General features: G+C 37.5%; 6 protein-coding genes and 3 non-coding genes across 12 annotated transcripts; 5 read left to right on the forward strand and 4 right to left on the reverse strand.

Annotated features, from left to right (window-relative positions):
* Positions 1-9,437: 9,437 nt before the first annotated feature.
* Positions 9,438-15,176, forward strand: LOC110770157 (diacylglycerol kinase 1-like). Of its 2 annotated transcripts, none has more exons than XM_021974243.2 (13): positions 9,438-9,760; positions 10,132-10,339; positions 10,454-10,576; positions 10,671-10,799; positions 11,713-11,798; positions 11,950-12,073; positions 12,210-12,258; positions 12,931-13,013; positions 13,269-13,336; positions 13,570-13,644; positions 13,979-14,066; positions 14,188-14,304; positions 14,491-15,176. In XM_021974243.2, the coding sequence occupies exons 2-13, from the start codon at positions 10,142-10,144 to the stop codon at positions 14,821-14,823; spliced, it is 1,473 nt and encodes a 490-aa protein (XP_021829935.2). In that variant the 5' UTR covers positions 9,438-9,760; positions 10,132-10,141; the 3' UTR covers positions 14,824-15,176. The 2 variants fall into 2 exon arrangements, with proteins under 2 accessions (XP_021829935.2, XP_021829934.2); XM_021974242.2 differs by lacking the exon at positions 9,438-9,760 and adding an exon at positions 9,784-9,996.
* A 3,042-nt stretch (positions 15,177-18,218) lies between these two features.
* LOC110770158 (uncharacterized) lies at positions 18,219-19,036 on the forward strand. The gene has a single exon (XM_021974244.2). It carries the CDS (start codon positions 18,494-18,496, stop codon positions 18,761-18,763), a length of 270 nt encoding a protein of 89 aa, XP_021829936.1. The 5' UTR covers positions 18,219-18,493; the 3' UTR covers positions 18,764-19,036.
* A 4,965-nt stretch (positions 19,037-24,001) lies between these two features.
* Positions 24,002-26,427, forward strand: LOC110770161 (vesicle-associated protein 4-1). Of its 3 annotated transcripts, XM_021974247.2 has the most exons (8): positions 24,010-24,411; positions 24,691-24,761; positions 25,024-25,105; positions 25,197-25,315; positions 25,579-25,656; positions 25,743-25,862; positions 25,971-26,049; positions 26,133-26,427. In XM_021974247.2, exons 1-7 carry the CDS (start codon positions 24,159-24,161, stop codon positions 26,028-26,030), a joined length of 783 nt encoding a protein of 260 aa, XP_021829939.1. In that variant the 5' UTR covers positions 24,010-24,158; the 3' UTR covers positions 26,031-26,049; positions 26,133-26,427. The 3 variants fall into 3 exon arrangements, with proteins under 3 accessions (XP_088108154.1, XP_021829939.1, XP_021829938.1); XM_088252028.1 differs by having other exon boundaries at positions 24,002-24,411; positions 25,743-26,049; XM_021974246.2 differs by having other exon boundaries at positions 24,011-24,411; positions 25,971-26,427.
* A 283-nt stretch (positions 26,428-26,710) lies between these two features.
* On the reverse strand, positions 26,711-28,468 carry LOC110770160 (membrane lipoprotein lipid attachment site-like protein, putative (DUF1223)). Its single transcript, XM_021974245.2, has 2 exons — positions 27,822-28,468; positions 26,711-27,283 (listed from the first exon to the last, which is right to left on the reverse strand). The coding sequence occupies exons 1-2, from the start codon at positions 28,278-28,280 to the stop codon at positions 26,927-26,929; spliced, it is 816 nt and encodes a 271-aa protein (XP_021829937.1). The 5' UTR covers positions 28,281-28,468; the 3' UTR covers positions 26,711-26,926.
* Positions 28,469-29,246: 778 nt separating this feature from the next.
* On the reverse strand, positions 29,247-29,319 carry TRNAA-UGC (transfer RNA alanine (anticodon UGC)). Its single transcript has one exon. It is a non-coding gene; the product is annotated as a tRNA-Ala (tRNA).
* A 1,470-nt stretch (positions 29,320-30,789) lies between these two features.
* LOC110770164 (Dynein light chain type 1 family protein) lies at positions 30,790-31,594 on the forward strand. Its single transcript, XM_021974250.2, has 2 exons — positions 30,790-31,032; positions 31,201-31,594. Exons 1-2 carry the CDS (start codon positions 30,895-30,897, stop codon positions 31,393-31,395), a joined length of 333 nt encoding a protein of 110 aa, XP_021829942.1. The 5' UTR covers positions 30,790-30,894; the 3' UTR covers positions 31,396-31,594.
* Positions 31,595-34,755: 3,161 nt separating this feature from the next.
* On the reverse strand, positions 34,756-39,980 carry CNGC4 (cyclic nucleotide-gated cation channel 4). Its single transcript, XM_021974249.2, has 7 exons — positions 39,295-39,980; positions 37,653-37,865; positions 36,550-36,863; positions 36,334-36,442; positions 35,921-36,157; positions 35,639-35,725; positions 34,756-35,366 (listed from the first exon to the last, which is right to left on the reverse strand). The coding sequence occupies exons 1-7, from the start codon at positions 39,874-39,876 to the stop codon at positions 34,848-34,850; spliced, it is 2,061 nt and encodes a 686-aa protein (XP_021829941.1). The 5' UTR covers positions 39,877-39,980; the 3' UTR covers positions 34,756-34,847.
* Positions 39,981-51,827: 11,847 nt separating this feature from the next.
* On the reverse strand, positions 51,828-51,899 carry TRNAC-GCA (transfer RNA cysteine (anticodon GCA)). The gene has a single exon. It is a non-coding gene; the product is annotated as a tRNA-Cys (tRNA).
* Positions 51,900-68,077: 16,178 nt separating this feature from the next.
* Positions 68,078-68,184, forward strand: LOC148295072 (small nucleolar RNA R71). The gene has a single exon (XR_015835586.1). It is a non-coding gene; the product is annotated as a small nucleolar RNA R71 (small nucleolar RNA).
* Positions 68,185-70,700: the final 2,516 nt, after the last annotated feature.

Below are 70,700 nucleotides of genomic sequence, written 5' to 3' on the forward strand. Positions count from 1 at the left end.
TTTTGGCCGATAGGTTCCTATGCAGGTATACTCCACAAGTTGACGTGACATATACCAAAGAACATGTGTGGGTATTATTAACTGTGATCGTGATCTCAAATAAAACAAATAGTAGAAAATATGTCTTTCATAATCTAGTTTTATATATTAAATCACCCTAAACGACAAGACAATCGGTCAAACCTTATTTTATACTTGAACTTTCATTTGTTTTTATTCGAGTTTTCTGTTGAACAGAAAAATACAGTCAAAACCTCCATTATTTTTCTTTTGGCCCTACTCATCATGATTATGGAACTCCCTAGAAACTGCAGTCTTAATCAATAAAATAGATATGCATAATATAATGGAACTTAGATTTACATCTACATTAAAATTAAAATTATTATTATTATTTTTTGTGGCGGAGTGTGTAACTCAAAGATTGAAACCGTGGATTCAGCGCCTGGTGTGGTTGTTGAGCTTCTTGCTGCTGATGCCAAAAGCTTGGCTCGTCCAAGGATGATTGTTGTGTAGTTCTTTTTGTGTTATTTGGGCTTCGGCCCCTTTTTTACCTTAAAAAAAAATTTGAAACCGTCCATCCTCAATTTATATGTATTTCATGATGGATTATTGCTGTGAAAAATATGTCAAATTAGAAATCGTTTGGTAATTTAAACTCTGTAGACAAATACGTTTTGTTCCATAAATTGAGATGATTATGATTATGATGATAACGATATAATTAATAGAAAATTTGGTATAAGTCCAAAATTGAAAACATAAGTTAGGTGAAATTCACACACAAGTCCTTTGACTTTTGTGACACATATGATTACATTCTTTTTTATTTATTTATTTATGTTTATGTATTATTTTTTTTCAGTTTTTAATTATTTTGTTGTACCAATTATGCCCCTAAAACATATAATTAAGGTAATAAATTAATTTTTGTCATAATAATAAAAACACAAAAGGTAAATACACATCCTACAAATATCGCCTCCATCTACAAATCACTCAAAATTATACCTATGAGTATGTTCTAGGGGATCCCGAGCTTCTATATTTAGAGTTTATGCATTTTCCCGTATTTCGCAAAATCTTGACCATCCTAATAATCTAAATGTTTAAAAGACATGACATGTGAACAATATAAGTATTTAATTTTCCTTTTTATCATAAAATTTATTTAAATTTAACAATTATTTGTTTAAATAAAAAACATAAAAGAAAAATTAACTCCCTTTCCACGAGGTGGGTGGGAGGGAGGCTATTGGTTTTTTCACGAAAGGTTAGGGGTAATTAAAGGGGGGCTGTGAAGAATATAGAAAAAGATTATTAAGGGAGAGAGAGAGAGAGAGAGAGAGAGAGAGAGATGGTGAATGGTATATATAACGACTTGGGTGGTGTTGTGGTGGGTTGGAGAAAGATGGTGGATGGTATGTTTGATTGGGTGTGTTGGGGTTGGTAGGGGCGGCGGGGATGAGAGCGGATCTGCTGTCCTTAAATTACATGTCACCTTGTGTCCCTTACCTAATTGTTTGACACATGTCTTCATGCCCCTTCCCCTTCTTCCCCATCCCTAACCTCCTCCCTCCGCAGCAGCACCCACCTCTTCCCGTCCTTGAAATTCCCTCACAATGCAAACTACCTGAAGACCTTTCAATTCATTCAATAAAATTATAAGGCTGTCTCCAGTCATGGATTATATCCCAAATATAGCCCTAAAATAATACAAAACCCATCTCCAGTCATGGGCTAAACAAAATTTTGGCCAAATTTGGAGAGCCACATTTGGCCCTTTAGCCCTCCAACCAGGCCACATATAGCCCAGCTTTAGTCTAGGCCAAATTTGTAGTGGGACCCATGCATCTGCTTTTCAACAGCCACATTAGATCACTGATTCAAGCCTTTTTTTTTTGGGTGCATGAATCCCAGACCCCCAATTGAAAGACCATCAAAATGGAAACCCTTCCAATTATGAAACCCAAATTTGAGGGGAGATCGGGAAGAAGAGGAGGAGGAAGGTAGTGGAAGAGAAGTGGGCAACAGGGTGAAGGTTGTGTATGGCTTAGGTGAGGGGGTTGGAACTAGCGGGGTGTGGAGCTGTCGAGGTTGGGTACTTGGCTGGGGAACTTTGTGACTGCTGTTTGTTTTGCTTAGGGTTTAATTTCTTTTAACTTTTATTTTATTGAGAGTTAACTGTGTTATTATTGGGGTTAAGTGGGTGGACACATGTCAACAAATTATACAAGGGACATGAAGGGACATGAAAAATAGGGACAGCGGATCCCTTCCCGACGGGGATAAGGGTGGGGAGGGGAAGTTGCATTTCTAGTTTTTTAATTTTTAGATTATGTGACTTTTTAATCTTATTTTTTAGTTTTAAATTGAATTTTTAAATATTTGAAGTTATTTAATTTTTTATTAATTTTTTTAAATGTTTGATTATGTGTCTTGTTTTAAATGGTTAGATAATGAGGATGGTGAAGATTTTGCGAAATACAGGTAAATGCGTAAACTCTAAATGTAGATACTCGGGATCCATGTTCCAGGTATACTAAGCCAAACCGGTAAACATGCCTCTTGTTCACATAAACCTACTCAAAACTAGAGGTGGGCATACAAACCGAAACCCTGGTCAAACCCCCTAAACCAAACCGTACGGTTTGGTTTGGTTTGTTTTCTTCTTTTCTGGTGTCATCGGTTTGAAACCAAACCAAACTATTATCTATGGTTCGGTGCTCTATGCTAGATATTGAAAACCACGATTTAACCAAACTAAACTGGTGGTATTTACACATACTAAATAAAATTTTATTATAAGTAATATATTATATATAAGAAGTAAAAATTAAAACTAAAAACCCTTGTCCTGCCACCAACACGCATGCCTCAAACAAAACAAAAACAAAAACCATGCATCCTTCTCCATCTGTCTCCATCTCTCACTCTCTATATTTTATCTTTTTCTTTTTTCGTCTTCTTCTTCCTCTCTCTTCGTCTATTTCAATCTCTCCTCTATATCTTTTTCTTTTCTTTTTCCTTGTTCTTCTTACTCTTCATTTGTCTCTGTCTTTTTTTTGTTTATTCTTCTTCTTCTTCCTCTCTCTCTCTCTCTTATTTATTTTTTCCTTTTTCTCCGTTTGTCTTCATCTCTTTATCTCTTTTTTTCCCTTTTCTTCTTCACCTCCTTTTTTCCTTCTTCTTTTCTTTTTCTTCAGCCTAAACCCAACATCAAGCCAATCCAAACCGTTTAACCGATTAACCGGAGGTAGTGGTTCGGCGTCGGTGCCGAAATTGCTATACCGAAGAGGTCCGGTTCGATGGACGATTTGAAATCAAACCTGAACCAACACAGACCGAGCTCACCCCTATTCAAGATCGTACCTACGCCTCAAATATAGGTACATCAACAAATATCCTCCCACATTCAAAAAACTAAAAAAAATAAACATTTACCTATGCTCCAGGCATTGAAACCTAAGTATAAATACATGATATCTAGGTAATTTTTTGGTCGATAATACCTATATATAAAAAGCAAAATGCAGGTAAATAATGAGGATGGTGAAAATTTTGCGAAATGCGGGTAAATGCGTAAACTCTAAATGTAGATACTCGGGATCCATGTTCCAGGTATACTAAGCCAAACTAGTAAACATGCCTCTTGTCCACGTACACCTACTCAAAACTAGTGGTGGGCATACAAACCGAAACCCTGGTCAAACAGTTTGGTTTAGTTTGTTTTCTTCTTTTTTGGTGTCATCGGTTTGAAACCGAACCAAACCATTTTCTATGGTTCGGTGCTCCATGCTGGATATTGAAAACCACGGTTTGTTTAGTTTAATATTTGCAATCTGTAATATCTTAGCCTTATTAAATTACACTAATTATTATTTATGTTTTAATTATTTTTTATTTAATGAATAATTAGTATTTAAGTATTTTAATTAATTTCATAAATTACTTAATAAATACTAATCAATTATAGTTACTTATCTTAAATGAGTTTTTCGACTTTAAAATTATTTTCAATTTCTGAATATATTTTAAAAATAGTTTCAATAATTAGAAAATTATACCAAAATAGGACTAACCTAAGACCCAGTCTATGATTATTAAATATTAATTATTATGTATATATAATCAAAGCCCAATAAAAAAGGTAACGCCCAAGTTCCACTCCACTAGGCCCACCTTCCATATTGCATGTGTAGGAAGATTCCCACTTATAAGGATAGAGACTTTCTCTTCTTTTCCAATATGGGATTCAAGTTCATGTATTTCATTCAAACTTCAACAAGTAGTTTATATTATCAAATCATGTTGTGACTTGGATTTAGGGTTTGGATTATAAGATCTAATTTTGGAATTTTAAGGACTCAATTAAGCTCCGACATGTAAATATTAAAAGCAAGCAAATCCTAAAAGAGTAGAGGATTCAAACCCATAAAAAATTGCACAACGTTAAAAGTTTATAATTATTTAATAAATTGCTTAACACGCTTTGGTTGATATGAAATCCATCAACCTTTTTGGGGTTCAACAAATATGTAAGAATTTAATTGCACTGGAACATGTAAGTTATTTTTCTAATGCATATATGATATGGTTTAATGCATTTCCTAATTGCTAGAGCTAATTACTCTTATTTAAAGAGTATAGCCACGGCTATACTATTAAAATATTCAAATACATTTACACGGTATAGCTGGGCGGTTATATTATTAAAATATATTAATATTTAAAGAGTATAGCCAATCGGCTATATTCAAATATTTTAATATTACAGTCGCGCGATTATACTTTTAAAATATATTAATATTTGTTGCAGTCCAAAAAAATCCAAGGACCAGGCCCAAGCTTATTCTTGGCCCAGTACAAATCATTAATCGCAAAAGAAGCCCGATCAGGGGATAAATAGAAATTGTAGGACGCACCTACATAAGCCATGGGTCATGCGTCACGCCAAGCAAGCATGCGCGAAAGGACAAAGAAATGCACCGGCTTTATAAATTCACGCTCGCCAACCTATCCGATGCTATGTGGTCCGATCATGGCTTATTATGGCACAATAAAACTCGAGCACATGCACGATAAATAAACACACAATGCCGTCAAGCCATGCTATGAGCTCAAGTGGGCCCAAGCCACGTAATTACCCGGGGCTTGCTGAGAAGGTTGTGGTATGGATGGGTACGAGCACTCACAAGGCCCATTGAGGGTTCGAGGAATGAAAGTTTTAGGCCACTTGGGAGCACCAAAACTCAAGCCCGTTTCCCGGGCCCAAATACATGGGTTAGCATGGGAGAGGAAAAAAAGGGATCCAATTCCTTAGGAGAATATCTAGTTTGTTACAACACTTAGATAAACCCACATCAGTAAAAGACCCAAAATGAAAACAAATGGGTTGTTTCCAGCACCTTGACGAAAACCCATTGGATGTTGGAAATAGCATGCCAACAACCCAATACTATACACAAAGCCTAGCCCAGCGCTTTATAAAAATCTAGCACCGTGTTCCACCATTGTCAGAACTCCAAGGTGGTTAATGAGGAGCCATAGCAGGGACCAAAGGAAATCTATGTATGTAGAAGGAATACCCACTGGACAAATGACTTCATCCATTCTCTTATTTCCTCTGCGAGCTCCAGTTTGAAAACCAAGGAGAAAGCAAGTGGCGCCTCACCCCCATGGGGAGACCCAGCTGTATAGAAAACCTTGGAACTCAAAGGGGCCTGCACTCCGGTGGAAGAGATTTCACCAAAAGGAGTGAATGGAGAGAATCGAAGGAAAAGTGGGAATGGAAGATTGATAGAATTAGAGTCCTAAGCGCCTATAAAAGAAAGCTCCCTCTACCCAGCAAACACACACCATTCCAGAGCACGACCAAGCTTCGTCAAGCAAACTGAAATTTACTCTAGACGCCCCATCTTTTATTTCCATTGTTTTCTCTCTCTTTTTGAGATAGAAACCCTCCTAATTTTCCCTTCTTCCACTCTAAACCTTCTTTTCTAAAAGAAATTCATGCTTTGGTCTCTCTCTCTCAAATTGCTAAACTTGTGAAGGCTTAGCTCCCATGCCACAAGCTCCTCAAGCTAAGTCACTAATAAATTTGATACGTTCTTTTGGTTGTTGGTGAAGATAACCCGAACGTATTTTTTTTTTTAAAGCTTTAGCAAGTCTTTTAAAAAAATTCTTTTGGGAGTCTGGTTCTTGAACTCAGGCATCATGAGGTTTTTGTTCGTGTTCTTACAGCAACCCAAGCCCATTCGTCAGGCTGCTGGAACAAAAAGACCCCTACAATATTTAAAGAGTATAGTCATGTGGCTATATTTTTTAAATGTATTCGATTATTTAAAAAGTATAACCGTGCCACAAAATGTTTTTATAATTAAATTAAGTAATATCTTAGTCTTTTTTTAATTATTTTAATTAATAATTATGTTTTAATTATTATTTATTAGTGAATAATTAGTATTTAAATATTTTACTAATTTAGTCAATTACTTAATAAACCGTAATTAATTATTTAAAATTATTTTGTTTTTATTTTTTATACAATATTAGTTTGTTTAGTTTAATGTTTTCAATTAGTAATATATTAGCCTTATTTAATTATGAGTAATGCTATTTAGACACACAAGATTGACCACATTAATTGACCACCTTATGTGGCAACTGATGTGTATATGACACGTTACTTAAATGTGGCCAACTGTGTTTTTATTTTTTCCTTTTTAAATTAAGTAATTTATATTTTAAAATTTTCATCTTCTTCATTGTATCCCTTTGGTTGCCTTCTCCTTCCCTTTTGGTCTTTTTTCATCCTCCTGCGATCTTCCTCCAAAAAGAAAACCAATTCTTTGATTCAACAAACCCAACTCTGCAAATCAACTAATCAAGAAATTCCAACTCGAAAATCTAAATGCCTATTTCACTAGCTATCTAGAAAATCCGAATTGATTTTGAGATCTCTTATTCTATGGTCATGTGTATAAGAATGAAAAAGAATTTTAAAGCTTTAGTGTGTTGATAGGAATGGGGTATTAGCTTTCCAATCAAATGGGCAGTCTGGTGAAGGATCGAAGTTGAACAATTCCCAAAATATGAACTATTTTTATTTAAAAAATGAAGATGGATTGATGCGATTTGTCGGGTTTCTCGCACGGCTTGGTGGTGCTGGGAGATGTGGCAAGCAGTGCGCTGGTTTTACTGGGTAAAGGTAGATTTGATGGAGGAAGGGAGTGTTGAGTAAAGAACGAAGCTGCAGCCTGCTAGAGCGTAAAGATGCTAGGGTTAATTATAATTAATTATAATTTTGTTGTTTCTAAGGATTATTTTAAAAAAAGTAAATAAAAATAAAATCTACAAGGCAATATTCATTAATTGACATGACATGACAACATCAGCTGCCACATAAGGTAGTAAGCTAATGTGGTCAATTTTGTTTGTCTAAATAGCATTACTCTTTAATTGTACTAATTATTTTTTATGTTTTATTTAATTAATAATAAAGTATTTTAATTAATTTCATAAATTAGTTAGTAAATACTAATTAATTATATTTACTTATCTTAAATTATTATTTGGACTTTAAAATTATTTTCAATTTTCGAATATATTTAAAAAATAGTTTCAATTATGAGAAAATTATTTTATGAATTAATTTTTTTTATAAAATTCATACGGAGTGAAATCAGCATAAATTGAATGCCAAAAGCTTCAATGTAGGTGGAAACGAAAGTTTAGGGGTGGTATTTACAAAGACTTGCCATTTTCATAATTAAATATTAGCCTCTTCGCACGCGCTTCCGTGCCTGCGAGAGGCTTTTTTTTTAAAATTTTAAATTTATTTTAGAATTAAAAAAGATAATGGGTAGTTGTGGTCCATAAAAATAGGATCCATTATCTGATTTTTCTTTTAATTTTAATTTTTTTTAATCTGAAAAAGTGTGAATTTACCATATTATCCTCATTTAATTAATAATTTCAATTCTTGCATTAACCAAGGGCATTTTCTGGTATTTTGAATGTTTCACTATTCTCTACCTTTTGCTTTATATATAGAAGAAGAATATGTAAGAGTGAATTAATTAGAGTACTGCTAAATGAACCCTAAAATTAACTGAGTACACCCTACGATCTAAGTACACCCTAATGTTTAAATTAAAATGTAAAATTAACTAAGTACACCCTATTTAACTACCAAAAATACCCATGGTACACCCTCTTTAATTTTTAATCTTTTAAAGTATTTAAAATAAACAAATAAAGTAAAATAATATTTTAACAAAACTCTCTCTCTCTCTCTCTCTCTCTCTCTCTCTCTCTCTCTCTCTCTCTCTCTCTCTCTCTCTCTCTCTCCTGCTTCTTCTTCTTCTTCTTCTTCTTCTTCTTTTATCTCTCTCCTGTGCGATCACCACCACCTGGTTTGTGTTATTGATTGTTTAAGTTTTATGCATACAAAAATCAACTGGGATCAATACACTTCTCCTGGATTCCGAGTTGTATGTTAAAAATTAAGTCAATTTGTTTGAAGACATGGGTTCAAAAGCTCAAGCAGTAAAACAAAGATTTTAATTCTTAATTAAATATATTGTCTTCAATCTTTCGAGAGAGGTGTGGGTTTTCAATCTAATTTAGGGAGATTTGGTAGTTTGGGAATTTGGGTACAGCATATCTCAACTCGTCTCAGAGTGGGGTGGGTCGGGAAGGAGAGAGAGCTTTTTTTCTCTTTTTAAAATTTTATTTTATTTTTTGGTTTTAAATACTTTAAAATATTAAAATTAAAGAGTTGACTATAGTTATAACAACGGGCATGCGTCAAGTCTTAAGGATGGTGTACATATTGGGTACACAATTCAATATATCTTTTTTGGTCATTTTATATTAGGGTAAATTAGTAATTCAATAAATAGTTTAATAGTAGGGTGTACTCAATTAATTTTAGGGTTCGTTTAGCAGTACTCATTAATTATATGTACCCCATCATTAAATTAATTAAACTAGTCAAAGCATATCAATGAACCTAAACTATAAAGAAAACATCCTAATTAAGGTACTGGTATATACTTAAATCGAAGAAGGCCTATCAGTTGCATCTCTGAGAGGCTAAATAAAAAGCATATGAAAATTATGGATTATAATTTATCGAATTTGGGCTTATTCCTTTTGTGATTGTGTGTGTTGTTTTGTGCTTCGCCTCAACCCAGTAGGCCCAAATAGTAAGGCCTGACTAGCCACGTCACTCAATGTTTCATATCCAATGTGGAACCCACTTACCCCAACATAGTCCGAGGTAGTTTCCTTTCTCCACGTGGCACATTCAAATCCGCCCACACATTACAGGACAATAGATCCTACCCCACAAGATAACCACTCCATTTCCTAATTTGAAATCCGATGGCGTGGCGTGTAGCCAAGATCCCAAAATCAAACAAACACCTTCTTAAATTGTGGCGAGTTCAAATCAAATGATTCTCTCTCCCAATTTCATATGAACTCGGTGCTTTTCGACCAAAAAAAAGAACTCGGTGCTTTCTCACCTAAATTTAAAAAATAAAATACCTAATTCTAAATCCATATCCGCAATTTCCTCAAATTGAATTTTATAATAGGGAAGACCAAAATCATGCAAGATTCTAATTCCTTCCCTCTCTCCCTACCTGCAATGCTCTGATTCCGAATCAGAGCATTGCTTGTCATCCGAACAGTGGATTTTTGTCTGCAATCTCTTTGCTTGGAAATTTCTCTGCAACTTCTTCTTTCCCAGGTAAAGTACAAAAAGACGCGATTCCATACAACATTTCTTTCCTTTTGTTATCCACATTCCATTCCACAACAACAACCTGGTTGGTTGCTGAGAAAACTGGAGGAAAATTTTAAACACCATTTCGTGACGTTTGAAACCCTGTGGTTTTTGGACCCGGTTATGGAGTTTCTGAACCGGATTTCCGTTCGTTCTGGGAATCGCTTGGCATCTCATATTCACAGTTTTCTTGCCAAGAGGTTGAAACTTTTGAAAATTTGCATTTGCACAAACTAGATAATGATTATTTTTGTAGTTATTTATGACGTTGTTTGCTGTTTTGAAATTTGTTTATGGAATGGAATAGAATTCTGATATGATTATGAACACTTCAGTTGCGATGTAATGGTGGGTGATATGAAATCCGAGGATAAGTTGCGGGACTTTTACATTCCGAATTACATGCTTGTGAGTGGATCGGATATGCCGAAAGTTAAAATTGTGCCTTCATGTCCAGTCATGGTGTTTGTTAATGCAAAAAGTGGTGGTCAGATTGGAGGTGAACTCCTTCTTACGTATCGATCTCTTCTCAATGAGAACCAGGTTACTTATAGGCTCTGCGGTTCCTTGTATTTTCGCTTTGTGGGTTCACATTTCTTTTGAGTTTGAGGTAATGGGAATCTTGGGATGATTGATTCAGATCGTTTTTATTTTCAGGTTATTGACTTGGGTAAAAAGGCTCCTGACAAGGTGCTACACACCCTTTATGTAACTTTAGAAACACTCAAGAGCAGTGGAGATGTTTTGGCTGCTGAAATCCAGAAGAGGTTGAGAATAATCGTGAGTTGGGCTTGTATATATTGAAAGCTGTGTGTACAAAATGACCATGATTTCATTCTATTATCTATGAATTGATAGACACTTGCTGTGATAGGTTGCAGGTGGAGATGGTACAGTTGGCTGGCTCCTCAGTGTGGTTTCTGATCTTAAACTACCTCACCCACCTCCAATTGCCCCAGTGCCATTGGGAACTGGAAACAATATCCATTTCGCTTTTGGTTGGGTAATGTTCTGTTTGCCAGCCTTGTGTGTTTGAATCTACGTTAATCTCTTGTTGGTCATTCATTGTTTGATTTTCACACTCCCATTTGGTTTTCTTCTTTTGTTGTTGATCTCACTTGCCTTGATCATGTAGTCAGAGCACTCTGTAGTATATATACTACTGTATTTAATGGTGCAGGTTCCTGCATATTCTTAATATTTAGCTATTTTAGTTTTGGCATTGGAAGAAGCTACATCTTTGCATTTGAAAAGTATCTAGTGAAAAGTCTATAACCATGCCATATTGTGAGGTATTTTCTAGTAAATTAAAGCTGCATTCATTGTATCACTAATGTACACATGATATATGTAAGTAGCATTCTTTTAGGCAAGACCATTGTGAAGTTTTCATAAGCTATTGTTGCAAAAAGGCTGAGATTTAGAAATCAAACAAGAAACCTGTCCCCTCGTAAAAGGAAACTCTGTGCATTCCAATGGAAACCTGGCCTGTAGCCTCCACCAAAACACATGGTCATTCACACCATCCCCAAATAATCTTCTCGTCTCTGCCTGAACTGCCTACTCCATCCTATTCCCAAAGGACCTGAACTAGAGTGCCTCATAAATTATTCAGAATCTTGCCTCTCCTATCACACAGTTTTAAATGAAACTTTAATCTGTAGCTAGATATAATTTTTTTTTTGGTTGAAAACAGTTTAGCTGGAATTAAGTTGGGACGTTTTGGTGTTAAATCATGGCATATGTGTATTACTAAGAAGGAATTTTTTTTTAATTTATGCACAGGGCCTCATATATCTCAGAGACAGCCTTGAATAAACTAGTATATGCTAAGTGTTTTTGTGGTAAACATTTGGCTTCTTGCATTGACTCAACTTACAGTAGATTTGTTAGCTGATCAGAGTTTTAATTCACAGGGAAAGAAAAATCCTTTCACCGACCATCAATCTGTGCTGACTTTCTTGAATCAAGTGAAGACTGCGAAGGAAATGAATATTGACAGGTGAAATCAACTGTATTTTGAATTTTGACTTAGCCTGATCTTCAAAAATATACACATTTAAAATCTCCTTATGTAATGCTCAGCGAATCAATACTCTTCAAGGTGGAGTTGAGACATAGTTTTTTTATATATTTTATTTTATGTATCTCAGCTGGCACATAATAATGAGAATGAGGTCTCCAACGAAAGGTTCTTGTGACCCTATTGCACCTCTAGAACTACCCCATTCTTTGCACGCATTTCATCGAGTCTCTCAAACTGAAACACTCAATATGGTGTGTTTCCTGTTTCCTGGTCAAGTGCCAATCTGATAAGTGATTACTCAATTTAAGTATCATTTTATTTTTTGCTTCATCGTAACACAGCTTGCTTTTGCAAACTTATTACCACTAAAATGTTGGCTGTTCTCAGGAGGGTTACCAGACCTTTCGTGGGGGGTTTTGGAACTACTTCAGCATGGGTAAGAAGTCAAGAATGTTTTTAATTAAGAAATCTAGGTGTTCTGTTTGTGTGTGTGTGTGCCTATGATTTGTGCACATAACCTTTAGGAGCCTTGTGGTGGAGGACAACCATCCTACCTATTATTGTTGTTAGGAAGGGATTTGAGGATAAAATTTTAGTTTATTTTGAAGTTCTATATATAATGTACGCAGATAAAGGTGAAGTGGAATTAAATAAGCATAATATTGTTCTCATTGGAAGCATCTCTATATGCAGACATATTTCATAAACATTCTTAAAGTGTCAATATTTGTGATGGGAAAGTCTCCTATTTGATGTTTTGAAGCTCACTTCTTTTGTTCACTACTGCCTGCGGTGTTGGGTGATAGAAGTTTTTGGGTATATAAATCTCAGTCTATCATCTATGGATGAATCAAGCTTATTATGGCATGGGATGGAGAGACAGTAATCATGGTAGTTATTGATATTAGAAACATTTTGAAGATATTAACCATTGGTGTGCAGTGTACTTAGGTTAAGTCCCCTGTTGTATTGATGTTATAAGTTAATGTTGTGTAGCCCTTCCAACAATTTAGAAGTAAATATTGGTTTGGTTCAGTAACTAGTTGCAAGAACTATTGCATGACAGCAGTTTCCAGGTTTTCTGACAAATGTATTTTGTTTTATACAGGAATGGATGCTCAAATATCATATGATTTTCACGCACAGAGGAAGTTGCATGCAGAAAAATTTAAAAACCAGTTAGTTAATCAAGTACTAAACTATTCTGCATCTTTAACATCATGCTCAAAGTAGATAAGTAGTATAATAATGTCTACATATGTGTAACGATTCTTTTTTGAAGTCTACCAACCATCCATCTCGAATGATGGATACCTAATAGGTGTTTTCATTTGTTTTGGTGTCTGGGTGTTTCCATTTGTTTTGCCAAGGGTCTAACTTCTTGTTTTCCCGTCATACATAAATTCGCTACTTATTATTGTTGTTTTGCTTTTTTAATTGGTTCAGGGTACTTACTTGAAGCTTGGATGTACACAAGGATGGTTTTGTGCTTCTCTATCACATCCTTCTTCACGGTTAGTCTTCTTCACAGTTTTGTGCTTCTCTATAACCCAATTTTTTATCAGACAGTCCCAAAAAGGGAGCCAAATTTATGACTCTTCTTGTTCGCTTTATTTCTGCAATGTTCTGAAATCAGGAAATGGGGTGAATGCATTTGCACATCTGAAGATCATGTTATCAACCATTCTTCAAGTTAGCCTTTTGTTTGGTTGTTTATATTAGTGGTAATGCCTTGATTTCAACACAGGAACATAGCACATCAGACAAAGATTAAGATCATGAAACGACAAGGTCAATGGGAAGACCTCCTCATACCTCGCAGGTGATATAAACTTTCTGTTTAACTTTTTGTAACTGTTCTGGTTCTCTTAATCTCTAAAGCCACTTGTCCCAAAAAGTTGTTTCACCTATTTTTTCTTCCAGATTACAATATGTGGCATTGCATTTCGCATGCTTAAATTAAGGAAATGATACAATGAGGCCCTGGAAAATTAGAATGACATGTATTTCAGATAATGTATTAAATATTAATCAGTTGAATTAACTGACTAGACAAAGCTTTCATTGTTTCCACTTTCCGTCCTTTCTTATGTTTGCAGTCAACATTTGTAGCCTTTCCATCACTTAATTTTTTTTATATTATCTCTGATTTACAGCATTAGGTCTATTGTGTGCCTCAACTTACCCAGTTTTTCTGGTGGTCTTGATCCATGGGGGAAACCAAATACGAAGAAAGTGCAATATGTAATTTATGATTGCTCTCCTATCTGTTTTAGACATATTGGCTTTTTCCTAAGTTCCAGTTAAAAATTCAGAAATCTATCTTGCCAACTCTTTGTAATTCCATATAATATGTGCTTCACAGAGGGATTTAACTCCTCCATATGTGGATGATGGCCTCATCGAGATTGTTGGTTTTAGAGATGCCTGGCATGGGCTTATCTTACTTGCTCCTAAGGGACATGGGACTCGTCTTGCACAGGTATCATATACTATCCTTAGATCATTTAATGCTGTCATCTTCATATAAACAGAATCAAACTAGTTTTCAACTGATCATGGTTCAAACCTTACTTTGGGGCATCTCATATATAAGTACTTTTATCTCTTTCTCTCTCTCTCTCTCTGTGAAATAGATTAATTGTTCAACCTTTATACTTCATTGTAGGCAAACAGAATACGTTTCGAGTTTTGCAAGGGTGCAGCTGAGCATACATTCATGAGAATTGATGGGGAGCCATGGAAACAACCTCTTCCAGCAGACGATGACACAGTGGTTGTAGAGATTTCTCACTTTGGCCAAGTGAACATGCTTGCCACACCATTAAATCGATCCAAAAGTGTAAACGAACCCATGTCTCCAGTCAGTTCCCACAATGAGGATGATGACAGTAATGACGAAGAATATGAAGATGCAGAAGATACTGAAGAGAGAAGGAAGTTTGGTGCATCCGACACATTCAAAATTCCACACGGCGTTGACATAGCTCGACGTAGTTAAGCCTATTCATTGTATCATCACCCTCCATTGGGATTTTTTTTCACATAAATCACAGTAGTTTTTGTCCAACAAAATCTGCCCGGGCCTCAATTTGAAAGATCACCATCCTCACAATGCACAAATAGGTTTCCTTGTCATTGATTATTGATTGGTTATTTTGCGATTGCGCATGCATAAATCTGGCAAATCTGGTAGATTCCAAATCCAATTCTTTACCTGAAATCGCTTGATTGTATAGGGTGTTTGCTTGATTCAATTATTATCTGCATTGTAAATCCTTAGCTTGTGCAGCTAACTCTGGTAGTTATAGTTATAAAAACAGAGCTCTACTGACTCTTATGTCTTTTCTTTTCTGTGAGGCTGGTATTTTTAATACTTCTCAATGATCTCAGCCCGAGACCAATTCAAAATTGGAGCTATGTACAATTTCCCAAGCCACTTTGGAATTTCATCACTTTAGAACTGACTTCATTATGCAAACTCATCACATCTTGTCCTCACCGAGTATGGCCGCAGTAGCCATGGATGGCAAATCCTATCGAGTGTTACCGAGATATGCTAGTCATGACTCATGATCATGCTAATTGACTACATTATGTAACAATTTTTAATTAGCCGGTGACCGTGTTAATTGATACATAAGCATCAACTGTGACATCATGTGGCTAGTTCACTCTCAATACAAAGACTTAAGTCTTCTAGTCACGAAATGCACTTGAGAAATTGCGTGCAACTAAGTGAAAATAAAACACAGCAAGCTTAGGCTTGAGCAATGCAACTTAATAATGTACTTATCAGGTTATTGAAAAGGTAAACCTGGGAAATATGAATGAGAACGCAAAACCTACTTATCAGTTCATAAATGATGAAATTTAAAATGACAGAAATTAATGTTATATAATTTGTAAAGTTTCTTGTTTGGATAACGGATTTAAATACATAATTTAACCTTTATTTGTAAAGTTATCTTTTTTTTAAAACTCAATTTCTCTTGGAATTTTAGAAATGACAACTTTTAGATAGAATTTAAAGTTGAGATTTCTGACCTCCAAATTCCATGGTTTTTCCCACGTGGAATTTCTAAATTTCTATATTTTTTTATATCCAAACATGGGAATTGGTTCATGTCAATTTAGAAATTCTGACTTTTATCAAAATCCCTAGTTTATTTCCCTCATCCAAACGCAGGGTTGGAGTTTCAAAGCCCCATCTTATAAGTTATAACTAGTAAATCAGCATAATTCCCCATGTTTAATTTATATCGAGAGTCTGATATGCTTGCACCAAAAGACTAGGGGTCACCTTGGTTTTTTTGTTTTAGTCAATGTCGACCGTCTACATTAGTTTCTATTCTCAATTCTTCAAACAAAACAATCCAACTATTGCTTCTTCTTTTTTTGGCTGAGAGTTATTGGCAACTTCCTTATCCTTCTAAATAAATTGCAATTCTAAGTAAAACAGGGAAGAAAAAGAAAGGGAGAAAAACTTGTATACCACGGGAATATTATTGTTTTGCTATTCTCAACCAATCATGTTCTACCACGCGTGATAATGATTCTACATAATGTTCTCCATATAAAGGAGTGCAACTGAGGGATAATGGGATAGGAGCATGATTCATTCCTCATTGATGTCTGTTTGTGGGATATGAAAGTGAATGGAAGGTGTGGGAAGCCTTTGCTATTTTGTAACCCCAAAATTTCAAGTTTCTTGGAAAAGCAATATAATTCATGACATTGAGGCCATTCTTTTGTTTCTTTCCATGTTGGTGTGGGTCGGGTATGAAGGACATAAAACGAGTATGAAGAGGCCATTCTTTTAATTCATGACATTGAGGCCATTCTTTTATTATTATATTATATACTATATAATTTATACAAATCTTAAGCCACACTACTTATTTATTTAGTTAATTTTCAATAAATATATAAACATTCTCATATTGTCTTATAAATATATATTATATATATATATATCCATGAGTGCTGCTATTTCCACCCCCTTGTCCTATTTTCCCACCCACCTTATCTTCAAAAATTTAAAGAAAAATTTACCCATTTGTAAAATGACTTATAAGGACTTATAAGGACCAAAATATTAATAAAACAACTCTTTTCCTTTAAAATAATTTAAAATGAAAAAAAAGTAAAATAATAAATACACAAATAACCTTCTCAGCCGTACCAACTTATCCCAAGCCCTCTCCCCGACGGAGCTCCCCCACCCCGATCTTTCTCTCCTCCACCTACACCACCTCCTTCTATCTCTATTATATGTTCTCTGTATCTCTCTTTCTCAACCTCTCTCCTCCCCAACACCCCGAGTTTGGTGGTAATGCGATTTTCGCTTGAAACAACTACTGTTTCCTTCGTCAAATTTTGGATTCAAAATGAGTGGGTATAGTGATTTGGAATCTTGACCAAAAATGAGTCTGGGGATTGGTAAGTTCTCGAAATTCCTTAACCCACCGAAAATGTGTTATGAGATTATAATGTGATACCTTTTCATTGTTTTTCTTTTCCCGATTTCAGTTTCTCAACAACCAATATATAGGCTAGCTCTATCTCCCTCTCTCGCTAAAATGTCTTTGCAACAGTTTGTAAGTTGATCATGTTTCAAAGAAAATGGTTTATTTTTTAAAGCAGAAAAGGGAAAAAACATTGGTTATGGATTGGGTAGGCTGAGAAATGTTGAGAGAAATATAGTTTTCTCTTTAATTTCCCAGATTTTTCGTTTGAATATTTCGAAGAAAGGGAGGAACCGAGAGAAAAAGATGGAGATTGATTTTTTAATATTGTTTATTTATTTATTATTATTTAGTTTGTCAATACACATGGCATAATATGAGTGTGTCCACATTGAAGGGTAGTTTAGGAATAATTATGGGTGGAAAGATAGGATTGTATTTTTCCAAATTTATATGGTGGGTGGGAAGATAAGGTGAGTGGGAAAATAGGACAGAGGGGTGGAAATAGCAGCACTCATATCCATTATCTTGCCTTAGTACTTTTTTTTCTTTCAACAAAGTAATTATATATTGGTTTTTTCTTTCATAATAGGGCGGGTCGGAGAACCCATTCCCCAATGAAGGTGGGGATGGGAAATCCCCGATATGAATATTGCGGGCATGAAGACGGGATGAGGGAAAAAAACTTAACGGGGATGAAGATGGGAATTGCATACCCACTCCTGATTCGACTCATTATCATCCCTAATTTCCCCCCTCCCCCCTTCCTCGGTTGTGACTATTCTTTTGCTCAATGAAAATTTTATTCCTTTTGAAGGAAAAAAAAAATCCCAAACAAATGAAAAATGAAAAAGAGGAAAGCGCGTGGGTTTTGGCTCCCATAAAGAAGAGCCCCTCTTTTTGGGGCCTGACCCAAAAACAAGAGCTCAGCACCTGGTTTTGCTAAACCTATTACCACAGATTTTGTCCTAAACAATTGGTGCCACCGTGCCAGTGCCTTGGATTTCACTCTTTTTTTCTTATATCAGCTGCTTATATATAGAGAATAGTCCAACCCTTTAACCCACAACAAAAAACCAAGAACCCCAGATTCAGACTTTCAATTTAAACTCTCCCTTCAAAGCTTTCATCTTTCGCCCATCCACCCATTACCCATAAAAGATCTTCTTCAAAATCTGTTACCATAAAAAAAAATCTGCAAAAATGGTGAACGCAGCTTGCAGGGCTTGGATTGTGGCAGCAAGTATTGGAGCTGTTGAGGCTCTGAAAGACCAAGGAATTTGCAGGTGGAATGGGGTTTTGAGGTCACTGCAACAACATGCCAAGAATAACATGAGATCATATTCCCAGGCCAAGAAACTCTCTGGGTCTTCTTCTTCAGCAATTTCTAACAAGATGCAGAGGTCACAGGAGGAGAAGGTGAGGAAAGTCATGGAGTTGAACTGCTGGGGTCCTAACACTACTAGGTTTTAGATTTTAGATTTTGAGTTCGTGGATGGATATAATCCCTCTTTCCATGAATTACATGACTTAATTTCATTACTCTTTGATCCTTTTCGCTTCATTTTCTTTTTCTTTCCCCTGTTTGTATCCAAAGAAGGGATGTTTTTTTCTTCTTCTGTTTTTGTTCTTTTTGATGAAGCTGAGTGCAAAAGTTATATAACTTGGGCCAAAAGAAATGAGATTAAATGCTGCCTCACTAAATTGATAGAATTAAAAGAGAAATTTGCCGTATTGGTTTTTTCATATTTCTGTTCTGTTTTGCATTTCCTTTTAATCAGTGCCTCATAATAATAATGTGGTAGAATTTGGATGGTTTTTTTCTTGCACAAAGGATGTCTAAGGGAATAACAAATCAACAAATCCACAATTCCAAACAAAATTGGTGCAGGTGCATCGGCCCCAATTTTAATAAATCTATTTTATTAACATCATAAAACGGACGATCAAATAATTCCCAATCATGGATCCGCAAACATGGTCCTTGCAGATCGGATCATAGAAAAGGACTCTCTTTTCTGTTTACTTCTCCCGGTTCTTTTGCTACCGCGGACTTTGCAAACTTTACACAATCGATCGGATTATATAAATATCCCTTCAACATGACATAGGTCATTGAAAGGATCTCGGAGATATTTTTAAAGTTGATTTAAGTAATTTACATAGAAAAAGAATTGGCCTCCCTCAGGACTGGAGTTTTTTGATTTTTTGGGTATAAAGAACTGAAATTTTCGCCCTGAATTTTCTACCATTTGAGAAAAATATAATGGGCCGGGCTCACATTATATGGCTGGATAGGGGGAGAAGGCACAGAGTTTCTCCAACTTTTTCGTAGGCAATGACAAAACTAAGGTTCGAAACCCGAAGGCTTTGTTTGGTTGACCGAACTGATTTAAGGGGAAATAACTACCCATGTTATTTTCTAAGGGATGAGAAATGGAAGATTCATTTCCCTAGTTTGGTAATGTTAGGAAAGTAATTGGGAGATATTACTTTATTTCTTTTCCCATGTTTGTTTTGTATAGAAAACAAAGTTTGTATAATTTTCCAATTATACTCATATTAAATCAAATAAAAAAAAGAATGCATTTAATGATATATTGTAATTCTAAATTGTTAATGGAGACAAAATGGTCATGAAAAATGTGCATTTAATGTTGGCGTATTTTCCCAAACTTTCCCATGAGGAGGGAAAACAAAACCCAAGTTGAGAGGAGGGCTTCACTTTCCTCTCTACTTTTCTATGTGTCAAACAACCATTTCTCATGCCTGAACTTACCAAATATGAGAAAATAATTGATTTCCCATCCCCAAACCCCCTTTCCCATGAACCAAATATGGCCTAAGGGATTTCTTTCCTCCCAATGTAACAAAAACAAAGAAGGTATAGCCCGACATTGCCAATAGGGTTTAGCCCAGTAGAAAAAGAGTCTTAATTTGCAGACCATAGGTTTTATGTTCGACTCCAATCACTGGTGGATGCCAAATAAGGGGGGTTAAAGCTCATGAACCCATCTAAGAAAGGACAACGTTAAAGCTCATGGAGATGTATTAAATAGAGATACACCATTAAGAGAATTTTGGGAGACAACAAGTTTATGTGAAGCAAAAGAAATTGAATATTACAAAGTCTCTTTCAGACATTTAATCGAACACATGGTGGGCACCAGCAAAGGGGCAAATTCTAGCCACCCCAAAAGATTTTCCGGCGAGAGGAGGTGCACCTCCTTGCTCATGTGTAGGTCCGCCAGTAACTCTATTGACATCTTAGTTGTGTGTGTGTCATAAACTCCCTTCTCCTATAGTTTAGCATCAGTCGGCATTATGCTGCTAAGTAAATGGTTTTGTCATCTAAATACTAGGTGCGAGCAGAGGCGTACAATACAGCTCAATTTAAAGCCTTTTGATATAAGAACAAAGCATCTCAACCAACTTTGTCACTCAAGTAACCTTTCAGAAAGAGAAGAAAAAGGATAGCTAATTTGGGCTGAGCTTAAACATGGCCACACATAGGGGTCGCCATTATTGACTTTGAGACATTTCAACAAACATCTTAGCGCTATCATGCATAATTAGGTTGCCTGCCCAAAACCCACCCATGGTTATAAATCCAAACCTGGGCTAAACCGATGGAGACCACCCTCTGGTTTTCAATATCTCAAATCCAGGTTCTCCACTACAACTCTACAACCTGTATAAAGCCATAATCCAGGTTCTCCACAAAGGAGTCGTAAAGTGTAAAGTTTGGCCCTAGAATAGAACTTATATATAGCCATAATCCTTATAAACTGTGAAACTTTATAAATTTCATTGCGATTTTAAACTATAACTATGGCGGCAATAACATAATAAGCTAAATGTAAAAAAACGAATCCGGCCTTCTGGTCGGCTAGATGTCAAATAGATTCGTGAACCCAAACTATTTGTGGTTTCTAATATTAGAAAAGAAAAAAGGTTTATTATTGTTTTGTTGAAAAAGAAATGTATCTAATTTAAATTTTATATTCTTTTAATCACATGCTAGAACGACAGAAAAACCAGAGAATCCAGCGGATTTAGAAAAACCAGTGCCACAAATCTGGGAGCTAAAAAAACCTGCCAATTCAATCTCAGTTTCCCAAAAGGCCACTGCCCCACAAACCTTCCAGAAGCTTTTTGTCCACCCAACTCTCTGGTTCTTCTCCGTATTTATAAACTAACATACAGACATCTGCTTTACCCAGAAGAAAAAAAACGCCATTTCTTTACTGCTCTCTGATTTTGAGCAAAGGAGAGAGAGAGAGAGAGAGAGAGAGAGAGAGAAACAAAGCAAATGGGTGGTGAAATATGCAAGTTTAAGAAGGAATTGAAGTCCATGATGCAGCAGAAGATGAATGCTGCAGAGCCATCAGCTGCTGCTGCTGGTGGTGGCAATGGGGGTAAAACCAGGTGGAGCAATATTGCTGCTGCTGGGGGTGTGAGCCAAGAAAATAGGATGACCCTTGATGATGAGAGAAGAAGAAGAGACAAGGCTGAAATTTTGATTCAGCTAATCTGCTGGGGACCCAATTGAGGAAACTATTTCTTCTCTCTGTTTTGTTGATCATGGGATAATTATGTGTAGGAAAGAAACTATCTTTCTTTTCCTGTTATGTTTTGTTCTTTCTGGTGATAGAAGAATGGCTAGGCCTAGGATAACTTCAATCAATTTTGTAGAAAGGATTTACTAGTAACAGTATACAATATACATAACAAGAACTGTTCGTTTATAAGTCATGTGGCCTTCATTTCCATAGTGTTTCATTTGTTTTCATTATGAGCTCATTTTGGACTCTACTCCTTTGATCTTGTGTTCAAATGAATGAGACCCGAGGTATAAGGCTCAGAGTTTCCACGAGGTTCGAATCCAAGGCTCGAGACCCAAGATCTAGGATTGATACCTAAGGCTTGGGACTCAAGGTTTGAAGACATAACTCGAGTTCATAGTCAGAGTTCGAGCTCTATAATAGAACTCGAAGTTTCGAGTCCTATAGTAGAGCTCGAAGTTTGAGCTCACAATTTAAGGACAAGGCTTGTGTTTTGGGCTCGAGGTCCAAGGGTCAAGGCCTAAAGTATGGGGCTTATTAGGGCTCAAGCTCAATGTTGTCATCGTGGTTAGAATCCAGGGTTGGAGGCCCACGAACCAGTTTTATTTTTTTTGTCCAATTTTTTTTCCCCAGAGAGATCAAAACGATCAAACCTTATCTTTAATTTTTCAAGTCCCACTCAGGCACAGTTCGTTAGCCAACAACTTACACATACACACAAGTAATGTCATTATTCACCTAATCAATTCCTAACCCCCACACTAAATACACACCGACAACCTTAGCCAACCCTCCTAAATGCATTAAACAAACACCCCACCTAATTTCCACTCCATTTCTTAATTGCACTACAAAAAAAAACACACCTAATTTTCTTACCATCATTAAGAACCATACCCACCTCAACCGCAAATCTTAATTTCCATTGTTTCATTTTTTTCAAAATTAGAAAGGAAAAGAAAATCTAACATTCCCTTTTGATTTTTTAAGTGAAATGAAGCAAGTGTTTGTCTTTTTTTTTTTTTGGTGACAAAGTGAAATTTTAATTACTCTAATTTTTTTTTTGTTGAGAAATTCTAGAATTGCATTTATAATTCAGTCAAAAAAGCCACTAGCTACAAATGGCTAATACAAACTAGTCACAAAGGCCCATTACAATAACAGAGCAATCTAACATCAAAATTAAGACAATTTGGTGCACATCCACTAATGATCACGCATGATCGAAGAAATTCTGGCATAGGTATCCCAATTAAGATTGTAAATTCAGAATAATAAAAAAGATATAAAATTGAAAAAATCAAGCCATAACAAAAGGAGAGGTAAAAAACTTGCACAAAAGGAGAGGTAAAAACTACATAGAGAACCCAAAGAGTCTCTGTCACTTATTCTGAACATAAAGAAACCACAAAAAAGACGGTGATGGAGATTCGACGTCGAGACGCAGTTGCCTGTGATGATTGGAGAAAAATCATAATAAAACGAAAATAAATAGGGAAAACTTTTTGTTTCTGCAAATGAGGGAAGAAGATAGGAAGGAAGAGAAGAGGGGAAAGGAGAGGAAGTACAGTGACTTCCTCCCCCTTCAAAGTGAAAACGACTCTATAAGGGTGTTTTTGGGAGTAAAAAGGCTAGAATTTAATATGTAATTATTCTAATATAAAGGGAGATAATCGAACTCGGTTGGACACATTACCTTTACTAATTGTGGAAATCTACATTTACAATGAAATCAGTGTTTTAATTATGAAAGTTTCAAACCTCGAATGTTTCAACTTTTTATTTTATTATATTTTATGATGTTGTAATCTTATTGGAAATTAGTTTTGATAATTCCAAAATGAGTACAAAAACGCGTCTCTTCCAAGTTTCAACGACAGAGATAGCACGAAACGACATATAGCAGGTCGTTTTTAGGAAAATTCAGTCACAACAACTCATGAGTTCACAACTGAAATAAAGCTCTCGTCACTGAGATCCGATCCGATTTATCCTTTCAAGCACGGCAGTCGCCAATATGACACGTAGCTTCAATGCAGGAAAATAACACCTGAACTCACGAATAGGAAAGTCACACGTGTCAGCAACAAATTTCAGACTGAAAAGAGCCACAGCTGATCCCTCCCTCACATCCGATTTATGTCGCACACCCTGGCACCTTCCACTCCAAAAAAATTACAGATAGACTGAGAGAGTGAGAGAGAGAAATTTCTAAAGCAACCAACTGAAAAACGCGAACTCAATCGCCGAGCTTCTTGAAAACGCTAATTGGATGCCACGTGTCTGATTCCGGTGAATAAAGCATGGCCATCGTAGACAACCACCAGCACCATCACCACCGGCACAAGTCGCACTCCGACGTGAAGCTCTTCGCTCTCTGCCCGTTTTGGCAGTCCGGGGGCCAAACGTCGTCCTCTTCCTCTTCCACGCAGAACCTCCAGGGCCACGTCGACGGATCCAAGTCGAAGCCCAAAACGGTGTCGTCCGTCGCCAGATCGCTTCTCCCTCCCCGCCGTCGGCTCCGGCTCGACCCTGCCAACAAACTCTACTTCCCTTGTACGTCGTCGTTTTTCTTTTCATTTCTACCTCCTCGCTGACTTCGAGCTTTTGGTCACTTCTATGACTTATTTTCATTTGGGTTTGGAATTTTGACTTTTCCTTTACTCTACCAGCATTATTTTAAAAGCGCTTCTTAAAAAAGCAATTATTTTATGACTTCTCTTTCCTCTTCACATGCTGCTGAGATAAGCGGTAACTTTTTTTTTTCTTTCCTGTTTTGGAATTATTTTGGACTGAAACTGACCAATTGTGTTTTTATGGGGTTTAATTTTGAAGATGAACCTGGGAAACAGGTGAAGAGCGCAATCCGGTTAAAGAACACTAGCAGGTCTCATGTAGCTTTCAAGGTATTTTTTAATTCCTGACATCAACGTAAAGCTGTGTTCTTAATTATATATTGATTTTAATTACTTATGTTCTAAGCAAGGATTTAGAATGCTGATAATATTTATTATATGGGTTGTGTTGTGACTGGTGTTGCATTTGTTTATATGTATTTTGATATCTGCCTTACTTGCAGTTTTCTATTTATTAATTTTGTCCCATGATTTTTTATTTTGGTATCAAACTTCAGTGACCCATTAAACTGCTTTTTTTGTGCTGCTTTAGTTTCAAACTACCGCACCGAAGAGCTGTTATATGCGTCCTCCGGGAGGTATACTTGCTCCGGGAGAAAGCATAATTGCGACTGGTAATGGCCTTGCACTTGCTCTGATGTTACAAATTGTCTTGAATTTTATTGTTGTTATCTTTTGTTTTGACTATGCTTTTGATGATGACAGTGTTTAGGTTTGTGGAACAACCCGAGAACAATGAGAAACATTTGGATCAGAGAACCAAGGTTAAGTTCAAGATTGTGAGTCTGAAGGTGACAGCAGGAACAGACTATGTGCCTGAGCTGGTAATATAGTGCTCTTCCCCCGACTTAATGCTCATGATCATGGCATGTTTAACATTTCTTGCATATGTTTTGGGTGTATTTGAGTTCTACTTTCTAATTGTTCCGATTATGTTTATGGTGTCTTGATTCAACTTAGTAGCTCGCTTAAATTGGGGTTTTTTTTGGTTGGATATGATTGCAGTAAAATTTAGTGTTGTTTTCTCGCTCCTAGGAAAATACCAGCGATGACCTTAATTTTTTCAACTGGCCCTTTTTTCATACAGTTTGATGAACAAAAGGATCAAGTGACTGTTGAGCGAATTTTGCGGGTTGTATTTTTGGATGCAGAGCACCCTAGTCCTGTAAGTTGAATCTGATTTTGTTTAATGGTATTTGTGCGTCCATCTTGTAGATGCTGTTTTTCCAGTAGTGACATTCTGGTTTACAGGCTCTGGAAAAACTGAATAGACAGTTGGCCGAAGCTGAGGCTGCACTTGAAGTGCGTAAAAAACCTCCTGTGGACTCGGGTCCTCGTGATGTCGGGGAAGGCCTTGTAATAGATGAATGGGTAACAATCCTGCCAACATTACATCTGATCCATACATGCACATACAATGGACTAAATTTCTTACATGATGTTCTTGTGTATAATCTTTTGGTTTGTTCTGTTTTTCAGAAGGAGCGAAGGGAGAAATACTTGGCTCGGCAGCAAGTTGGAGCAGTAGATTCAGTATAAATTGTTATTAGCTTTTGCTGTAAGTGCTTTTGGCCTTAATGGAAATTTCTCATATTGTAATTTTGTATTCTTTTTGCTCATCGGTCTTTGGATAAATGGTAGGGGGGGTAAGGTGAGGAAGTAACTGGCATTCAGAAATATTATGGGTGTAAAACAAAGTAACATGTTATTATGCCATTACTTGTGTGATGGGCGGAATTGTGATCATGGTACCTGGATCCAGGCTAAGCTGCCCTCTTGTAGATAATGAGTTTTGTTTTAGGATGAAAATAAGTGACAAGCTCTATTGGTATCAGCGTGTTTGTTGTACTTGTAAATTTTCAATGTTGAGATGCCCTAGTGTTCTTTCTTCGATTTACCATTTCAATAGTAAGAACTTTAATGAGTTTTCCTGTAATTTCCGGATTTTAGCGCGCTTCTCAGCTTGACATTCATTTCTTTCTTGTCCATTTGTATGGTTGAAATGGTGAAAATCTCCATCCAAAATTGTTTTCGATAATTTCTGGATATGATTGTTCGAACCAAACCATTACGAAGGGATTCTACCAGTCTGAATTGGTTTGATTTTGATTCTGTTCAGTATCAATGAGAAAAGCAAATGAAAACAGCACACAAGTTGACCATCCTCATCGCTCAAGCCGAGAAATATTGATTCAATTCAAACAACCAAAGTCCAAATCTGAAAAAGAATGTTCATATATGAATGCAAATCTCTCCCATCTTCTAAATATCAAATCCCAGAAACAAGAAAGAAAAACCCAAACTGAGAAAGAAAAAGAAATCAGTATACTACTATGAACACATCCTGTACATAACCTACTGCAATCTTGGCCGGGCCAGCCTGCCGGAGTAACAACAACACAACAGACACAAGCTATTCAGTGCCTATAACCGTGTCAATTATCCGGCAGCTGAAAGTTCTGCGAACCAAAAATTTGATGGGAGGGGTTTTGAACAAAGAGGACCAAACCACACTTGGAGGGATTGAAGCCTTCCCACAAGGGGAAGTTGAGAGTCCCCGAAATGGTCTTCTTGGCAGAGACGTCTTTGACAGTAGAGAGCTTTTCAAGTCTTCGGACAACAAAGTCACTGGACAGGACACGTCCTTGGTTCTCTCCCTTGGGGCAGTCTGTGATCAGCCCGTTTTCATAGAGCGCCACCATCACATTGGCACCATAACTATCCACCTTTGACCTTAAGGATCCTGTTAGAGATACTTGCAAGGAGTCTGGGGAGGGCCTTTGGAAAGTTGCCTGCTCATCCACAAAACAACCAATTACAAAGAATCATAGTTGGATAGCCGTGTAGTTGGGCATCATTATTTAGAAGATGTCGAGAATTTCTCAGTCTAACAACGTAACATTTCATTTCAGATATATCTGACAAGTTTAGATTATTCGTGTCATAAAAATTTACTTTACAAATTTAAAAGGGAACTAGCTTTAGCTTTGAATTAAAGTTGACACATTGAAACTTGACACCCACCATTTCTCAAAGTGTCAAAAGTGAACATGGCTTTTAGGTGTACCAGAAAGTGGATGAGGATCATTTTAAGATTAAAGTTTAAGATGATTAAATAATGATGAAGATAGAGACATAATTTATTTGATTCAGCCTATCACATTTTTACACCACCACAATCACAAAAGCAAGGAAAAGTATGATGACATCATGTAAGTAATTGTGCAAATATAATTAAAAAAATTCTTTAAATTAAAAAAAGAAAAAGAAAAAAAACAGGCATCCAAATAATTTAAAATAAAAATAAAAAATATATGAGAAAATACAGACCTGGAACGTCGGTGCAGCGTATCTAGGTGCACCCCTGATCGACGACAGCAAGGCACTCTCATCATTGCCAACACACTGGGCCCTACCTTGAAGCACAATCTGGGGGGTGAACATGGTGTCCAGACCCAAGGCCTCCACATAGGCCTTCTGCCGTACAGTCCACTGGCTGGACCCAAATGGATCCTTCCAGCCCATGTAGTCCCAGTAGTCCACGTGGTAGGCCAGGACCACCACAGGGGGCAGGTCCATCCCATTAAAATCCCCCCTCCCAAGCCTGGACACCAGCAGCTCCGCCACCGGCGAGGTGGTGCAGCCCTGCGACGAGAACAGCTCTACCAGAACCGGCCCGCTCCGCTGCTGCTCCTCAGCAGAAATGTCCGCCGTCGCTCCCGCGTGCTTTTCTCGGGGCGTACCCTCAACCCCTTTTGATCCAAAGCAGGCGAAGAGACCACGTGCCATCAATATATGTCGTGTCTCGTCGCCTAATTGGTGGTAGTAGTGGTGGCGGTGGTGGTAGTGGCGATGTTAATAGAAATTCAGCTAAAGAGAAGGGAGAGAAAAATATAAAAAATGAGGAAATGTAGGTGTTTTGTATATGGAAATATAAAGGGAAGGAGAGAGTGTAAGGGGGTGGGGGGTGGATGGTTGAGAGGGAAAGGTGGAGAAGAATATATTCTATTAACGATTGGGGGAGGAGGAAGGTGACAGGTGGCATGGTGTGGTGAGGGAGGAAACGTTGCGTTTCAGGCAGGGAATGTGGTTGACACGTTGGTTGTCAGGATTGGGTTAAATGTCATTTTGGTTGGAGAAACAAATAATTTAACATATTAACTCCGTAACAGAGCAGTTCCACCACCCCACGTTACTAACACACCATATATGAGTTGGGAGTTTGACAAGGAATCTTAGACCATAAACGTTATGGAAAAACTGTCCCTTTGGGGTGAGATTAGATCTATGGAATGTACGTACAACACGTGACGAGAGAGATAGAGAAATAAATTGCATGAACTTGTGATAGTTAAGTTTTTCTCGTGTAGCATAAACCTTCGAGGTAGGTACGTATACGCTGTAATGCGGTTTTATTTGGTTATAGGATGCATATGATCAAGGCCAGCTGGTGTTGAAAAAGTAACCAATTTTGGTGACCATGTAATAACAGGTTGGTCGGTGAGCAGAGTTGAAACACACAACCGAAATTTGGGGTGGTTTGATGATTTGATACAGGCTTGGACGGCAGAATCGGACATGGACATGTTGTTTTATAAGGCAGGCTCTGAATTTTGAACCATTTTGTTCTCATGCTGATCACTAAGTCGGTAAGTATTCTTGGAGATGGAGGACAGATGAACTATAATATCTAGCAGGACTTTAGGTGAGCCACTGCCCAATACATCTAAAAAAATAAATAATAAAAAAATCAGTTGGAGATGCAGGGTATCGAACCCTGTACCTCTCGCATGCAAAGCGAGCGCTCTACCATTTGAGCTACATCCCCAATTCTCGTTAGTTTCAACTGTTACTAATTATTTTAACGAATTTTATTTCTGCTAGTCTTAATGCTAGATGTTAGTTTGCAAATCTCCCTCAAGAATTCCCAATCAGAGGCACCCTTATCAATGGAATTGGACTTGAGAAAAATATATTTTGGATCTAATGATAATTTGGCCCATTGATAGGCCTTAGACCAAATAAAGTTTAGCAAGGTGTAGACAAACCGCTGTGACCCAAAATAGTCCAAGAGCCAAGCTTGTTTGCGAGGCGCACGAGCAGGACACCCTTTTGATATTAGATCCATTAGCTAAAATGGGGTTGGGCGACAGGAAGGTCAGGAGGAAGTTGTTAGCCGCGCGAGATGGTATCATAAAATAACTGCCAAAATCCCGCATTGGGAAAATATGTCATTATATAAAGATTTATAATGACTTACATAGCATTCCATATTGCCGAGTCTAGTAGCATGGGCTTGTAACTAAGCAGGGCATTAAAATGATTGGTTGCATGAATGAAACCTTCTTAGATGAGGCATGGTGTGAGATGTTCACCTTTGACCTTGGTGGGTGAACTCGCACAAAGCACGCCCATTAACCTCAGGTTAGTAGGTACCCCAACCACAAAGGTTGGGTAGCAAACCTCAAAATGAGAATTGCCTTGCCTCAGTATGCAAATTCTAGTTTCTTGATGCTGAAAGTGATTAAAAGTCTTGATGCTTTAGACAACTGGGTTATCCCCAGCCAAATGAAAATGGGGCAAAAACAAAAGTTGTCTTCAGAAAAAACTTGAAAGATGGTTGTCAATCTCATTAATGGGTGACTTGAATAATTGTCTTTAAACGCCTTAAGGAGGTAATCTAAATATGAGAGAAGTCAGAGGAATAAAAAAATGTTCACAAAGAGTATTTCCCATATCTTTTTATACTGGCCAGAAAAAATATAACAAACATTTCCAGATTCCCCAGGAGACAGCATATACTGAATAATTTTAGTTTCCACATGGAAATGCCACATCTATTTGCAACCACTTCATTTTGGCCACCTTCTTTTGAAATATCTGGATTGCTTATCCTCAGAAGGTAAAGATTCATGATTGATTGGAATTTGGATGGATATGTTCCAAGGAAAATGGAGAATTCCAAAACTTAACAAAAACATATCCATGCAATCATGAATTAAGGTGGACCACGTGGCAGAAACCCGATGACGAAGCCAGTCAAAAATCGATTTGGGACCAGAAACTGATGGCAATTTTTCATGCCTCCCCTGCACCTCTAGTGCATTTGTCTGCTCACTTACTATACTGGTGGTGTAAGCTTGAGCAATTAGCTACAAGTCCACAAACCGTTAGTTACTAATTTGGCATAATGCACAGCACAACTTTATGGTGGCCACAAACAAAGAATATCCACATATACGTGGCTGCCTCACTAGAACCAGCCCTTTTTTCCCAAGCTCAATATAAGCTGCACCACTACCGCCTCTTCATCCACAACTTGGTCCAAATAGCTCAATTTTCTATCATCACTCTTTCTATCAAGAAAAAATATTTGGTAAACTAGCTCTGCATCTTGGTAGCCATGCTAGAAGGCAAGGCAATCATTGTTGAGACAGACATGCTTCAAACCATGCAGCAGGATGCACTTGTCTTAGCATCGAAAGCCCTCGATGTCTTTGATGTCACTGAGGCTACTGAGATAGGCCGCTTCATTAAAAAGGTAATTAATTAGGGACTAATATGAATTAAGGTGTCGGCGTAGCCCATGTTTGTACATCAAAATTTATCTGACAAGTGCTTGCTTATGAACAATATGCTATGTTTTGGAGACATGAATTAACTTTTTGGCAACTGATTTTGCTGTGTGCTGCTTTTTTTTTTTTGGAAGGAATTTGACAAGACGTATGGACCGGGATGGCAGTGCATTGTAGGAACAGATTTCGGTTCGTTTGTTACACATTGTCATGGCTGTTTCATCTATTTTTGCTTAGGCAACCTTGCAATTTTGCTCTTCAGGGGAGCTGCAGGTCCAGAAGCTGAGGCAAAGCAGCCCTGTGCAGCCTTGGAGGCAGTAAAAGCATGAAGTTCCTTCTTTTAAATTACTTTATGCTTTTCTTGTGTGCTTCCCTTATAGAATAGGCTAGATATTAAGACTAAGAAAAAACTCCAGGGTTTGGATTTTTAGATTCACCCATCCATCTGTTTATATTTTTCATGTTTCAAAGGACTGTATTTTGTACGGCATTATATTGCAGCCATTTGGGAGTTTCTTCTTACCCAAAGCCATCTTTTAATCTGTGTGAGCAGCAATTAAAAGCAACTGAGATGAAAAGGAAATGGAATAATTTCATGTGTGTTTGGATGTGGTCTCCAAATCCAAGCTAAGTCAAGTGGTCTCCAAGTCCATACTTCAGAAAAATAAAGGCAGGGGGAACTACAACGGTTGGATGATCTTCAATTTTGGATATGTTATAGCCAACACAATTTCGAGCAAGTTTCGTGAAGCAATCACAACCATCCGAGAATCACATATTAAAATCAAATGCAGAAACCGAGTCTGCAGAAACCCAGCAGCCATGGCTGAACACAAAAGATGGAAACCCGTTTTGAGGCATCAGGAAAATTGAGAACAATCTAAAAATTTCACAGATTTTAGTCCTCAGGTAGACGAACAACTTTCATGAAGGAAGTTTTCTGATTGGAGCTTCCGAACTATGACTTCTGGATTTCTGAACAGTACCCTCGGTTTTGGGTCTTGAAGGAGAAGGAGGAAGAAGAAAATGAGGAAAAGAAATGTAGCCAGCATGTAAACCAAGAAGGGAGGTTTTGAACTTGGTTGAAGAGGTGGCTTGGACATGAGAGGACCCACGTGGGTTTACTTTGGCATTCCCAAACTTGGTCGGCTGGGGTATTTGGTCTCTTTGCAAATTGGGTAGTGTTTGGGTTGGAATTCAATTGTCTTGTTATTTATATATATAAATGCAAGTTGCAGTCAAAAGTGGTGTTTTGTTGACTAACATTTGGACAAAGGAAGCAGCAAGTCACGTGGGAAAGCTTGGGATGTTGGCTGCAAAATGCTGGATGCAAAATGTGGGTTGCAAAGTGATGGGTTGCAACATGTGGGTTGCAAAGTGATGGGTTGCAACATGTGGGTTGCAACATGTGGGTTGCAAAGTGGTGGGTTGCAACATGTGGGTTGCAAAGTGGTGGGTTGCAACATGTGGGTTGCAAAGTGATGGGTTGCAACATGTGGGTTGCAACGTGTGGGTTGCAACGTGTGGGTTGCAAAATGTGGGTTGCAAAGTGATGGGTTGCAACATGTGGGTTGCAACGTGTGGGTTGCAACATGTGGGTTGCAAAATGTGGGTTGCAATGTGTTGGATGCAAAATAGCGGCTGCAAAGGTGGCCAAAATCATTGGTTGCAAAGTTGGCCAAAGTGTTGGTTGAAAGGTTCTTTGTCTTGTTTTATTTTTTATATATAATTAATCAAAGCCTAATGCCGTATGCTACCGAGGCCAGACCAACATACCAAGATGGCTTCATGCGACAGACAAAAAGCTAAGATGTCTGGTTGAGTGGGGAGCCCACGCAGCCGACATCCAAATATTTGGAGTTCACATGTCACTTAACGTTGGTGGGAGTCATAACCAAGTCAGAAGCTCCAAGTCCACAACTTCTCACCAAGTGTCAAATCAAGTCCAAAGCTCAGCCTACGAAACTAAGTTCAGAAGTTCTAGCAGATGTTTTCAGCAGATGTTTTCTAGCAGATGTTGTCAGCAGATGTTTTCTAGCAGATGTTTTCAGCAGATGTTTTCTAGCAGATGTTGTCAGCAGATGTTTTCCTACAAGTGGCGGAGTTCAAAGACAAGAAAGCATTAACATCGGGAGGATTTCCAAGACATCGGGTAGTTCGTGCCTAGAGCTCCGAAAAACATTAATATTGGGAAGACTTCCAAGACATCGGGTAGTTCGCGCCTAGAGCTCCGGAAGGCATTAACATCGGGAGGATTTCCAAGGCAGAGTTAGTTGAATGCCCAAACCCATGAGCTGAGGAGCTCTATAAATAGGACGTCAGATGAAGAAAGAAAGACCTCCGACTCAACACACAAAATCTATCTTTCTATCCTGTACTTTTCAATTCATAGTCTAGGATTTTATCTTTCAAGTTCTTTAGATTATCTAAGTTCTTCGTTTTCCTAGTGTAAGCTTACATTCTTGCAATTTAATTTCAATTGTCTTTACATTCGAATTTAATTCAAGTCTTTATCGCTTTAATCTATTTTATCGCATTTACATTTCTGCCATTTCGTTTATCGCACTTACATTTCTGTCATTTCTTTCATTGCATTTACATTCAATACACTTATCACAAAAATCCTAAAAATAGTCATACAAAGCTCAATCATCCTTGACCTCAAGGAAGAAAAAGAACCTAGGCCAAGAGGAGGTTCCTTGCTTGGCCGATCAATCGTTTGATTAAAAGTTAGAAGCGCAAACACATTCACACGATCTTTCCATCCAAGCCATCAAGTGGCTTGGTGGTGGCACGCCTACGCATCTCAAGAGAAGAAGGACCAAAAACTCCTTCCGTCGGCCTACCCGGCCGAAAAGAGGGAAACAATGTGAAATTCTAGCCCGCAAAATTTTGCACATGGGAAGTGCCATGAAAAGTGTTGATGCTCTTTTTGGGAGGTCAACTTAGAAAAGGAGTGTGATATCTTCAGCAGTGAAGGAAGGCTAGGACCTTCGGTAATTGAATGACCTGCAGAAGATAAGAGGAAGAAATAGTCGTTAAGCTTCGGACACCGGTGTGGTGCCGGTTGAAGGCTCTTCGATGCTCAAGTTAGCTAATTATGGTAATTTTGGCAGAGTAACTGTAAAGGTGAGAAATTAATTACCCCTTTCGTCTTGGGTACTGTTCCCTATTTATAGGGAGGTAGAAATGGGAGGTTTGTACAAAGTTCCGATGTGGGACTTTGTGCCAGTCGTTGTGGTGATGACACATGTCCTTGGAGACTAGATTCGGCAGTCAGAAGCTTCGGCAGGTGTTGGTCGCCTTGGAAGGGTGTCTTCCTTCGATAGGGAAGAAGACGTGTCTGCCTTGGTACTAGTTGCTTTGGTGCTAGGTACGCTCGGTTGATTATGGTGTAAACAATAAGGAAATTAAAGCTCAATGTCTTGGCATGGATACAAACCAGAAAGTGTATGAGGCTGCGTGGATAAAAAAAAAATTATAATTTGCGGATACCACAAAATTGAAACAAGTCAGGCAAATAAAAATATCACTTGTAGCAAATCAAATCAAATCAAACCAAGCACAAGTTTCCTTATCAGCTTCTGTTTGTGTTGTGACTCAGTGGATCCTACAGTTTTTTGGAGCTTCAGTGAAAGACAGTACTAATTAACTGTTAAGTATGTAAGTTATTAGTGGAAATCTCAAAATAATGATAAAGATTTTTTACCGTTAAATATGTAATTTAGTGCATACAAAACTGAGACATCAATAACATACAGCTTTGGACTGATCTCAGTAATCAATAAAACAAATCATCTTGATCATTTGGCTTTGGAGAAGTTAACAAAGCCGTATATAATCTCAGCCTGTCCTCTCCCAATGAAGAACACCTTGACAGAGGTCTCCTAGGCCTTATAAACGACAGCGAAGTGAGCGTTAACCGGTGCTTGTACCTCCTCCAGGCCAACTGAATTGCCACAGCAGCCCAAGTTCTCCAACCCGGTGAGTAGTACCTTGCACTTCTCTTAACCTTTTCGTTCACGAATGTGTACCGAAAATGTTGTGTCACATATTTCACATCGTCTGCTTCAAGGCTGAATGCCTCTGTGGTCTCAAGTGTGACTAGTGTTGAGGAAGATGGTGGCAGTCTTTCTATGAAGGGCCTTCTGAGGCACCATGACAAGAGCTCATCTCCACTGAAGTTTCCAGGGCCTAACATGCAGCAACTTTTCACACCATCTCTCAGAACTTGGCTGCTTTGAAGGTGACCCCTGACTACAAAAAGCATTCTTTGAACCGGGTCCCCCTCTCTGGTTATCTGTTTATGGAGCTCAAAAGTGTTACTGCTAAAATTGAAATTCCAGAATGAAAAATTATGTAGGACCAACTTTTCATATACAATCAGCTACATGTTCTTGTGCCATTTTAATATATAAATTATTCCAATTGAGCAAGCAAATTAAATTTTCCTTTCCGAAAAGGGTAGAACGAGAATCGAACTCTTGACATAGGTGTGGGCAAGTCCGCATATAAAACTATAACCCCCATAAATACTGTCATAGTTAAAGCATAGTCTTATTAGTAACTCACTGTTTCTCCTTTGGGGAATATAAGAGACTTCACACGGTCACAAATATTCTCAAGAACCAGATCATCCATATGTTGGAACAATGGTACCTAAAACAAGTTTCAACAATTAAGAAATTAGCTAAAGCCAGCAAATTACTCAGGTAAACTTGGGCTAAATCATGCCCAACGCATTTATGGGATAAAATGCATTATATTGGGTTAAAGTGAATAGTTTGATAGTTGACCAAAAGGAAAAAGAAAAGGAGAGTGAGAGTGAAAAGGTTGATAAGTGTATGTACGCACTTGTCTCACTAAATCCAAGCAGAGATGATACTTGATGTCCCTCCTGAGGCCCTCAGGGAGGTTCCTGATCATCTCACATTCGTCGACGCCACGCATGGCTGCCCATCGCTGCCGCTCGTAGTTTCGCACCCGATGCCTAAACCCCTGAGGCAAGTGCCTCTTCCTCATCCACCACTCTATGTTCCTCATCTTCAATTGCATTGCTTGTTTCTTGGAAGTTGTCGCATGCAAAAACACCTGCATATATACATAGTATCCAAAAGAAATGGAAACCAATTAACCACACAATTGTCGCATATTATGTTATCTGACTATAAATCAAAATTATTAATTACGCTATAGCTATTTGAATGTATGGTCGTGATTTACAGTCTGACAACAATAACATACTAAAGGGCTGCAAAGTTGATTACCTTTATGTTTCCTATCAACATGGTGACCAAAAGGAGCCCACTGGTTAGAACAATGATGTTGAAAACAACCTCCAACCACTCAGTTGAGCTTTCCAAGTTCCCGAATGTGCTGCACAAAACAGCAATTAAGGGCAATATTAAAACAAAACCAAAATGAAAAACGAAGGGTGGCGATTGATTAATAATAATTAGGAGGAGAAGGAGATAGAAGACTGCCTGAGAGTCATTAGGCCCCAAAAGATGGGAAAAAGTATCTTTTCCAAGCGGCTATCATTTGTGACAAGCTGCACAGTCCATGAATAAGCTCCATAGTCGTAATGATCGGCGTTGTCTAAGCATGTAGATCTTGCTCGTTTGTTCTCTGCCCATGCCAGTCTTGCTCTGTCTCTCAGTGGGTTTGTTGCTCCATAGTAAATAGGGTTTTTGCAAGATAATATTCTCAAGCTGCAGCCACTTATTTCTCTGCATTGCTCTTTCAGGCATTTCTCTGCCCTCTGGATCCCTAACAAGTACCAGCATGCTCCTGCAGCCTGCAAACATGATCAGGTTATAGAGATGGAGACACAGTTTAAATCAACTGTTTGGTGCACAACTTAATTCTTCAAACAATGGCCAGGAAAAAACACAACATAATTAATTATTGAATTGCAAGACAATTGGCTAATGGTATTTCTCTTCCTAATTTCGAAAGAGATTCCAAATTTGAATCTTCTCCTCCGTTTTTTCTTCTTGATACAATCGATATTGATGGAGAGAGAATCAAATATAAAATCTTTGATGCATAAATAAATACTTTTAGCACGTGAGCTACGAGTCCTTTACTTTCTTCGTTGATTTAGAAAAGTTGGAGGTTTAATTATGATGAAGGTTAAAAGTATAGTTCTACTAGTAGTAATCATCATCTCGGTCTTGGCAATGGAAACTGTTTCCCATCGCATGGATCACGATTGGGCCAATTCTTTGTGGTCTTTTTCATTTCATGATTTCTTGAGTTATGACTTTGGTCACGTTATCGAGTATCTTTTTCTCTTTATTGTCGGTTGAGCAGGACAACTTTTTTAACCCATCGAAAACCCTAGACGTAAACACAAGACTTTTAACATGCATTGCATCGAAATTCCAATCACCCTTTTATATTTTAAAGCAGAATGAACATCTTTTGTTTTTTCCGCTAAAGTTAAGAAGGGGGAAAGGTTAGTGCAGTTGGTCAAGGTAATGTGTCCGCTTTCCTCCGTACATATTTGTCAATGCATTTTTCTACTAGATTAGACCTCATTAACAATTTGAAGGATGTATATGAAAGAGGGATATATACTTACATGGGCAGCAACAAAATAAGCAATCAAGTTGAGTGCAATTCCCCACCAAACAGTTCCGAAGATGTATCCAGAGAGGTTTTGCATCCGACGCAAGAGGCAAACAGAGTGATAAATCTTTGGGAGATATTGGAAGAAAAACATCAAGAACACTGTCATCACTACGGTCACCGATCCTTTCTCCAATAGCGTAGGAATCACCACCCATAATATTATCTGAAAAAACAATACACAAATCTCCTTTTCATGATATTTCTGTATCGAGAAGGCCCAGCTACATGGTTCTGTTCTGTCATGATTAAAGAATAAATATTCATGTTGATCATGTGAAGCATGAAACTTGACCCATTTGTCAAAATTCATCATCTTTCAGAGTCTTGTATGGCCCCAACCAACAGAATGTTCGTGAGTTTAAGGGAGACAATAATTATTCAAGTATCGAATCATCTAACCAATTGATGCAATCATACAAGACTCACTTATACTATAATATTAAGAAAATAAATCATTGAGTGTTTTGAAATGACAAGTATAGCCTTAAAGTTATAAAAAAAAAAATTACACAAAGTGTATACATGCTACAGTTTTGTGTGGAAAATTCCAGTTATTTCTAGGAAACCTACTTCCTTGAGGATAAATTTCATTTGTTTTGTCATCATCCTGCTCTTAGTTTAGTTAGCAGTACACGTACTTCTCTTTTCTTAAAGTTTGGAGATATCCCAAGTTCGAATTCCTTCCCGTAAACACTCTTTTATTTTTACTTAAAAACAAAAACAATAGCGGGCTAGCAGCAGCAGCAGCAGCAACAAAACAAAAAGTAGAAGAAAATAGACACTACATTTCTTGCCATCTTATCTGATTAGCAATCATATATGACTTATTAAGAAAAGACGTTAGATAAGTAAGTAGATCTGAGTGGCATTATTCAGCCTGAGATATTTTATCAACTTGGGTGAACCAAAGAAAATTTATAGGACCTTATTATTGCACCATACATGTAAAGACCTCCACAACCAAAATCTTACTGAGAAAGGAAAGGAGTATGTACATACGTATATGTGTAGATATATACAGATTTTCTACTACCCTTTCTTGCTTTTCTCCTTATTTATAATGACGTACGCACAGTAATTTATATGAAAAAAAAATATAGAAATGAAAAGGAAATGGCTACTTCACATGGTTGTCTCTACTGTCTCTCTTTTCTAAAAATGAAGAGAGGACATAGCTACTTCACATGTTACACCTTTCCTCCCTGCAAATTATAGCATATAAAAACAACTTCTGGCATTGATCTGTCACCTTCTCATTTCTCAATGCTCTACTACTCTAGTGACTCTACAGCAAACCTTAAATACATACGGGCCGCGTGATATAAAATGACAAAAAAAAGCTATAACAATTATAATAACAACGACGGCCAAGACAGAGAAATAAAAGAAGGAAAACAAAAACAACAAAAATCATAATGGCAAGTTTATTTGATTATTAATACCATTTAAAAAACAGAAAAATACAAACCACTCTAAATTAATCTAATCTACGGGGCAGATTATTCAAACTTGATTACAAAGGGATGAGTTCAATGTCTTTACCAACTCACGATGAATTAAAGTAAATTAAATTTAAATGATTATTTAGTTACCTGGGGTATGGGGAGAATGACAAAGAGGTCAAAGAAAAACCCCTTCTTGGACCTCAAGTACTTGAGAGCCACAGACCTTGCACTTGTGTCACGCAGCCCATTGGCTCCTCCACCTTCCATGCCGGCACCACCAACCATGGCGGTGAAGGAGTAGCGCTTGGCCATCTTCAGCTGCAGCCACATGTTCCACACGTGCAAAACATCCGTCATGCACCGGAGCACAGTCACCGTTATGGCCAGCCACCCGTCCACAAACAGGCACATACAGTTGCTGCTTATCGACAGGGCGTAGAAAAATAGAGGGTCTATGATGAGCCCCGTTGCACAGACTAGCAGGAAAACCCTGTTCCATTCTTGGACCCATTTGGCTCTTGGGTCAAGTACTTGGCCCAGCGACCAACCCGGGCTCCTCCTCCGGGTACTGCACGTGCTGTACAAACAGTTGTAGTTGCCACTGCTTCCACTTTCTTCCTCATCTTCTTGTTCTTGATCGCCTTCCTCATTTTCTTCTTCTTCTTCGCTTTCAGTTTCGCCGTCTGTGAGGTAGGGTTGCATGCGGGAAATTTCTTGGTCGCTTCGCATGGTGTTTGGGAGTTATGGGGAGCGGAATTATGAGTTTTGGGTTTGGATGAGCAACGGTAGCTTGGTCAGATATATGTGTGCTTTCATAAAGGACACAAATAATTGGAGAGGTTGGAAGGAACCAGTGAAATTAGGTAAGGGGGGGAAGATAGTAATGACAAAATTTTGTTGGAAGTTACCAGATTGCCCTCCTGTTAAAATCCACTCTGAAAGTGCCAGTTTTTTTTTACTGCATTGTACTTAGTGTGTTTGAGGGCATTTGTGAAGCGTATTTGGTTCCAACGACAATTGAGTAAATTCATAGTTCCAAACCAAAATAATATGACAGGTCACCAACACCCTATCCACGTGTGCGTGAAGTCCGGCACGGCCAAATGGGGACATTGCAAAGCACAAAGTTGCAGAATTTATTATCTCTACATAAGGGAAAATGTTAGGTCCCTATATCTTTCTTTGTTCTTTAGTTGGATAATTAAGCAAGTAGTTGTATGGCTTTCATATTGTTAATAACAAGTAGTTGTATGCTAATTTTGGTTCCAATTTCGGTTAAGCAGACCTAATTCATTTTATCATTTTTCTTTCATATTTTTGTAAGGTAGTGATATTTTTTTACATTTGTTTGTTTACAAATATCGAGCTTAATCCTAACACGTTTCTCCACTCTAACGGGCTAGCTCCTAAGTTCAAATTTAAAGATAATTTAAAAACCTAACTCCAGCCACGGTCTCTATCCAGCACCTAATAGCTCATAAATTTGAAAATCCAAGAAGTACATGATTGGAGATGCTCTTAACTATGCTTCCAACTTTGTACATTAGAGACACCTAATGCTCTAGGTATGTCATCACATATGTTCGATCGACATCTTAATAGTTTTATATTACTTTAATGTAGGATTCACTTTTCTTACAGAATTTTTGTCAGTAATATAATCCGTAAATGCGATATAAATAATAATTTTCTCTTTAACTTCAAGATAAATGGTAGAAAGAAGTAGTCAAGCTTAGAATTATCTTTTGGGTTCCAATAAATTTACAAAAAGGGCAAGCAATTAAGATCGATCTTGCATAGGATGCCATTTCAACAATACATGTCCTCAGTTGATTTTTGAGCTCGAAGCAATAAGATGTAGTTTTCCACATGGTTTTTCAATAGACTGCTAGCTTGTCATGAGGTTTCTTCATCATGGGCTCTGAGTCTAAACCAACCAAATTGTCTGCGAGTTTCGGTTTGTTTGTTTTTTTTCAAGAAGACATTTATACGAATCAAAGACTTAAAAAATAACAATAATGAGAGAGTCTCTCCGATCAGTTTCAGTAAATGAAATTTCTTTTTTGGTTGTGGGGTATTATGTCTAACACAACTCATCATCAAAAAAAGACAGAACGGGTCTCATATAATTTTGAACACAGCATGTGACAATTGCATGGTCCCAAATATATGTCCTGGAATTCAGAAATAATTTAAATTATTTATTTTTGTGGGACTCCCCTATCCATAGACATCAGCTTATTACACGATTTTACTCGTGTAAAGGGACTTATTTTGGTGTAATAAATGAGGTTCATTTTATGTAGAATATGTAGTTTTATCATCTCTCATCCATTCCCATTGCAACTGTCTAGCTATTATCAAATAAATAGGGTTTAGGGTTTAGTATGCGGTTAATCAAATAATTACCACCTTCAGCTAGTGAGTTACTTGGTGTCTTAATGGCAAGGGTTCGAAATCCGTTGGAAGCATTTTGTGGCTAGGAGCAAGCCGAACTCCAAGTGGAAATTAATCACACCCTTAGAGTGTGAAGACACCTCGTGATATTTACCAAAAAATAATAATAATAACTAAACGGTTTGCTAATTTGGTTGATATTTTGCATGAATGAATCTTGAAGGATGACTATGAAAACGAACAGTTTCGATTATCATAAAACATTGCAGAACGAGAAGGAGAAAGAGAAAGTATCGCATTCCAATAAAAATAAAAGTTACTTTCGAATGCAATAGTGATAACTTTTTGGTAATACAAATATGATTATAATACGCCAAATTCCACAGGTGAAAATTGTTAAGCAAAGGTGTGAAAGGACTGGGGATGGTGCCCATGCTGAAAAGATTAGCATGTTTTCAAATCCTATGCTACGATAGGTAAACTACTAAGCTTGATCAAAGTGCTCCCTATAGCTAAAAGAAGGACCTAGCCACTCCTGTCTTGTCACCACCTGTGCATCTTGATTCTCCACAGAACAATCAAAGTCCTTCTATTCCCCACCTTTTATTCTCCTCATCATGTCTTTTTGGCAGATGCTAGCACTGTCATTTCCAAAATGTAAGCATGTTTAAGATCCTCTTAGTTACATATTATCCTTCAGTTATTTGTATGTAGCTATTGGCATTTCACAATTAATTTTTGGTCCAAGTATAATGTAATACCTTAGTGAGTGTTTGTGTTTGTAATTAGATTTCCAACTAAGATTAACGTGGCGCGCCAGTAAAGAGTTGTATTTTGAGGATAACAGATAATACATAGTTTAAAGCAATTACGATAAACAAATTCACGCTTGATTTATTGAAAACTCTTATAAAAAATGTGTGAAATTAATCAATGTGTACATGTAGCACCTTGTTTGTGAGAACCCGACACAAATTCTATTTCAAGCTGTTGATTAAAGTGGCATGCTGTACGATTTGGACTGAAGAATCAGAAAATGTTACGGGAGTTGGACATCTCTCAGTCTTAAGATTCATTTGTGTGAGAGAAGTGAGCTTTGGGGTTGGAAGTGGAGGAGAAAGCAAAGGTGCATGCACATTTCTTAAGATTCATTTGGTGTATCTTTCTTGTTCTTCCTTTTAAATCCCACGATGGTAGGTGAGAAGTATCACCACATATATGTATTTTGTGCCACCATCGAAAGGGCCAAAATTTCACTCACTTTTTTATCAAACTGGCCCGCCTTAGTAGGGTTTGCCTATTTGGCTCCAATTTGCTGGACATTAAAGATGAGATAGAGAGATCACCATAGGTCAAATTCATGTATAACGAATATATCTCCATTATTATGTGAAAATGTATTTCAAAATGATTTCTCAACGTTGGATTTGACACTGAAATGATTTCTCAGCGTTGTATGTTTATATCTAAGATATTTCCATTCCATTCCATCTAAAATATGAAATTCATTGGAGTTAAGTAGTTACGTGCACTCATAAAGTTGGACATAATGAAGAATGAACATAGAAATGATCTCCAAATTTTGAGTCTGACACTGGAAGTTTTTCTAAGATTTGATACTGAATTTAACATGTCCCTAAATATAAAACCATAAGGCCTCGTTTGGTTCATGGGAAATGAGATTTGGGGATGGGAAATCAACTATTTTCCCATGTTTGGTAAGCCCATCATGGAAAATGACATGGGAAAGTAAAGTAGAAAGTGTAGCCATCCTCCCAACTCGGGTTTTGTTTTCCCTCCTTATGGATAAGTTTGGGAAAATGAGTCAACATTAAATGCACATTTTTCATGATCATTTTGTCCCCATTAACAATTTGAAATTACAATATATAATTAAATGCATTCTTTTTTTATTTAATGTAATATGGGAATAATTGGAAAATTATACAAACTTTGTTTTCCATTCATACTCAAAACAAACATGGGAAATGAAATAAAATGATATCTCCTGGTTATTTTCCTGGCATCACCAAACGTGGAAAATGAATCTTCTATTTTCTATTCATTGGAAAATAACATGATAAGTAATTTTCCTTCAAATCCGTTCTGTGAACCAAACGAGCCTAATTATTTTGTTAGGTATTGTACTAATAATTGCGAGAAAGATCGATAGTGATCTTTGGTAGTCCCCATTCGTTTACTAGCAGCACCAATATTCGAGCCTTTTGTAAGGTGGGAAACTAATTTATCATCATATGACACAGTAACAGTGTAATAGGGTGAAGGGCAGATTGGGAAATTGAAGAAAGAGAGAAAGTTTAAAGTCTCTGAAACAGACACGTCATACATTTATTTATTTATGAAATAGGTAGGGTTGGGGAACGTGGGGGCATAGAGTACTAGAGGGAAAGGGACTGAGGGGCGTGGTAGCATTCACATATAAGTTAGAAGAAGCCAGGTTCCATGCAGCTTCCTCCTTTTGTTTTTATGCTCGTCAATTATCATCAATTTTATATTAATTAGGGTGATGATGATTGATGAGGCATTTACTTACCTTGGACACATTCTGAAATTCTAACCCATTCATATCATCAAATCTGTAAATGATCTACGTAACGAAAAGGATACTGCTTGATTCTTTATATATTTCAGGCTGTGATTTGTCTGTATAGAGAAATGGAACTCTTCTTCTCCAGCTTTCCTTTGCATTGTTATGGCGTGATTTGTTTGATTTTCAAAAAGAGATCAAGCCATAATAATATAAATAAAATTCTCACAAAGAAGAAATGAAAAACTTTCACAAAGGAGAAGTGAAAAACTCTCACAAAAAGAGAGGTAAAAACTACACAGAGAACCCAAAGAGTCTCTGTAACTTACTCCAAACATAAAGAAACCGCAAAAAGGATGGTGGTGGAGATCCGACGCCGAAACACATGTGGAGATCCGATGCCTAGATGTAGCCGCCTGTGATGGTTTAATGAAAATCATAACAAAAAGAAAACAAATAGGGAAAATTTTTTGTCTCTGAAAATAGGGGAAGAGGTGAAGGGAGTAAGAAAATAGGGGAGAGGTGAAGAAGAACAATGGCTTCCTCACCATCTCAAAGTGAAAACGACTCTATGAGTGTTTTTTGGGAGAAAGAGAGCTAGGATTTTTTGAGAAAAGTCACGGGCGTGACATGAAAGATTAACGCCCTTTAATTGTTTAAAAGAAAAAAAGCCAATTGTAAACACACACATAAATTTTTGACCAAAAAAGAAAAAACAGAAGCACACATATTAATTAGCAGTTAATCTTACGAAATAAATATTAGAAAGACCATAATTATACATCACGATGACTGATAAGTATTATTAGGAGTTTTTCATTTAAAGACAACATATATTATGAAATTATATTATTAGGACCCTACAAGCGTGTCACTGGGTCTTAAGGTTGCGAGTTTAAGACAAAAGGCTTCGGATCTTCTGCACCCCGCTCCGTTTCTGTCGTCTAGTAAATAAAACTGTCCCACACATTTTTCTTTTGTCTATTTATTAATGCTTTGTTGCTTAATGTACCGCAATGATATTACATATATATTCTCTATACCAACATTCAAGCACCATATCGATCACAATTTTGATGATAATATTTTAGTTTCGAGAGAAAAAATAATCGCTTGGCGCAGTTTAATTGGGTCAATATTTGTGAAGGTCATACTGTAACATGATGTTATTAATTTACGTGTTAAAATATAGTATAAATAAATAAATACATGTGTTATAATGTGAATGAATTAACTATCTACCTTTCGTAAATTTGACATAGTCGATGTCTGAAAAAGTAATCAAGTTGCCATTACTAATAACAAAATCTTGTCGCTTTTTGATATTTTCAGGTACGATACGAGTATGTTATCAGACATTCTCAAGTGAGGTTTGTTCTTGGGTACCCTTTGTTCTTGGATAAGACAAGGCCACGTATACGGTACAAGCTAATTGTTTTAAACTTTACAATTAACATTCTTTTAATAAACCTACCGGCCCCTTGTTTACGAGAAAAACTTACATATTTCGTATTTTATTTCTTTTTAATTATTTGTCTAGAGAGATTGTAGAATGCATATGAAATATGGAGGGATTATATAATAAATTAATTTACAACTTTTTCAATAAAATACAACAGATAGTTTAAAGTTATAAACTAATGAATAATTATTGTGTGATATTAAAATATGAAAGCTTTAGAAAAAAGAAATATTAGTACTAATCTTCGGACCTCCCATCTCATTCCACATAAACTAGCCTAGACTAGCCTAATTTATTTTTGGTTCCGCCCTTAATCATGTGGTATAGAACTTGAGTGAATTATTGATACTATACATCCAAAGAGTTCGTTTGGTGTCTAGAATTCTATTGGATTAGATAACTCACTAAATTTAAGGCATATTAAAGGAAAAAATGAATAAATTTTGTACAATTTGAAGGTAAAAAATTCGGTAGGATATCAGCACCTTAAAATTTATATTATTTCTTCTAATTCCTTAAAATAAAAAATCATCAGTCATATTATAACACGAGTGAACTGATTATACCAAATTAAGAGCCACATGCAAAGTTATGAGACGGTGGTGCATTTAGGCATGTGAATGTGTTGTAATATATGATCGACAGTTCAACCACACTCACCAATCAACAAGTCCAGTCCAGAGAAGTTTCCTTCTCTGGTATATAAGCTTCTTCCCTGGTGTGATATACCAAGTAGCTATAAGCTAGCAAATGAAGACACTGACTTGCCACTAGAGTACCCATAACTACGAAAGAAGGACGACGTCACATATATTGGCTATGTAGGGTAAGGGTACCCTACGAGGAGAGACAAGAATTCTGATGCTTCTGAAATGAGCGTGGTCCAGTTTCAGGACCCGGTTGTTTGGTGTATATAATTAAATTTGGCCTCTTATGTATCAATGTCCATGTGCTTCCAATACTTAAAGGGTGTCCCTCGCATTATTTGAGGATTCCTCAACTGAATATTCTTTTATGTATAATTTCAGTTGATGGATTTATTTGAAGGACAATCTTGTAGACCTCACCACGCATTGTATTTCAACTGTGTGGACCCAACTAGGGACGTACCCACTAACATGCTAACTTGGGCTAAAGCCCAGGCAACTTTATTTTATTTTATTTTAAAGATTAAATTAGTACTCTAACCTAGGTCATCCAAATAAAATATTATTAACTAAAAGAGTAGGCAATGCTGATAATGTAGATAATAAATCAATAATTAGTGATTTTAATGCTGTGAAGACTCGAATGATGCAACTTATATAAGTATTATTTGAGGGGTAAGGCTCATTATGTTCACCCGTGTATTTTTTTGTTATCAATGAAATTTACTCATACTGTTAAGTTTCCAATAGGTTTGTACGTAAGGTAGATTTAGTCCGCACCATTTTGAAATCCTGAGTCCGTCCTTGGACCCAGCAGTATGTACCCTTTACAAAATTACGTTCATAAATGTAACTTTCTGCTGTGCATGCAAACCATCCATGTCTAATCTGTAATGATTTCATTGACACAAAAAAAAGTGAAACAAACTTTGGCAAAACTTGACACTAAAGAACTCATGTGATGCACAGGTAATTGGGAAAATTCGTTTTTCAAGGACCAGTTTAACTAAATTGGTAACCCATCACTAAGTTAGGAGAAAAACTTGTATGAAACGGGAAATAACACTATTTTGCTATCCCTAACCAATTATAGATTTTCACGTAGAAAAGTTCTCACGCGTGGCATGCTGTGATTGGCATGGGATAACAAAATAGTGCTATTGCCATTGCACACAAGTGTTTCTCCTAAGTTAAGGACTAGTATAAAATTTACAAATAAAAAAGTAATTCACCCTAATTTCGTTTTTGTAACTTTTAAAACTAGTAGGGTGGATAAAAAAAATTCGAGTCGTTCAACATGATAAAATCAAATCAATTCGAGTAGTTTGGTTTGAGATTATATGCTTAAAAAGTGTAATCTTGAATCAAATTAAACCACTTTGCAATTAGTTTGATTTGGTTCGGTTTATCTTATTTGAAAATCGCTTAAACAGACCTATAACCAACTCTTCAAATTTAACATCTATCATTACTTATCACCATTTACTATTATGTGAGAGATGTTTCATCTCACATATTGAATGGGAGAAGCACATTAAACGGCCTCCACTCAAAGAGGCATAATTAAGAATAATTGAAAATCAGTTGCCTGTCATTGAGGGTTGGTTCAGTTGGTAAGGTCCTTGCAATGTGTGTAGCCCCACCAGTGTTCGAGTCTCGCTGTCAGTAGTCCTCATTAGTGTGTGATATGTAATTTCCTACATAAATCCATACCGATGGTAGCTGGCAGTTGGGTGCCATGTGTAAGTCCTTCTAGCTCGAGGTTGTGGGTATGCTATGGTGCTGGTGGTGAGAGTAGCCAATCTCCCCCTAAACTTTCGTGTAAACAAAAAAAAAATCAGTTGCCTGTCAAACGTCCACATCATAGGTATATAATAGCTAAGCAAGCATCTTCTATATATTTCAAAGCTGCCAAAGTGACATTTAATAACGGGTAGATCCCTCCAAATATATGAATTCAATTGAGAACATACAAAGGGATCAATTGAGCATATTATGTAAGCAGATTTTATTTTTCTTGGGTTATTTTATTCATTTTTTTAAAGGATATTTCCTATTGAAATGGATGATAACATACTAAATTCACACATACTACACGAAGGATCCTGAATCTCTGCATTTACTCGCATTTCGTTAAATCTAAGCCACTCAAACAATCTAACCACTTAACACATGACACATCATCAAACATTAAATCAGGTTTTTTTTCCCCAACACTCACGTTAACGTGGTTGAGGGATTTTAACGGGCTTCCTCCTCCTCTCTCGATCGAGTTTCATCCATCGCGCTCTCTTTTCTTTTTCTTTCTTCTTGATTTGAACGTTGTGGTTTCAATTGCCTTGCTTCCTAATAGCGTCCAATTTAGCATGCCGTCTTGAATAAAAACTGCAATTCCAATTGTCTATATTAAAGAAAACCTTGAATTTTCAGAAAAGCGGCCAGAATGACGTCCAAAGAAGCTTTCACCATTTAGAGGCAGAACCTTAGATATGGCTGCTAAGATTGCCTTTGTTTAAGAGTTTGAGTCCCCAAAGTTGTATATTGCTAGAAACCCACAACAGATCAATCTCTAATGACCAAGTGAACTGTGAACCTATTTTAATAATATATTTCGACATATATCTATATCAATCTTTGTTATGGGAGCAATTCAAACCACAAAGAACGCTCTCAAACCAAGAAGAAAGGAGTTTTAAAAAAAAATTGTATGAAACTCGATTTCGAAAAGAGGAGTAAGCCCATTAAAATTCCTTAAGACGTCTTGGGCAAATTAATATTGGGCTTATGTGAATCATTCTCAATTGTCTTTGTTTTTTATAAGGTCAATTAAATGCTCTTTATATTAAATCTCATGTCTCACATATAGCACATACACTCTAATCTTGCTTAATAATTTTGAATGAATCCTCACCTAGCCCTTGTCTTGATACTAGATTTGCATAGTACTTTTTACTACTGAGCCCACAAATTTATAACATCTCTTTAACTCAGTTTGGGAAAAGGAAAAAAAAAACTGATTTGAAGTTTGATGATGTGTCATGTGTTAAGTGTTTAGATTGTTTGAGTGGTCTAAATTTAACGAAATGCGGGTAAATGCACGAGAACTAAATGCAAAGGCTCTGGATCCCTACACGGACACTAGGACTCAAACCCAGAATCTTTCCCGAAAGACCTTTCTTGGGTTAAGTATACATCAGATTTTCAATTGCAGAGCGTTTATCGTTATCTGGTCATATGGAAATCAAAATAATTAATAACATAATATATTGTACTAAACTAGTAAGTTATTAATATATTTAAAAGATTATGAACTAAGCTCACCTTCAAGTAATCTTTCCATACTTCATCACTAATAGTGAACGTCTTTGCAATTGGGTCCCACCCAAAGCCAGAGTTGTTACACATAAGCGTAGACATCTTGTTATATTGCTTCTTAAACCACTTCATTCGGCTCAAGTAATTATTATAAGTTTTTGGGAACCTAATTTTCGCATTAATACGAGGAAGTATCAGTCTTTCTACATTTTGCTTGCTAAGTGACCCATTAGCATCACGCAATCCACTATTGATAGCATCCACCAAGATGTGCAACAACTCATTGGTATTGTCCATGGTCCAAGATTCATAGTTCTCTTTCTCTTTGCCCGTTCCTTTGTTATTTTCTTGTTGTGAATCTCCCATTAAATTACTACTACAACATATGTAAGAAATTTATTAGTTATTTCACAAGAATACATATCATACCAAACAAGAAAAGAAAAGAAAAGAATTTCACTCATGTTTTCTATTTTCTATTTTCTTTCTAACTTTGGTAAATATTAGTTGGATACCAAGAAAGAAAGGGAGTACTGGAAAACTGATTTACCACAGACAATAATAATGCTGAATGAAAAAGGAAACCTCCTTAATGAAACCCAACAACAATAATAATGCAAAACCCGTGCTTCAAGACCCAGTCAATTCTCTCTATCTCTCTCCATACAATACAAACATGAAGGTTTTCTTTTTTCGGTTTGATTTCAGTTCTCTCTCTCTCCATACAATTCAAAACCCAACAACAATAATAATTTTGCTTCAAGACGACACCAAACCTGGACTCTTTTTTTTTTTTTTTTTCCTTTTGTTGCTTGGTAGATAATTTTGCTTCTGTACACTTCCTATCAACATGGTTAATGGAAGTAGCTCTCTAGTCAATCTCAAACCCACATATAAACAATTAGCATGGTTACGAAGAGTCAACAAACCACATATAAACAATAGACATTCCTCCCAACAAATCTTGTTCTTTCTCGAAGGGCCATAGACACAGAGTCAACAAACCACATATCAGAATGGTCAACAAACCACTCCATACGCCACATATAAACAATCAACAAACCCATGAAGGGCCATAGACACAGACCATAAATCGAAAAAGGCATATAGCATGAGAAGGAAGCAATACCTTGTTGAAGAGCTGTTTATCTTCATGAAGAGTTGTTCGTCTTCTCTAGCAGACAAAAAAAAAAATCTCACGTGAAAAGTCTGATGGGTTAGGGTGGGATTTTTTATAGGGTTTGGTATTTATACCTCCCACTAAAAAGTCACACCAATTCCCTATTTAAAAAAAATCTTTCGAAATTAGCAAGTTTTTGAATACCAAAAGACTTTTTGTTACTTGTTTAAAGTCTTGATTGAATACCACTAGATTTGGACACCCTCTTAAAAAAATCCTAATAGTCCTGATTGAATATCACAAGACTTATTTAGATTATTTAAAAGTTTTAATTGAATACCACAAGACTTATTTATCCCAAAATAGTCTTTTAAAATCCTAATTGCATACACCCCTTAGTATCGCATAATAAACACAAACTTAATTGAAAAGACACTCCTTAGCTTACCCGAAAACGAAATGAAAGAATATAAAATCCCACATGCTACTTTGAATGCGTTTTGGCTGTATCAGGCCTCATCTGCACTTGATATGAACTTGTTTGGTAGCATTCAAATGCAGCTTCCTACTAAATCTTCTACATATCTAGAGCGTTGTCTTGTATTCCGTACTACATCTAGAACATATAAGGGAACAAAGTTTAGTAATATATTATTTTATTCGCACTACGTTTTTCTTAATAAAAATATTATTCTTCAAAAATAACAAACATAAAATAATTTCAATATTACGAAAATTTGCCCACCATATACGCATGTCTCTTCAGTTTTGTTTGAAAGAATATATGTTTGGAAACATCAATGAAACATTATTACATTAATTTTTGGGCATTTTATTTTATTTTTTAATTTATACATTTAGTTTCATGTCATAAGATATTATTATGCATTTAATTTTATAAATAAATTTGGTATAAAAATTAAAAATTACAGAATACAAGGGTTTCATATCATAAGATATTATTATGAAATGCTCTATCACATCACTGAGTAATGGACCAACCTTGTTATTAATTTTATATTTTAATAGTTTTTTTTTCATTTCAAAATGAAATATTATTACATTAATTTGTGGACGTTATATTTTTTTCTTTAATTTATGCATTTAGTTTCATACCATAAGAATAAGATATATTATTATGCATTTAATTGTTAATGAATTAGGTAGAAAAACTAAAAAAATTAGAATAGAAGGGCCCAACCAGGATTGAACCGGTGACCTCTTGATCTGCAGTCAAATGCTCTACCACTGAGCTATGGACCCATCTTGTTAACAATTTTATATTTTAATAGCCTTTTCTATTTCATTTAGCAATCAAAATAGTCATCATACCTCATTCTTTATTACATTTATTACATTAAAAAAAAAAAAAGAGGAGAAGGGTTCTCCTTTAGTAAAAAAGAAGAAAAGGAGAAATGCATAATGATTATTATTATTATTATTATTTTGAGTATAAGCGATAGTCTAAACTATAGGGGATGAAGATTTCTCACACATACACACAACTGTGATGCCATGGAGATTCGAACCTGAGACCTATGATCTGCAAGCAAAGACCCTTTTCTATTGGGATAGACCCCGTTGACTTATAATAATTATTTTAGAATGCAAACAACTCTCATTAAAAAACTAGAAACCCTCACACATGCTAATGCATGTGAGAAGGTAGTTGAAGGCAAAGATGGTCATTGGATACCAATAATAGCAAGGCTTATTTACACCAATGTGTTGCATTCCTAAAAGGACACAATTTAATGTGCAAACAACCAATTAAAAATACCCGCAAGTGCACGAATCTATCGAAGTATAGATTGTATAAGTACGGGGTCGATCCCACGAAGAACTTGTCGGTTCTCTATAAGTTCTAATTCGAGTACAAAAAGAACACTTAACTAACACACCACAATGCACAAATGAAAATTTGAAACTAAAAAGGAATATAAAAGAAACAAACAAAACAAAACAAAAAAGAATTGTGCTGTGAACAGCGACCAGCGACCGGTCGTTTTTTTGTCTGGCGACTGGTCGTGAGGTAAAAGCGACCGGTCGTTTTAGTACAGAGTCGAAACTTCAGAATTGTGTGCTGAGCGACCGGTCGTGAGACACTAGCGACCGGTCGTTCTTGGGCAGAGTCGTTTTCTCTGTTTTTCCAGTTTCGACCTCTATCCAGTGTTTTGCCTATAACTTTCCAACCGTACGTCCAAAATTCACGTTCTTTATACGGTTGGATTCAGCACAGAAAATGGAAGAACACAGCGCGGACCAAAAGTCCAAAACAATTACGGAAACAGATAGAATTTAGTAACAAAGACACGTAATGTGCCAAATACGCAACTCACACACACATTGGGGGGGGGGGGGGGGTTTGATTTGTTTGAAGTAACCTATTTCTATTGCATGAAAGTAAATGGACTTTGAAATTAAATGAGAATGGCGGAGATGAATTATCAAGATGTGAAATCAAAATGTAACAAACACTAGGGTTTCGGAATCCACCCTAAACAATTCTACCCAAGTTCATGAATACTCAAGTAATGAACTCTAAACATGTTGATGAAGATGTTCGCAATCAAGACCATGGGTCGTGGCTCAAGACGCATTGATTCTCTCTAATATACGTAAAGTGCATGGTTCGTGCTACAATACTTGTGCCCTCCTCATAACCGAACCTAGGTATGGTTCGTACTTCGATTCAATTACAAGGAGAACCCATTAAGTTCAAAGAGAATATGAACATCACAAGAATCCTAATAGCATGGTGTTTACATTAGGTATTCAAGAAACCAATTCACATGGATGATTCTTACTTCATCCATTTATTGCTTAGGATAACATGAGGATACACATAATCCCAACAATCTCAAGAAGCATGCTTTCAAAGGTGATCAATCAAAGAAGAACATACATCAAGGATAGATTAATTTGGTGAATTGGAATTCATCAACAATATCTAGAAATTCATACACTCAAGCATCAAAACAAAAAGGTAATCATGTTTAGGGCTTCAACCTAAGCCCTAGCTATGGTGTTTAGTTCCTCATAATCATTTCAAACACAAATTTAAAATGAAATTAGAAAGAGTTTACAGATTTTCAGAAAATGATGAAAGCTTCAAGATCATCAATGGTGGAAGTCTTCTTCTCCACTTTTCTTGACTGCACCTTGGCTTTCTCCTAGCTCCAAGCTCCAAAATATGCTCTCAATTGTGTAGAATGGTGGAATACCCTCTCTCCCGTTGCAAAAACTCCCCCAAATCTGATTGCAATCCCTTTTGACTTCTCTCTCTCCTCCTTTCCAGCTTTTCTTTTAGTATAAAACTTATTCTTTCTCTAAAGCTATTGCCCATTGTCCCATTGCAAATGATGAAACCTTGTTTTAAGGTATAATCCAAGGCTCCAATTGACTCAGGAAATGCCACTCAAATGCAATCCATTGTTACCAAAAGGTGTGGTAACAAGTAGAAATAAAATGCTATTAAGTGGGGGTGAAAACTGGGCCAAAACAAACATCCAGAGCCAGCGTCAATTGTCCGATCAGCTGGATAGGCTACACTTGCCCAATGGAGCTCAAATTTGGATATGTTGTAGTTAACATCCATTGGAACAAGTCTTATGAAGATCATCACCTCATCCAAGGACCGGAACATGCTGATCCAAGGCCACGAAGTTGACCTACGAAAATGAACAAAAACAGAATTTATATCAAATAATGCACTTTTAGCTCATTTTCATACAAACCAAGGTAAAACCTATTAAAACACAAAAAAGAAGTAAAAAGCTATAAAATGTCAAGAACTAACTCAAAATAGTGGGTGAATAACATGAAAAATCATGTGTAAAAATGAACCGAACAAACTTCCCAAACTTATCTTTTGCTAGTCCTCGAGCAAAACAGAAATTAAAACAAGACTCGAAACAAAACTTTCCGAACACTTTCTAAGGAGAGAGCAACTCATGCAAACGACTCAAAAGTTTTCACAAGAAAAACTCAGTTTACACATTATTCACAAGGCGGCAAAATTCATAACACAACATGCTCAAGTGTAGTAGTGTGATGGCCAAATGGAACTCATTCTCCAATTTCAGTTTTCACACAACTTCAAAAATCATACCAAGCACAAATGTAACTTCAAATCTCACCAAAGTTGTCCTCTCACAAATGAATCACTCGGAAGAGGGTTACAATGCATCACTCAATAATAAATATGAGAATAGAGTTAAACCATACGGGACTTAACTCAAAATTAGCAAGATGAAAAACATGCATGAATATGATCTCAAGAAGGATGCTAAACACTTAAAAGCTGAAAAATGTGTGCAAATCAACCACATGACATTTAGGATCAATTTAGGTCTTTATTATAGGTTGTAATGGGGCTAAGGGTGTAAGGTGAGTAAGAAATGAAGGATATGGATACAACAAAGTCCAAGGAACTCACAATGTAAGAGCATATAATCGTTGACTAAAAGACTTTGAAACATCACGCTTGAGATTTTCACTCAGTTTTTGGTGATCAAATAGACCACAAAGCCTTATACCTCCACTAATTATGATTCACACTCCTTCCTTCCATTTGAACAACCAAGAAACATGGAATTGAAATTGAAACCATTGCCACTTAACCACGACTTTTCTCTTTTCTTTCACCCTTTGAGTGAAGTACTTTTTATTTTTTTTATTTTTTATTTTTTATAAAGAATGTAATAACCCTTCCCAAACTTAGCATGAAAAACACATCTAAATTAAAGCTCACGAGTTCCTTAGAAAGGTGAATTCTTGTTTTTCAGGCTAAGGCTAGAAGTAATAATTGGTTACTTGAAAGAAAAGGCATACATATAGGCTCAAGGTGGTTAACAATGGAAAATCATGCTTAAGCATGCATAGGGTTAGCTTGAAAGGCACAAACGGTCCAAAGAGGGCCTTAATATCATTTCTCAAATGTCATGTAATCAAATTGCACAAGAATGAGTAACTTTTAAGTGCTCAACCAAATCAATGAATAATGAGATCAGACAACAACTCAGATGACAAGAAAAGTAAGAATATGTGTATAACACTCATGAATTGAAGCACAAGGCTCAAAGCTCACATTATATGGTTATACAAGTCTAATTCATGCTTGATACAATTCTTTGGATCATGCAAGTCCCTCAACTGGAGAATTATGAAACAAATGGCAAGTGCATAGAGGGTTTCAAACATATCATGCTAGAACGATGCCATTTAGTGAATAACAAATTATTATTATTATTATTATTATTATTATTTTTTTTTTTAACATCTTCAATCAAGTCATGTAAACATTCATCACAATCTCATCATATATGTCCGGAAAGTGACTTGAAAACAAAAAAAGACTCAAAACTGAAAAGAAAACAGAACAAATTAAAGCAAGAATTTAAGCGAAACGAAAAAGACTTGCTATCCCTTCCCAAACTTAGAAATAAACATTGTCCTCAATGTTAAAGAATTCAGGCATTAACAACGTTATAACAAGAAATAAAGGGAAAGAGCAAGTAAATACAAAAACAAAAAAGAAAAACAACTACAACACGGTTGCAAAACAAAACAAAACAAAACAACACCAAACAAAACCAAACAGTAAGCCCTAACAACAATCTTACACATGCAGAAATCCAGCCCAATGAAATGCACAAACCAAATGAAAGCCCAACCCAAACGAAAGCCCAAAAGCGAAGAAAGTAAATAAAACAGAGAAACCAAGTCAGAAGCACAAAGAGCGAGGACTCAGTAAAATAGAAAAAGGTGGGCCCTGAAGTCTCGGCACCTGTGAGTCACGGGAAACAAAGTGAGAGACGTGTCGACAAGCAGCGGTCTCTCTCTCGGTCCCAAGCCAGAATTATTGGCTTCATAGGAAGGTGTGACGACTTTTGTTTCTCAAAAGTGCTGAAAGGCAGAACTGTAATTAAAGGGGTTGGGGACCAGGTGAGGTGACCTAAGGGGATAGGCCGTAAGGGCCGCGCAAAACGCAGAAGCGCCGTGTCTAGGGTTACGTAGAAACTAACTCTATAAAAGAAGAAGAGAAAGAGTTGGGGAAAAACACACAAACGCAGAAACACACAACAGAGAAAAGAAAGAACAAAAGAAAAGAAAGTTCAAATGGCTTCTTCCTACCCATTCTCGCTGGATCTCAACCTAGCTCCACCGACTCAGACTCGGGGCCAAGCAGTGGCACCAGTGTGGATGCCCTACTTTGCCTCTGCACTGGGGCACGTGACAGTGAATGACTCGATATTGCTGGACAACGATGTTGCCCTTGGAGTTGCTAGAAATCTAGTAACTCCCAAGGATATACGGGTGCTGGGATCAAGGGATGACAACCGGGTCGTGAGCGATGCTCTGGCACTAAGCGTGCAAAGCACCGCAACAGTCGCAAGTGTGGGTCATCGCCTACTTGCGAAGTCCCATGAAGTGGAGGTGCTAAGAGGTCAGTTGGCGGCGGAGCGAAGTATGGTGGAAGAGTGCCAGAGTATTATTAAAAGTTTAAAAAGGGAAAGGGCAAGGATAGTGGAGGTGAATCGACACCAGCTAGAGGCGTTGCGGGAAGAGAACCAAAATCTCTCAAAGATGGTAAGTGTTTACGCCCATGACATGAGAAAGCAGCTGGAGGACCTGGACCAACCGGGTAAACGCAAGAAAACCGATCGCGAGAGTAGGTATGCTCAAGCTAAGAGTGCGATCTTTGGGAGCTCGAGTGATGAGCCCCAAGAGGCTGTGCGTGAAGCCCCGGAAGAGGATAGCCATAGGGCTAAACTCAAAGGTCCAATGGCCGAGACACCGAGCACTGTGAAAGAATAATTTCTAATGTATTAGTGGTGTGCCTGGTTGTCTTTGCCCTTTCCGTGTATTTGTTTTTTTTTTTTTTTTTGTTTTTTTGTTTTTTTGTTTTTTGTTTTTGTTTTTTTTGTTTTTTGTTTTTGGTCAGAAATAAAAGAAATGAAGTTGCAAAAGAAAAAGAAGCACACTTCCCAAACAAAACAAAGACGACAGCCGAAAGGGAAAACACACTTCCCTAACTAAAATAAGACAAAGGTGAAAGCCGAAAGGGAAAGGCAAAAACACAAAACACTAGAAAAACACGGAAAAAAGAAAAGTAAAGTGAAAGTTAATGTGCTCCCCCTTGAAGCGATTAGGTCGAGCATGCCCGGGAAATCCGAAATGGCGTTGGCTCTCCCTCTCATCTGCATATGTCTATTTAAGCCACGCCTCTGCAAGCGGAAGAGTACCCTGCAATTCTTTCTGCAAACTCAAGGAAAACCATCAAAAACATCCAAAAACAAAACAATGGCATCCACATGTACTCACCTTGATGATCTCAACCTTGAGCTGTCACTAGCACCACCAAATTCCCAGATAAGGGCTCCTCCAAACCCTATCTTCCCAAACTCCTCATACCACTATGGCTCGGCCTCAAACTTCTCTGAGGTGGTGCCGCGAAGGGCAGTAATGCCGGAGGGCATGACTGTCAGCAGACTGACAGTTGCAGATCACCTGCATGTGGCGCAGAGGTCTGACCAGATGGCAGTGGACGAGTCCCACAATCTAACCGTGCTCAACGCGGTCTCGGCCACAAATTTGGTCATGCGCCTACTGGCGAGAACACGAGAGTGCGGGGCACTGAGTGAGGAGGTGGCGGCCTGTTGCATTCCTAAAAGGACACAAATTAATGTGCAAACAACCAATTAAAAATACCCGCAAGTGCACGAATCTAATGAAGTATAGATTATGTAAGTACGGGGTCGATCCCACGAAGAACTTGTCGGTTTCCTATAAGTTCTAATTTGAGTACGTAAAGAACACTAATTTTACACAACACACAAACACAATACAAATTGGAAACTAAAAATGAAGTAAGGAAGATAAAAGAAATGAAACAACACAAGAAAATAAAGAAAAACACAAACAGCACTTTCTATCACCCGTTTATCACCATTTGGACAGATTCGTTTCTCTGTTTTTCAGTTTCGACCTCTGTCCAGTTTTTGACCTATAACTTTCCAACCGTTTATCCAAAATTCACGTTCTTTATACGGTTGGAATCAGCACAGAAAATGCAAGAACACAACGCGGACCAAAAGTCCAAAACAATTACGAAACAAACAAAATTCAGTGACAAAGACACAAAACGTGTCAAACACGCAACTCACACACACATTGGGGGGGTTTTTTGATTTGGTTCAAGTGACCTATTTCTATTGCATGAAAGTAAATGGACTTTGAATTTAAATGTGAATGGCAGAGATGAATTATCAAAATGTGAAATTAAAATGTAACAAACACTAGGGTTTCGGAATCCACCCTAAACAATTCTACCCATGTTCATGGATACTCAAGTGATGAACTCTAAATGTATTGATGAAGATGTTCGCAATCAAGACCATGGGTCGTGGCTCAAGACGCATTGATTCTCTCTAATATACGTAAAGTGCATGGTTCGTGCTACAATACTTGTGCCCTCCTCATAACCGAACCTAGGTATGGTTCGTACTTCGATTCGATTGCAAGGAAAACCCATTAAGTTCAAAGAGAATATGAACATCACAAGAACCCTAATAGCATGGTGTTTACATTAGGTATTCAAGAAACCAATTCACATGGATGGTTCTTACTCCATCCATCTATTGCTTAGGAAAACATGAAGATACACATAATCCCAACAACCTCAAGAAGCATGCTTTCAAAGGTAATCAATCAAGGAAAACACACATCAAGGATAGATTAATTTGGTGAATTGGAATTCATCAATTGTTGTCAAGAAACCAATTCACATGATGCTCACTTAAACAAGTTCAATCATTTGTTGCTAATTAGAAATTGTGTTCTTGGTTATCTTACACAACTTCTCAACTTTAGCTACATGCATACAACCTAAGGTGATTAAGCAAAGGAAGCAAACACATATCATAAAATTCAATTAGTGAATGGGGTTCATCAACAACATCTAGAAATTCATACACTCAAGCATCAAAACAATAAGGTAATCATGTTTAGGGCTTCAACCTAAGCCCTAGCTATGGAGTTTAGTTCCTCATAATCATTTCAAACACAAATTCAAAATGAAATTAGAAAGAGTTTACAGATTTTCAGAAAATGATGAAAGCTTCAAGATCATCAATGGTGGAAGTCTTCTTCTCCACTTTTCTTGACTGCACCTTGTCTTTCTCCTAGCTCCAAGCTCCAAAATCTGCTCTCAATTGTGTAGAATGGTGGAATACCCTCTCTCCCGTTGCAAAAAACTCCCCCAAATCTGATTGCAATCCCTTTTGACTTCTCTCTCTCCTCCTTTCCAGCTTTTCTTTTAGTATAAAACTTATTCTTTCTCTAAAGCTATTGCCCATTGTCCCCTTGCAAATGATGAAACCTTGTTTTAAGGTATAATCCAAGGCTCCAATTGACTCAGGAAATGCCACTCAAATGCAATCCATTGTTACCAAAAGGTGTGGTAACAAGTAGAAATAAAATGCTATTAAGTGGGGGTGAAAACTGGGCCAAAACAAACATCCAGAGCCAGCGTCAATTGTCCGATCAGCTGGATAGGCTACACTTGCCCAATGGAGCTCAAATTTGGATATGTTGTAGTTAACATCCATTGGAACAAGTCTTATGAAGATCATCACCTCATCCAAGGACCGGAACATGCTGATCCAAGGCCACGAAGTTGACCTACGAAAATGAACAAAAACAGAATTTATATCAAATAATGCACTTTTAGCTCATTTTCATACAAACCAAGGTAAAACCTATTAAAACACAAAAAAGAAGTAAAAAGCTATAAAATGTCAAGAACTAACTCAAAATAGTGGGTGAATAACATGAAAAATCATGTGTAAAAATGAACCGAACACGGCCCTGAAAGCTCTGGTGGCGGACCTGCAGAAGCGGCTCTACAGCGCCAACCAGCATGTAGAGATGCTGCAGAAAAGGAACGAAGATCATGTAGAGCTGCTGCAGATTCTACAAGCAAGAACAAACAGAGGCAATTAGCAGAAGCCTCAGCTAGCTCAAAATGCAAAAGAAACAAGTGATTCATAAATTTATTGTTTTTTTTTTTTTTGTTTTTTTTTTGTTTTTGTTTTTTGTGTGTGTGTGTAGAATCACATGTTTTGGAATGAAATAAGCATTTGAGCCAAAATTCTGAGTGCAAAATCATAAAGCAACCTACTTCCCAAACTTATATGAAACAATGTTTATAAATGATGGAGATTTAATACTAAACAATGCCATATAGAAAAATTGGGATGGATAATCACAAAATAAAAGAAATAGTAAACAATTAAAAGTTGAACTAACAGTAAAAGTTGAAACAAACAAACTAATAACCGTCTCAAAATAAAACCCAAAAACAAAATAAATTAAAAGTTCAAAAGGGTACAAAGCTCAAAGTACTACTGATCATCATCAGTCTCATCATCATCATCACCATCAACATCATCACCATCAACATGTGCAGAGGTCCCGGGATGACCTGGCATCTGGAGGTGCGTCCAAATGGCGTCAATGGAAGTGCTCATATGCTGCATCTGCTGCATCTGCTGATACTGGAGCATCTGCAAGTCCCAAATGGCTTGGAGAGAGGGCTCCCAAGCAGAAGTGTCGACAGTGGGAGCAGGCGGGAATGGCTGGAATGAGGCCGGCCCGTGTGGTGGTGGTGGTGGCATATGAGGCGGCACTGGAGCAGGTGCGGGTGCAGGTGCATGTGCATGGCGCCTCTGAGAGATACTCTTGGACACAGAAGTGTCCGAAATGGGACCCATGGGCTCAACATATATATCAGTGGGGCGAGCCCGAACACCTGAGCGGTCACAAATCATGCTAACAAGGCAAGGATAATAAATTATGCTTTTCTTACGTGCACAAGCCTTCAGGCGTTCAAAAATGATGTCAACAACTGGTAGGATAAAAGTTCCCTCATGCAAAATTTGCAGGATCTTGACCCCTACTGATGGAATTTCCGACCGTTGGCCGGATGGATAAATGTTGTGGCGCACAAAGCTCCACAGGATGGCAAAGTAGGGTGTCAACTTACCCTGAATGAGGACAGTCTTTTTAGTTTGAGATGCAAAGGCAGCAGGGTCAGCATAAAAAAGTGTTTCAGCTACCCTTTGCATGTCAAAATCCTCACCCAAAAATTGTCTCCAATTAACAGTATTCTCTCTGTCACTTATTTGAAGAACCTCAGAGATAATGGAGGTGGATAGTACAATATTTTTGCCCCGAACCTTAAGGGGCACCTCTTCATTACGTCTAAGTTCTTCCCTAGGGAAAGCAGCATAAAACTCACGCACAATTGATTCATTATATTTTGCATAGATGTGAGCTAAGGGTAGGAGGTTTCGGTCCCTAATAAGGTGCCGGACTTGAATAAGTCCAGCGGTTTGGATGGAGGGACTAAGATCTAAGTTACGCTCAGTAACCACAGTGGCAGTGAGCATTGCCTCTTCCGGTTGAGGTGCACTTCGTGAAGAAGATGCACCTCCTCTGGTACCCTGTCTAGCTCTAGACATCTAAGGAGAATAAACCAATATGCACAAAACAAAACAACAACAAAATTCATGCCACAATTCCCAAACATGCAATATGCCACAATTATACCAATATCAAAACCAAAATGCATGCACATAGCCAAAATTTGCCACAATACAAATATACACCAATTCGAACGAGTCGACAATTTAATCACAATGTAAAATACCACAATGCCACAATATTAATCACAATGCACAATTAAGCCAAAATTCCAAAATGTAAACAACATTCCCAACATTCAACCAAAATGACAAAATTCCAATAATAAACACAAATAACAACAACAATAATCAAATAAGAGATTGAGAGTGAGAAAAACATACCCAAAGGAGGAAAATCACACCAAATGACAATCACAATCCAAACCCAAAACAAAAACAAGAGAATCAACAAATTAGATACAAAACAACTATAGGAATGCATTAGAGGAAGAAAATCAAAGAGAAAACACCAAGAAAAATTCGAAAATTACCTTGGTGCTACAGTAACCCTAACTGAAAATCCTCCAAAATTGATGAAAACACTTGAAATTTCAAGGAATAGAAGCCAAAAACGGATTCTACTCGAAAAATTAAGTGAAAAAAATGTGATTTGGGTTAGGATTAGGGTGGGTTGTGAGGGAGGTAGAGGGAGAAGAGAGAAGTCGAAGGGGGGGGGGGGGGGGTGGGTCTGTCGCTGGGAAGAAGAGGAAGTGAGGAGAGAGAAGAGAGAAAAGAGAGAAAAAGACGGTTTTTTTTAAAAAAAAATCGCGACGAGCGACCGGTCGTGAGTGAAAAGCGACCGGTCGCTTTGAAGCAGATTCAATTTTAAGAAAAAACAACGAGCGACCGGTCGCAAATAAAAAGCGACCGGTCGTTTTGAAACAGATTCAATTTTTCCTGAAATACCAAACGAGCGACCGGTCGCGAGGCATGTACGACCGGTCGTTCTCTCTCTCTTTTTTTTTTTTTTTTTTTTTTTTTGGTTGAAAACTTTATTAAGGACTTACCTTCCCAACTCAGTTTTGCATCCCCGAAGGTACATCAATGAAGTGAAGCACTTCATCTTCTTGATGCAAAGTATTTTCGTGGTAGATTTTCAACCTATGCCCATTAACTTTGAATTCCTTTCCTATGCCTATTGGTCGGATTTCAACTGCACCATAGGAAAAGACATTAGTAACAACAAATGGGCCAGTCCAGTGGGAACGGAGCTTACCTGGGAAGAGTTTGAACCTAGAGTTAAAGAGTAATACTCTTTGCCCTACTTCAAATGACCTTCTAATGATATGCTTATCATGAAACGCCTTTGTTTTTTCTTTGTAAATTCTTGCGTTCTCATAAGCATCATTGCGAAGCTCATCCAGTTCGCTCAGTTGTAACCTTCTGATATCTCCTGCTTCCTTCATGTCGAAGTTGTACTTCTTAATTGCCCAAAGGGCCCTGTGTTCAAGCTCGACAGGTAGATGACAAGGTTTACCAAAGATTAAGCGAAATGGAGACATACCGATTGGAGTTTTGTAAGCAGTTCGGTAGGCCCAGAGAGCATCGTTAAGGCGCAAAGACCAATCCTTTCGAGTAGGACCAACAGTCTTCTCTAATATATGCTTCACCTCTCTGTTAGAAATCTCCACTTGTCCACTAGTCTGAGGGTGATAGGGGGTGGACACCTTGTGAGTTATGCCATACTTCTTGAGTAGGGTCTCAAATGATCGGTTGCAAAAATGGGATCCCCCATCACTAATGATGGCCCTCGGTGTTCCAAACCTACAAAAGATATTGGCTCGAAGAAAGCTAAGAACAACTTTCGCATCATTAGTCTTGGTTGGAATTGCTTCCACCCATTTTGAAACATAATCAACCGCAAGTAGAATAAATAGATTTCCAAAAGATGAAGGAAATGGACCCATGAAATCTATTCCCCAAACATCAAATATTTCAACAATTAGAATTGGGTTTAAAGGCATTTGATTTCGAGATGAAATGTTACCCATTCGTTGACACCTATCACAAGATAGACAGAATTGTGATGCATCTTTGAACAAGCTTGGCCAATAGAATCCACTTTGCAAAACTTTTAAAGCTGTCTTCTTGGCTCCAAAGTGGCCACCACATGCGTTCGAATGACAGAATGTGAGTATGGACTGAGATTCGGTCTCGGGAACACATCGCCTAATCACGGAGTCCGAACAATACTTCCACAAATATGGGTCATCCCACACATATGACTTGGTGGTTTTTAGCAATTTGTCCTTTTGACCTCTTGACAAATCCCTTGGTGTATTTCCTGTAGCGAGAAAGTTGATAATGTCAGCATACCATGGGTCAGAAATTTGTAATGCAAAAAGTTGCTCATCAGGAAAGGATTCACGAAGAGGAAGAGTGTCTTCTTCGGTATTGGAGTTAGTGATCAATCGGCTAAGGTGGTCAGCTACCACATTCTCCGATCCCTTCTTATCTCTGATTTCAATATCAAACTCTTGGAGCAACAAAACCCATCGTATCAATCTTGGTTTTGCTTCCTTCTTTGCCAAGAGATATTTCAAAGCTGTGTGATCAGTGAAAACAATTACTTTAGAGCCTATCAAGTACGAACGAAATTTCTCTAAAGCAAAAATTACAGCTAACAGCTCTTTCTCAGTAGTTGAATAGTTCAACTGAGCATCATTAAGGGTACGGCTTGCATAATATATTGCATGCAATCTCTTCTCAACTCTTTGTCCTAATACAGCTCCAACTGCAAAATCAGATGCATCACACATTAATTCAAAAGGTAAATTCCAATTTGGAGGCATAATGATAGGTGCAGTTGTGAGAAGAGTTTTGAGCCTTTGAAAAGCTGCCAAACATTCATCATTAAGATCAAAATTTGCATCTTTGGCAAGCAAGCTACACAATGGTCGAGAGATTTTAGAAAAATCTTTTATGAATCTTCTATAGAACCCGGCATGTCCTAAGAAGGATCGGATCTCTTTCACTGATGTGGGAGGTGACAACCCGCTTATCACATCTACTTTGGCTCTGTCAACCTCAATGCCTTGACTGGAAATCACATGACCTAAAACAATTCCCTGTTGTACCATGAAATGACACTTTTCCCAATTGAGAATTAAGTTGCATTCCCGGCATCTTTGCAAAACTAAAGACAAGTTGTTAAGGCATGAATCAAATGAATGACCAAACACACTAAAATCATCCATGAATACTTCAATAAATTTTTCTACCATATCGGAGAAAATACTCATCATGCATCGTTGGAAGGTGGCCGGGGCATTACACAATCCAAATGGCATACGCCGGTAGGCGAAGGTACCATAAGGACATGTGAATGTCGTCTTGTGTTGGTCTTCAGGAGCGATGGCAATTTGGTTGTATCCTGAATAGCCATCCAAGAAGCAGTAGTAACTGTGACCTGCAAGACGTTCAAGCATTTGGTCAATGAATGGTAATGGAAAATGATCTTTTCGGGTGGCGGTATTTAATTTTCTATAATCAATACAAACACGCCATCCCGTTTTGACACGAGAAGGAATAAGTTCATTTCCCTCATTTCTTACAACAGTTATTCCTGACTTTTTAGGAACCACTTGGACTGGGCTTACCCACTTGCTATCGGAAATAGGATAAATTATACCCACGTCCAATAGCTTCAGAATTTCTTTTCGGACTACCTCTGTCATGATTGGATTTAACCTGCGTTGAGCATCCTTTGTGGGTTTGGAATCAATTTCCAGTAAAATTCTATGCATGCATCTTGTTGGGCTTATGCCCTTGATGTCCGCAATACTCCAACCAATTGCTCCCTTATGTTCTCTTAACACTTGCATCAACTTCTGTTCATTTTCCACATTGAGATTGCTAGCAATAATCACGGGCAATGTCTCTGTTTTACCTAAATAAACATACTTCAAGTGGGATGGCAATGGTTTGAGCTCTAACTCGGGTGCCCTGTCAAGAGAAGGAACAAGTTTTTCAGTATTGACTGGCAAAGGTATAAAATTTGGAGTGTACTTACGTGGTATGGCTGGACATGCATCAAGGAATTTCACAGCCTCAAGTAACTCATTATCAACAATTTCAGCAACTTGAGGATTTTGTGTCAACACCTTTTCTAATGAATCTGTACCATGAGTACTATTAAATGTATTTTGCACAATATGACACAATGTATCAATACGAAAACATTCATGTTCATCATTGGGGAGTTTGAAGGCATCATATACTTTGAACTTTATTGTTTCCCCTTGAACTGTCATTGTCAATGTTCCTTGTCGAACATTGATCACAGTATCTGCAGTGGCCATGAAAGGGCGGCCAAGAATCAATGGAAGATCCGCACCCGGAATAGGAGCTTCTTCCATCTCTAGCACCAAAAAGTCAGCTGGTAAGATGAGATCATTTACTTTCACAAGTACATCTTCCAAAATTCCTCTTGGATATCTCACTGATCGGTCCGCCAATTGAATGCTGACAGAAGTTGGTTTAAGATCACCTAAGTTAAGGGCTTCAAAAACAGAATAAGGCATCAGATTAATTGAAGCACCTAAATCAAGTAAAGCTTTGTCAAACAATTTATCTCCAATTATGCAAGGAATTGTAAAACTTCCTGGATCTTTCAATTTGGGAGGGAGCTTCCTTTGCAAAACAGCAGAAGCTTCTTCCGTTAGTGCAACCGTTTCATGATCTTGGAATCTCCTCTTGTTGGTACAAAGGTCCTTCAAGAACTTTGCATAACTCGGAATTTGTTTGATTGCATCCAGGAGGGGAATATTGACTTGCACTTTTCTGAAGGTTTCCAATATTTCCTTGGCTTGTTGAATTTTTTTGGAACTCATCAACCTGTGAGGAAAAGGAGCACATAAGATTTCTTCATCAGTAGGTTCACGACTTACCTTCTCCTTTCTTGCCCTTCTTGCAAGTTCATGCTTTGGGATCCACTCGGATGAAGAAGCTGCTTGCTTATCTTTCTCTTTGTTGCTTTCATCCTTTTCTTTAGGCTCAGCCACTTGTTCAACCTGCATGTCATCAACATTGTGAATCAAATCTTTAGAACCATCAATTCCACCAATTACCTTACCAGTTCTCAAGGTAACTGCTTGAACATGCTCACGCCCAGTTGGATTAATCTCTGGTTGGCTAGGCATCATACCAGGTTCCCTTTGACTCAAAGCTTGAGCAATTTGCCCCACTTGATTTTCTAGATTGGCAATGGCCTTATCCGTTTTCTGCATGTGGGTGTCATTCCTCTGCATGTAGCTTTTTGTCTCAGTGATGAAACTATCCGTGTTTCTAGCCATGGAAGCAACAAGTTCTTCCAAAGATTTTCCTGTAGATTGTGGTTGAGGTGGTGGTTGTGGTGGATTGTAGTAGTGAATTTGACCATGAGGTGGGCGAGTATGTTGTTGACCATGAGGTGGGTGAGTTGGCCCTTGAGGTGGTTGAGTTGGCCCTTGTTGAACATTAGAATTGTCACTCCACCTGAAATTTGGATGATTTCTCCACCCCGGATTGTATGTTTGTGAGAAAGGATCATTCTTAGGCCACTGATTTCTTTGAAATGAGCCCACTGCATTTGCTTCCTCATGTGCCAAGGGACAATCCTCAGTGTCATGACCAATTGTGGAGCAAAATGCACAAACCTTGGATGATCCCGGTGCCAATTTCTTCACCATGTTGGTTAGGTTTGCAATCTGAGCTTCCATACTAGAAAGGGTACTTACATCATAGGATTCCCCTTTTCTGACTGGTCTTTGCCTTGAATTATATTGGCGAGCATTTGCAGCAACAAGATCAAATATTGCTCGCAGTTCTGTTGGAGTCTTGGTCATTATAGTTCCTCCTGCAGCTGCATTCACATTGTTTTGGTCCGCTTCAAAAAGTCCTTCATAGAAGTGTTGCATTAGAAGCCAAGCTTGTATGTTATGATGCGGACAAGTGATTAGAAGCTTCTTGAAACGGTCCCAATAATCCTGGAAGCTTTCTCCCGGCCTTTGCAGAATTCCTGTAATCTGACTTCGGAGTTCATTTGTCCTTTGTGCTGGGAAAAAATGTTGCAAGAACTTTGAAGCAAGATCCGTCCATGTTGTGATGGAATTTGGAGGTAGATAGTGAAGCCATTCCTTTGCTGTATCCTTCAAACTAAATGAGAAAAGTCTCATTCTTATCTCATCACTACTCATGCCTTCAATCTTTATTGTGGAACACACTTCCTCGAAGTCTAGGATATGTGCATTGGGATTTTCTCCAGGATTTCCCAAGAACTTAGGCAATATGTGTATCATGCCCGATCTCAACTCAAAGTTTTCCAAAGTGCTTGCGGGATATACTATGCAAGATGGTTGTCCAGTTGTTGGCGGTGAAGAGTATTCTTGCATAGTAAGTTCCGCATTTGCAGCTGCTGCCGCCATTGGTGAAGGTGGAGGTGACTCGACTTTTGGTGAGCTTGGTGATGATGAAAATGGCGAGAGTGAAAAAGGCAATGGAGTAGACACAGCTAGTTGGATGTTCCTTTCTCTCAAAGCTTGAGCTTGGATATCTTCTACAGTGCTATCTAATGAAATATCCAAATTCAGAAGGGACATAAGCAAAATGTTCCTGCAATAAGAAGAAAACAAAAACAAACTCAAATAAAATGAAATGACAAACAAAGAAAAAAAATGAAAATAAAATTAAGTACTCTAAATATACTCAAACAAAACATATAAGCAACCGTGCCAGGTCCCCGGCAATGGCGCCAAAAATTGTTTTGTTCCTAAAAGGACACAATTTAATGTGCAAATAACCAATTAAAAATACCCGCAAGTGCACGAATCTATCGAAGTATAGATTGTATAAGTACGGGGTCGATCCCACGAAGAACTTGTCGGTTGTCTATAAGTTCTAATTCGAGTACAAAAAGAACACTTAACTAACACACCACAATGCACAAATGAAAATTTGAAACTAAAAAGGAATATAAAAGAAACAAACAAAACAAAACAAAAAAGAATTGTGCTGTGAACAGCGACCAGCGACCGGTCGTTTTTTTGTCTGGCGACCGGTCGTGAGGTAAAAGCGACCGGTCGTTTTAGTACAGAGTCGAAACTTCAGAATTGTGTGCTGAGCGACTGGTCGTGAGACACTAGCGACCGGTCGTTCTTGGGCAGAGTCGTTTTCTCTGTTTTTCCAGTTTCGACCTCTATCCAGTGTTTTGCCTATAACTTTCCAACCGTACGTCCAAAATTCACGTTCTTTATACGGTTGGATTCAGCACAGAAAATGGAAGAACACAACGCGGACCAAAAGTCCAAAACAATTACGGAAACAGATAGAATTTAGTAACAAAGACACGTAATGTGCCAAACACGCAACTCACACACACATTGGGGGGGGGGGGGGGTTTGATTTGTTTGAAGTAACCTATTTCTATTGCATGAAAGTAAATGGACTTTGAAATTAAATGAGAATGGCGGAGATGAATTATCAAGATGTGAAATCAAAATGTAACAAACACTAGGGTTTCGGAATCCACCCTAAACAATTCTACCCAAGTTCATGAATACTCAAGTAATGAACTCTAAACATGTTGATGAAGATGTTCGCAATCAAGACCATGGGTCGTGGCTCAAGACGCATTGATTCTCTCTAATATACGTAAAGTGCATGGTTCGTGCTACAATACTTGTGCCCTCCTCATAACCGAACCTAGGTATGGTTCGTACTTCGATTCAATTACAAGGAGAACCCATTAAGTTTAAAGAGAATATGAACATCACAAGAATCCTAATAGCATGGTGTTTACATTAGGTATTCAAGAAACCAATTCACATGGATGATTCTTACTTCATCCATTTATTGCTTAGGATAACATGAGGATACACATAATCCCAACAATCTCAAGAAGCATGCTTTCAAAGGTGATCAATCAAAGAAGAACATACATCAAGGATAGATTAATTTGGTGAATTGGAATTCATCAACAATATCTAGAAATTCATACACTCAAGCATCAAAACAAAAAGGTAATCATGTTTAGGGCTTCAACCTAAGCCCTAGCTATGGTGTTTAGTTCCTCATAATCATTTCAAACACAAATTCAAAATGAAATTAGAAAGAGTTTACAGATTTTCAGAAAATGATGAAAGCTTCAAGATCATCAATGGTGGAAGTCTTCTTCTCCACTTTTCTTGACTGCACCTTGGCTTTCTCCTAGCTCCAAGCTCCAAAATATGCTCTCAATTGTGTAGAATGGTGGAATACCCTCTCTCCCGTTGCAAAAACTCCCCCAAATCTGATTGCAATCCCTTTTGACTTCTCTCTCTCCTCATTTCCAGCTTTTCTTTTAGTATAAAACTTATTCTTTCTCTAAAGCTATTGCCCATTGTCCCATTGCAAATGATGAAACCTTGTTTTAAGGTATAATCCAAGGCTCCAATTGACTCAGGAAATGCCACTCAAATGCAATCCATTGTTACCAAAAGGTGTGGTAACAAGTAGAAATAAAATGCTATTAAGTGGGGGTGAAAACTGGGCCAAAACAAACATCCAGAGCCAGCGTCAA

Source organism: Prunus avium, chromosome 4 (genome assembly GCF_965620075.1).
Source record: "Prunus avium chromosome 4, drPruAviu1.hap1.1, whole genome shotgun sequence".
Taxonomy (NCBI): Eukaryota; Viridiplantae; Streptophyta; class Magnoliopsida; order Rosales; family Rosaceae; genus Prunus; species Prunus avium.

Excerpts from the sequence above, each read along its gene's own strand:
- LOC110770158 (XM_021974244.2), top strand. The coding sequence starts at position 18,494 with ATGGTGAACGCAGCTTGCAGGGCTTGGATTGTGGCAGCAAGTATTGGA.
- LOC110770157 (XM_021974242.2), top strand. The coding sequence starts at position 9,920 with ATGGAGTTTCTGAACCGGATTTCCGTTCGTTCTGGGAATCGCTTGGCA. Across the intron at positions 13,014-13,268 it reads AAAACCAGTTAGTTAATCAA|GGTACTTACTTGAAGCTTGG; the intron begins GTACTAAACTAT and ends TAATTGGTTCAG. Across the intron at positions 13,645-13,978 it reads GACCTCCTCATACCTCGCAG|CATTAGGTCTATTGTGTGCC; the intron begins GTGATATAAACT and ends TCTGATTTACAG.
- LOC110770164 (XM_021974250.2), top strand. The coding sequence starts at position 30,895 with ATGCTAGAAGGCAAGGCAATCATTGTTGAGACAGACATGCTTCAAACC. Across the intron at positions 31,033-31,200 it reads TAGGCCGCTTCATTAAAAAG|GAATTTGACAAGACGTATGG; the intron begins GTAATTAATTAG and ends TTTTTTTGGAAG.
- LOC110770160 (XM_021974245.2), bottom strand. The coding sequence starts at position 28,280 with ATGGCACGTGGTCTCTTCGCCTGCTTTGGATCAAAAGGGGTTGAGGGT. Across the intron at positions 27,284-27,821 it reads ACGCTGCACCGACGTTCCAG|GCAACTTTCCAAAGGCCCTC; the intron begins GTCTGTATTTTC and ends GTGGATGAGCAG.
- CNGC4 (XM_021974249.2), bottom strand. The coding sequence starts at position 39,876 with ATGCGAAGCGACCAAGAAATTTCCCGCATGCAACCCTACCTCACAGAC. Across the intron at positions 36,443-36,549 it reads TGGGGCCTAATGACTCTCAG|CACATTCGGGAACTTGGAAA; the intron begins GCAGTCTTCTAT and ends TGTTTTGTGCAG. Across the intron at positions 35,726-35,920 it reads GCTTGGATTTAGTGAGACAA|GTACCATTGTTCCAACATAT; the intron begins GTGCGTACATAC and ends AACTTGTTTTAG.
- LOC110770161 (XM_088252028.1), top strand. The coding sequence starts at position 24,159 with ATGGCCATCGTAGACAACCACCAGCACCATCACCACCGGCACAAGTCG. Across the intron at positions 24,412-24,690 it reads CAACAAACTCTACTTCCCTT|ATGAACCTGGGAAACAGGTG; the intron begins GTACGTCGTCGT and ends TTAATTTTGAAG. Across the intron at positions 25,316-25,578 it reads CAGACTATGTGCCTGAGCTG|TTTGATGAACAAAAGGATCA; the intron begins GTAATATAGTGC and ends TTTTTCATACAG.